The sequence below is a fragment of the Polyodon spathula genome, chromosome 6, assembly GCF_017654505.1.
Source record: "Polyodon spathula isolate WHYD16114869_AA chromosome 6, ASM1765450v1, whole genome shotgun sequence".
Taxonomy (NCBI): domain Eukaryota; kingdom Metazoa; phylum Chordata; class Actinopteri; order Acipenseriformes; family Polyodontidae; genus Polyodon; species Polyodon spathula.
The window spans coordinates 67,394,450-67,466,538 of record NC_054539.1 but is presented as its reverse complement, the minus strand read 5'-3'; the positions used below and the strand labels follow the sequence as shown (position 1 = coordinate 67,466,538).

The following is a 72,089-nucleotide window of genomic DNA, read 5'->3' as shown; positions in this document are numbered from 1 at the left end:
GTTATATTGTTGTTTTAATAACACGGCTACCCAGCCTCAGCTAAGAGAACACACAAAATTATATTTTTATTTGTATTTATTCTGCCCCAAGGTATCTACTGGAATAAAGATAACTTAAAACCTAAGTTTATGGCATCACCATAGCTATACTTTGTAATAGCTAGGGAGCCACCATCATTGTGATATATTCCTGGACCTTGTAAACAAAGGTTTTAGAAAAATGTTGATTTCACTGACCCAAAATGTCCACTGGTCACCATGGAAGTTCACGTTTGAGCAGTTTTTAATTAGCTTATTTAAAAACAACCTCATGTTTTCCTCAGAAGTACACTGCCCTTCTGGATGTAGTCAGAGCAGGTATGATATAAAATTATAAGCAAAACTAGAGACACCTACCCTGTAGCACCCACAGTAAATGTGCTGCCTCACTCACACGAGATTCACTTGTGTTACAGATGGCATCCTTGACATTTACTCTTGTAAAATCCTAAAGGTGCAATATCCCTGTTGCTTTCTGGGAAATTATATCTCAAAATCAGAGGTGTGGAATGTGTTAGAGCAAAACAGAATAACTAACTCAATACTCTTTCCTCTCATCTGTTTAATTATTATAATTAAAAAATAAAAATAAAAAAATCAAAGCTTCTAGTACTGAGAACATAACACTCAATCAGTGATATTACATTGTTAGTATATTATAAATTAAATTTGAATTAATCACATGTATATATAGTATTGGTTTAAGAAATGTTATAAAGCACAACTCAGAAAGAAAATAATTCATGTTGATTTATCACTGTGATACATCAGCTGATTAGTATGAAATCTCCGTTCTTGTTGATTTACAAGTTTGGTAATTATGTACAACAGGAATTCCGGACTGGCAGAATTTTCTTGTCGTGCTGGTGGAGGGATGTAAGATTTTTTGGAAGCAGCCAAGGTTCCACCAGGGATCCCATTACTCATGAGCAGCATGTCTTTCATGATAAGGCTTTTTGATAAACTACAGAATACAGTTTTTTTTTTTTTTTTCAGTTTTAGTATTAGATATTTTTTGCAGTATTGTAGTGCTTTAAATTATATATATATATATATATATATATATATATTGACCTTCAGGGTTCCCATATTTGCAAGATAAGTATAAATGATTAAGTGTTACCCTACTTTATTTTTATTTATTTTTTTTGCTTTTATGAGGTCTGCAGCTTTTCAGGTGTTCCCCGAGAGTCCTTACCAGTTTCGATTGCCATGAGGTCAAGGTGTTAACGCTTCTGAGAAAATGTTGTCATAGTAAAGTTAAATAAATATATAATTATAATTGTTTTGGAATACCAATAAATACACATTTGTGAGTTTCCATAGTGTTTTATTTTAAAATGCTCTGATTGACCAAGTAAGCCTACAATTACATCTTTTGAGCAGAACTCATTTGTCGTTTCCAAAAAAACCTGTAGTATTATTGTTATTCCACTGCAGTGTACTGCAGCTGTCACGGTGAATCAAGCTCAATGACAGCTAAATGAATTTGACAATAGAATATTTAATGGGAGTGAAAAAAAAACATTGATGGGATTTTTATCAAAGGGCTGCTAACCAATGACATGGTGGGCCAATCTACAATACCGCTTGTTCAAGGTATGACATCTGAAAGACAGATTACAGAGCTAAAATATGGTTTTGCAGCAGGACATTTTCCTCAGATAACAGTGTATTCAAATCTACATAGCAAATAACCCTTTTTTTTTTTTTCACAAATGTGGTGACTGAATTTTTTCAACGTAGCACCTCCCAAGGTGGAGTTGATATGGGGCTTTCAACCATCTCACCAACAGGGTTCAAAATTTGTAATGGCAGTGCCTCACACAAAACTTCGCAATACACTCCTCCCGTTAATCTCAGCAATCAACTGAAGTCTATGTTGCTGGTTCTTGCACAGAGGTGTGGAGCTGGGACACGTAACAGGAGACGCTTTGCTAGGCAATCAATTGAGCAGTTAGGCTTGCCCAAAACTGAGCTGATCGGGAGGTCTGGATTAGCAAGGGGGCGTGCCCACTGAGGCTGTATGTCCTGTCGGGCACTTTGCTGACATCAAGGAGAGCATCCTCAGCCAGGACCATCGCAACGACCCAGAGTCGCTCGGAGGCCAGGGCTTCGGGAGCAACAGCAGTTTAGGGGATGTTGATCCCAACCAGTATAGAGGGTTTCATAGTGTGATACTGGCATTGATTGAATATCTATCATTTATTTTTAGACACTATACAATAATTAGATATGTTTATCAATAAAAAACATGCTTAAATCTAACAAGTCAGATAAGTTGATAAACATAATTCAGCATGTCACTAACTGAATTTCTACACTATAAATCGACCAATGAAGTTGATGGGTTCAAGTGACATCAACTAGACGGTTGAAGTTGGTTATGACCAGAGTTTCTAGTTTCCCGAAATAAAAGAAAAAGACGACATACTGATTTAAAAAATAAATCAGCATTTATTCCACAATTAAACCCCCCCCCCCCCCCTCCCCCCCCCCCCCCCCCCCCCCCCCCCCCCCCCACCCCCCCCCCCCCCCCCCCCCCCCCCCCCCCCCCCCCCCACCCCCCCCCCCCCCCCCCCCCCCCCCCCCCCCCTCCCCCCCCCCCCCCCCCCCCCCCCCCCCCCCCCCCCCCACACAGTACTTTGTAAAGTTTTAAAAAATAATTTTAAAAATCATATTCAGCTGCATTACATATAATTTGAGGATTATCTTTTATTAAATGGGAAAACTGCAATTTTTAAAGTTCCATCTCTTAATACCTAACAATCCATATAGTAATTGTGGGTATGTCTATGTCAAAAATGTACCAATATTATTTATATGTATAATGTTTTAAACTGCACCACACACTTACCCCCTTTTCTGGTATAGCAGCTGAATAATGTTGATGGAAGAGGCTTTAGGCCTAATCAATACACTTAGCATCACAGTTTGGGAGATGACATTACACTGGCACTGTACACATTATTGACACATCACACTGTCACTCACTAAAATGTCAATAGACTGAATGTTCCTAATACTTGAAGATAATATCCTTAAGGAATAGAAAGAAGAAAAGTTTTGAATTGACAACAGAACTGGCAGGTCACAGGTGTCGTTGTTCATCAAATCAACAGTACAAAGGTCACTCTTGAAATCAGGACTTAAAGGATGTGTTGCAGTAAGAATACCTGTTAAGAAAGGGGAATAAGACTAAAAGGCTAAAATATGCAAAAGAGCACAGAAATTGGACTATGGAACAATGGTCAAAGGTTTTGTTAATTAAACGCTTGTCTTCTTTCTATTCCTTAAGGATATTATCTTCAAGTATTGCTCATTCTTGTTAGACAGCTTTTTAGGTCTTCCAGTCCTGGGTTTGTCAATTACAGATTATGTTTCTCTGTAACTGCTGATTATGCTTCGGATACCACACCTTGAAAATCGAGTGATGCTAGCCATTTCACTCAATGTTTTTCCTTCTTTATGCAAGTCAAGGTTGTTATATTTGTAGAAAACACTAGTGGAGGCTTTGAGTAAATTGTTGATGCTCATAATGCATCAGAGTAGAAAAATGCTAAATTTCTAAGACTTTTATACAGCGCCGCATATATATATATATATATATATATATATATATATATATATATATATATATATATATATATATGTGTGTGTGTGTGTGTGTGTGTGTGTGTGTGTGTGTGTGTGTGTCATTAATTAAATATAACATAAAAGTATAAACAGGAGAAAAAGGTCAAAGTGTGCACATGCACGGTATGCTACTTCAATAAGTTTTCCGAAAAGTGTGTTTACATGTGTCACAAAGACGACTGCAGTGGGTGACGTCGGACCAGAAACAGGAACCAGCACAGAAGAGACACAGAGAGGTGGAGTTTTGGTGAAGCTGAGCGCTTGCTGGCACTCAGTATTTAATGAATGAACAACCAGAGAATAAAGATGCTGAACAAAACAGAACATGGCACTTGAAACAAAATAGACAAACAAAACGAACAGACACTAATAAACAGGGCACTAACACTGAACAAACAAGTACTGTGCTGGTCCTCCAGCACGACGTATTGCTTATTTTTTCTCTCAGTCTTTCTCCCGTTCTTTCGCCCTGAACACACAACCCTGAGTAAGTGAAAACATGCTGTTTTTATGCAGCTGTACCGAGACTCGATTGCTAATCAATCACTCAATTGGAGTCTCGGTACAACTGCACGGGAATTAATAAAAGGTGCAATTCCCAGTGCTCACATATTACTACATTTTACCTGCACGTGAAGTGCTGTGCAGGTAAAACGTAGTAATACAAATATACATTTTAAACACTTGTGCACATACCCTATATTACATCCCGTGTACCAATGACTATACACCAACATTAACATACTACACGCAACATACAACACAGAAATACACAGAGGGCGGGGCAACATTGCCACAACACGATATACATTTTGTTAAGTTTTCTGAATTTATTCGGAAATTTCTAGGTGCTGTTTTCCGAAAACTGACTTTCAGAATATTCCGATACATTTTTTTTTTACATTTTCCGAAAACTATTTACTTGACTTTTGATATTGGAATTAGTTTTGCGAAAAATATCGGAATTCTTATGCTCATGTAAACACATTGATTGACATCCTCATTGCATTTAAATGCCAATGATCTTTGTGACAATCTGAAAAATATATAGCATTCTCATGCTGATTGTTGACAGTACTGTTAATATGCATAACATCTTGGGAGGCCGGCTCAATTTCTTTTTCATTTCCATGTCTGTTCTAAATCAAGCAATGCCTTAACATGGAACAAGATTGATCACTCCCTCAAGAGGTTTTCGGTATTTAATTTCACATCAGGTTTGTCTGATTGAATTTGCTTTTTCCTTAATATGTAACATTGGCTCTGCATTGAAATTCAAATCTGCATTCCATTTATTTACAGAATCATCAGACAGGTGCACCTCAGCATCATTTTTAGAAATTCTGGTTATGTTCTGGTAGGACTATTTTTTTTTATCAATAAACAAAAAAGGTTGCCCTTCAGTTGTATTGGAAGTGTAACTTAACATTCTTCTGAACTACCACAAAGTAGAACCCCACTTTCTTCCCTTTCTTTTTTTCTTGGTTTTAGATGATGCCGATGCTTATTCCACTAGATTAGCATTCAAATATAGTTCTTCTTTCCAGTTTGTGCTTGGGGATTGATTATGCATATCATCCATCTTTGTAACAGCCATTTTTTTTTCAGTTTGAATCTGAGATAATGCTGCATTTATAAACTGCTCCCCATTGTGAACTTCCTTCTTTTCTTTTTCACTCCTACAAACAAGAACTTGTTCACTTAATTCACTCAAATCACCCAAACTGATAATTCCAAGTTTGTTTTCATGGATAACACAATCTTATCTGCTGTCATATACAATTTTACTACTTAAACCTACACTATGGTTTTCAAAATGTATTTTTCCACGATGCGGGTGCCATTGTTTACAGCACTGGAGACATTTTTTTTCAATTTCAAGTTTGCAGAGTAATTATGGCCTTCACTGCTTTTGTTGCTGCTGTCACTACCACTGTAGTATTGCTTCCGATTTGTTCATCCTTGTATGTTTCAATGTGGTTTTCCTTATCTTCAACATATTCCAGTGCAATAACTCCTAGTACATCACTTCTACTGTTTTTAAAGCACTCCTCCAGAGATTCGCCAACAGCTCCATGTATTTCACACTCTTCCTTGTATATACCAAGAATACCATGTTGTGTTTTTGTTTCCTCATATGTTTCATTAACACATATATTCTGGATTCATACAATATCAAAAGGCACATTCAGCTATCTCCGTTCCAATATTATCACTGCTAAAGCTGTAACAAGCTTTATATATGGGGATCAACAGAATAAATCAGGAGAATACTTTTACTAATTATTTTTCATGTCAAGTTTTATTTTTCTCCTGACAGGGTATTATGGTATTTGTTATAAAATACTCTGTAACAGACTCCAATGTCTTAGTACTACCATCCACAGAATCATTTTTCCATTCCATCTTTACTTTTTTCTTCCGATTCCAGTGAACTCTTGGGTACATTATGTGTAAAATCAGATTGTGTCACATTCTTTTATCAAGATATTCCCTGTGTGTAAATCATCCATTATACTATTTAACCCATTAGTAATATTGTTCTCATTGCAGGATTGATATAGTATGTACACTTTATTACTAGCACACTGCTTATTAATTTCAGGTTCCTCTTTTATATTGTCTTCCTTGGGTTTATTATTGTCTGTTATGAAGTGTAATCCTTCCCATGCCTCAACTGCACCGTGAACATCACTAGTTAAAAACTGGTTTGATAAATGGTCTCTTTAGTAAAAGAAGGGTTAGTTTAATTGTTTTCTTCTTTAGTACATTCTTCTTTGTCTTTGACATGATATATGACCATGTTGATGTGATAATTTCATGGCTACTGTATTAGCAAAATCTCTATCTTTTCTTTTTCCTTTTTCCATTGTGTAGTTCACCATTACCCTCAAAACATTGTTGAATTTCACGTTTATTTATTGTTTATTTGCCACAGCTATCAATCCTTGCTTGCTTAGGAGATGGGCACTTAATATCTGCCCCACAAAAAATGCTATTTATTTTATTACTGCTGACATTTTCACTCTTTTTTTGATTTGGAATTCAGTTGAAGTGAAATCTTCCTGTTTACCTAAAGTATAAAAAATAGATGATTTTTCTTATTGTATTACACTGGTTTAACTTTTTTTTTTTTTTTTTTTTTAACCTCAGGTTGCACTGCATTCAGCACAAAAGCTTTTTAATTAGTTACGCTTAGGGTATAGGGACTGCCGGTATAGTATATGAACAAATGTGGATGTGCTCCTGTATGGAACATTTAGAAAGAAAAAAAAAAAAAAAAAAAAAAAAAAAAAAAAAACCTTAATGAATTCAATGGCAACTGTTTCGACTAGAAGTCTTTTTCAATCTCTTGTATGGAACAGCAATCTAAGTGGAACCTCTGCCTTAAATGGAAAATAACCGGGGTGCAACTAATGTCATTTTCCTTTTTTTGTTTTTTTTAACCTGTTTAGAAGTAGTTAATACTTTTATTTCTGTACAATATGAATGTTTTTTCTTTAATTAAGACTTATGTACCATTACATAGGAGTCAGCCATTGTTCCTTTGTTTTAATTGAGTACATTAAAATATTATTATTATTATTATTATTATTATTATTATTATTATTATTATTATTATTATTATTATTTTACATTTAAATCACTGTTAATATGCACAAAACTTACTTTAAGAGAAATGTACACATTTTTCTTACCAAAATATATGTTGTTCAAATGACTTTCAAGTAAACACGTTCCCTCAACCTGTTATACTTTCCGTGGGTCTGCCCAAGTTTTTCCCCGCTGCTAAAAAAAAAAAAAAAATATTTCTTTATTTTGTTTTGTTCTCGTTCCTCTCCGACTGTGCTTGGTCTGGCCGCAGTGCTTCCGTTGGCTCGTTTTTCGTCTTCCAAAAAAAAACTTCCAAATAACTTAATCCAAAGCCGCTAACTGTTTTGTTTACTGACAAAGATGTTTTAATCTATCAGTGCATCTGTACTGGCTTTTCTGTGACCTGTACTGTACAATAGGAGGTGGGACAAAGTCAGTGTTGCATTGTTATTTTGATTTAGGTTGCTAAAATCTAGTTTTTGGCATTGGAGGTAAAATACCAAAAATGGACAACAAAGCAAAAAAAGTAAAGTATATTTCGATTGAGGCTTGTGTCAAGACATTTCCCACAGAAACTTTACATTCATTAGGTAAATTGTTTTGTACATCTTGTAATGTGACTGAAGAAAATATGATCGATCGCTATTTAGCTTCAGAATCACACATTAAACAAAAGGCTATTACGGAGCCTTCTAAACAAAATGTAAAACAAATAACAGCTTTCAGAAAACAAACTTGAAAGTCAGCGCAGACAAAAACTTTTCCTGTCTGTTGTGGTCAAGTTAAATCAGTACTGCAGGTATGATCTAGCACAGCCCTCTGGCTTCAAACAGCCTGCTGCTTACTTTTTAAACGTAGTTAGAATTTTTGACCCAAAAAGGCATGTTTTCTTTGACTCGGTACAATGTATGGGCAAGTCTTCACACCACAGAGACAGAATGTCAGCATTCTGGTGGTGCTGCATGCTTCCTTTAACAAATGAAAGCGCTCTGTTTTAGTAAGGAAGCAAGTACCACTATTTTAGGCTTTCATAGTGCACTGAAATATTATCTACTAAGGCTAATTAAATGTTTAAAACAGGTCCACAAAATCATAATTGTATTCCATAACCTACCCAGGAAAAATAAGTAAATTCTCAGTGATTTAAGTAGACCCCCTAGTCATAATATACCTATGAAAACAGGAAAAAATAATGATCTTTTCTAATTACTAGATTAAGTACTGAAAATGGGAAACTGTAAAAACTAACAACATTACGTTAAATTAGTTAGCAACGGTGCAAATGCATCAACTAAAAATGTAACATTATTCCAGTCTGCAACAAGTATGCCGAAACAAGTCAATATTAAGAGTCCAAAAACAGGATATGCTTGAGAAAAAAAAAAAAAATTAAATTCAAAACAAAATCAAAAAGCAATTGTCAACAAAAGTCATGCATTTCTTCCAACAAATGCAGACGTGTAGAAAGAAAACAGATTTATTTATTTTTTTAATTGAACTTGAATTTTGTCGTTGAACACTTGAGTAGGAACAATGTAAAATGCTATGTTTGTCTTGTGCGGTATCGAATCTAGCCAGAATAAGCACACTGTTTTGAAGTGAATATTTCCAAAAGCTAATTTGTTGAAAGTAGAAAGGGGGCATTTATATCAGGCAGTCAAAAATGACTTTTAGCAAAATGCTTAGGTGCTAAAGTGTTTAGTGCAGTAGTATGTTCGTGGTAATCAGCTGTAAGACCATTAAAGCTTGTTGATGGGCATTCACTGTATGATATGAACATACTCAATGGGTCTGGAGTAGGGAATCCAGTTCCAGACATGTTTCCCAATCCCAGGATTTTGGGATTGATTTGTTTTTTAATTTTTGTAATAACAATAACATTGTGTTTTTGCTATTATCAATAATTACTGGTTTGGATGCGTAGGATAATGCACTCACATGACAAAGGAGTTCTTCAACGAATTAATTAATAATGAAAAAAAACATAAAAGCATTGCAAGTAAAGATAACAGTCGTGTCGCTCCAGCACAGAACAAGTGATTTCATTGACGAAGGCTGTCCAGCTGCCCGTTTAACTCAATAACATATATTTAAAAATGTAAAGGTAGATAAAACACTGAACTGATTAAACTACTAACACTAAACATTTATACTCCAGAAAGTAAACATACCTAGTAAATACTACAAATGTTTAAAAGAAGCAACATCATACAATTACAAACTTTGAGTTGCTTTTTTAGCCCACAGGCTGCTATTTAAATATGTAAATTAGCAATGTGTGTGCTCAACCACTCACTGTCAGCAGCCAGCTGTATTCATAGAGTTAACCTTGCCCAACAGAAAAAAAATGTTTCACCAGTACGGCTGTGGTTTTATATTAAAGGAGATTCAACATTGTTGGTTCGATTTCTAGGTCACAAGGTTACAGGAAGTATCAGAGTTAGGTGCAAGTCGTATATCACGAGGTGCAGACTGAGGTTGTGCATGGACAAATAAACGATGTTCTTAACAACTGTAAATGAAGTAAAGTGAATGATGGAGTAATATGACGTTTCGTTTAATTAGTTCTGCTGAAGAGGAAAAAATAAGCTTTTAAAAATATGATTTGCCACATTTGCCAAAGAAATCCAGTTTAAGGATATTTTTGGGGGGTTTTGCTTTTTCTACAGTTGTTTTTTGTTTGGGTGCTTAAAAAAACGAGCTGAACAAGCGTAACGAGAGCATTCGTTTTATGTATAGTGGTACAGCTGTATTTTCTGTATTACCTACATTTTTGTAACTAAATTTAGAATTACTTTTATTTTCTATTTTTTTTTTCTTAATATTAATATAATAAAGGTAAAGGATGAGAAAATGTGTAGAATGTTGTGTTTTTGAGTGTGTGAGTTAAGTGTACCGTACCCCCATCACAATTGCTTACATAGCATTTAGATACAGTGGAACGTTGCATATCAGACCGTCACATAACTGCACCGATCAATTAACCACCTCGTTAAATAAATAAATAAATAAATAAATAAATAAATATTAAAAGCATGCTAAGAGAGTAATGGCATTTGCAGCAAATGCAGCTTCCATGATGGAAACAGAAAGAAAGCGTTACAGCAATCAGCCTTTTTGTGAGTTCCCCCTTAAGAGAGGCGGGCTGTGTGAGAAGTATTATTTCTGATTAACCTGATTGTTGGAGTAACCAACAATATTTAGAATATAAAGAGAAATACGAATGGCTGACTTTTTCAAAAGGTTGTTTAAGCTGCAAAAACTGTTGTGATGCAAAGAAATTAAATATACTGTCTAGTCAAGATGTTATACTGGCCCCTCAGTGGGTAGCATGCAGTATAATCCCATTTGGAAGCACCCCAAAACTTCAAAAGCAGGCACTAAAAAAAAAAAAAAAAAAAAGATTTTTTTACCATAATTCAAGTCTAGCCCACCAGAATGCTCAGAAAATTTTCAGACAGAGAATCTAAAATGTTCGAGACTCTTGCTGATCAAAGTGCTAATAATCCTGAAATAACTTTGAGAATCATTTGAACTGCGTATTACATGCCAAAAATGACCAACCGTTTTTAGATCATATCGATTTAGTTGATTTGCAGACTACAAATGGACTGAAAATGGGTCCCATTCTGCACAGTAATGCGACATGTGCTAACATTTTTAACATCTAAAATCGGTTCAAATTGGATTTGGCTGATGGAGCTAGTGTGATGTGGGGCAGGCATTCTGGCATTGCGGTTCTTTTGCAAAAGGAATTTACAAAACATTATAATTTGGCACTGTCTGAATCACAGGCTTGAGCTAGCTATCAGTGATGCACTTTCCACTGTTGGTGGGAGAGTGAATCATTTTGAGTGCTTGATGGCCACACTGTATGCTTTGTGAAAATGTGAATCATTCGGAGCAACGTGCAAACTTATTATCGACTGAGATAAAGAAGATAGGCAGGATATTTGGGGTTCGTTGGGTTGCCACCTCTTACAGTTTCTGCAGTTTGGACAACATATACTACTCTCAATCACCATTTCACTTCAGAAGCGCAAAACCCAGCAAGAAAGTCTGTTGAGCAAAATAAATTCAAGGGACTTGCTGCCAAGTTAACAACCAAGATCTTTGTTCTTATGTTGGCCTCAATGTGCAACCTTTTGCTTGAACCGAAGAACCTTTCAGAAGCTTTACACGTACAAAAATGTCACTTGGCAAGGGGCCAAGAAAACATGTCCTGGGAACATGAAGAGGAGGCCAAGACTAGACTCGACAAAAGCTTATTTAAGCAGATGGAACTAAAGGAAGATGGAAAATTTCCATCTGTGAACCGGGATCAGCTGATCCAGTCAGTTGTGGACAACATGAACCGCCGACTAATGCCCGAGGAGGACAGAAACAAATTACTGCTTCAGGACACTGACTGTCAATGAAGCCACAGGCAGGGAGCATGTGCACCATGGTGAGAAATGTCTGGGAATACATTTCAGTTTGGATATGAATGAAACACACCAAGCTTTTGTCGAATACAAATTGATTGGAAAAAGGAACGTCCATCCAAAACTGAAACAACTTTTCAGTGCTATGTACACACTATTTGTTTTTTTGTACTGTTTGGTAGTTTGTGTGGGAACCACATTTTTTTTAGCCTTCACGAACGAAAGCCCCATCTGTTTTTGGTAGATACGAGTACGTTGTAAGCAAGGTACTTTTTACTTTTATTATATTATTCATCTAATGTAGAATTTGTATTTTCTTTGCAGTTTCAACATGCTATGTTTTATGGGTCAAAAGTCAAGACCCCAAAATACGCAATCCCAATAAATGATGACCGCGAGTGTGACAATCTCTGTAGCGATGAGAACGATTGTATTGCAGACCCTACCTATCAAGTGCAGGTAGATGACAATGAGAGTGAGGATGAGATGCAGCCACCCAGTGAAGTGCAGAGGTAGTGATCTGTAGAGCAGTCCCAATAAATTATAGCAGTGTGTGTGTGTGTGTGTGTGTATTATATATATATATATATATAATAATATACTGTTACATCTATATATATATATATAGTCTCCCTACTAGAGAAATAATATCTATATTATTTTTATTTAGAGTTATACTGCAATAATAAATATTACAAATGACAGAATAATAATCTTTATACAGCAGCTTTCATAGTGGATCACCATCACAAAGCACTATACAAGATATGAGACTAGGGTGTGTGAACTGTACATCAGTTGCAGAGTCACTTACAACAATGCCTCACCTGAAAGACAGAGCACAAGGTGTGTAAGTGGCTTGCTTGGGGTCAAACAATGAGTCAGTGGCTGTGCTGGGATTTGAACAAGGTACCTCCTGGTTAGAAGGCTGTTTCTTTAACCACTGGACCACACAGCCTCCTATAATGACACTACATTTTAAATCACATGTACATAAGAAAAAATAATGAGACCACAATGAGAAAAACCATTTACTGCATAGAGCACTAAAAAAAAAAAAAGGATGCTTCATTCTACACTTAATACAGTGTTGTGTTTCTGCTTTAATAATGGTATACCAACACCCCTCCAAAAATATTCCAGCCTGTTTCCAGGGCAACTCCCTCCACTTATTTTGCAAATACATTATGTTCATAAAAATAATAACAGTGATTTGATTGCAGAAATTCTACATTACTGAATCAATAGGCTAGTTCAGTTAGGGAAAAGAGGGCAGCTACCATAGGACATACTGTTTATGTTTTTGATGAAAATGTGGAGCAGTGGAAGACTTATAACTAGCGACTTGGGCGTTTTGTTACTGCAGATACATCACAGAACATAACCCTAACCTTAGAAAGTCACTCAGGATTCGGCCAAAACAAACCTTGGCGAAAGTGCGAACGACGAATCACCAGACTGCATGTAGAACAACAAGCATGGGAAACTGATTTCCATAGCACCTTTCTCAAAACACTTTAACGCTGGGTTTACTATAGTAGGGCACACAGAAGTCTCTTTTGTGACTAATAGACCCCCCCCCCTAAAAAAAAAAAAAAAAAAAAAAAAACCAAAGAAACGACGCTATAAACTGGTGATAACCCTTTAGGATTGTTTCATATTATAACATGCCGTATGGGTCTCCTCCACTGTACTAATGACATAATTGTTCGAGAAGACATACGTTTTAAAATACCGACCTACAGTTCAGCTGTCTGAAAACTTCTTCTTTCTCCCGCCGATGCCTGGTGACGTTTTTGTAACAAAGGACTAATTCGTGACCGGACTAGTAGCAATTGATGTGAATTTAGTGAAATGAAGGCGGTAAAACCTGAACCTTGAAACTAGTGGAAAGCTAAATTGTTTTGTTTTAATTGGATTACATTCAAAATAAAAAAAATAAAAAAATCCACCTTTAACCAGCCAAGAGGGTGTTAATGCGGCCTGGAGCTGCTGTCTCATAGTGGAAGTTGAAGTTGTCACATGGTATATAGTGGCATTAATAACCAACAGAAATGCATTCATCGTCACGCTAATTCGAAAACATTATGTGTAATGTTAAACTTCTATTGCACAGTAGCGTCCATCTGAATGGGGTATTAAACTGGGTAATGACATGTGCTACCTCATGTTTCAAACGCCTATGCTGGTATTTCATGTAATTGCTTTTAATGTTGTTTTTATCGAAATACTTTTTGTACCCTGTTGTGTGTTTTTGTTTACTTTGTCTGGCGGATATTTGCTCCCTACCAAAAAGTACTATAGTTATTTATGACAGATGCCAAACCTTTAAGGGAAATAGATTCAAGCTACCTTGCTGTTATTATTGTTAACGATGATATGGTATAAATTGCAGAATTTAAACAGTGAAACACTTATTTACTGTAATGTATGTAGATCAGAATACGCACATAGCAACGGGATTAACAAAGATTAACAAACCGAAAAGTCGGTTGATGTAATAAAAATGTCCGGAATTAAATTTTGTTAGCTACCGATACACATATAAATTACTTGTCTTTAAGGCTGGTATTAAAGCAACCTCTGCTAACCCATGCGTTAACCGAGGTTCGCTACAATTGTGTTAGAAGTGGACGGAGGTACCCCGGCATGCACTCTTCGGATTGTAACCTGGTGAGCAAGACCGGGGCAGAGGCTGGCAGAGGAGAGTGTCGTGTGCACGGGGGAAGGCAGCAGCAGTGCTGGTATGGGACATAAACCTGATATACGCTCTTTGCAAGGAAGCTTTTAGTTCGAGTGGCCCTGGGTTCGCGCAGCCCTCCGCCAAAATAAAAAATACCTAATATAAAGAAAACTGAAGAACTGAATTGCCGCCAATCTCGATCACTCTTGATCTGCCTATTTCTTCTCAGCCCATCCCTTGACAGTCGAACCAAAGATCAAACCACGCCCCCGCCTTCCGGTTGATTGATTTCACGAATAGATCAGGGATACCGGTTTCCAAAAGCAGTATTGTAACTTGGTAAAATTGTGTCAATGTACTCTCTGGTGGTAATTTAAGAATATATGGCCTGAAATAAATGTTACAAATATTCTGTAATTTCTCGTTTCAACAAAAATACAGTGAAGTAAAGTTCAATGAAGAAATGTAGTAAATGGAATGGTTATACAAATAGATCACTGCATTCAATAGAGTTTTTGTTTTATTTATTTAATTCTGCAAGAAAGTGTAATGTTGACATTTGAACATTACAGGTGCAATTACATTTTTTTTTTTTTTTTTTTTTTTTTTGAAAAGCTAGCTGTCTGAATTACTATGTAAAAAATGATGACATGGGGACATTTTACAAACTTGGATACTGATTTCCAATCCAACTTCACTGAAAGAATAAGGAGTAATAATTGGGGAATGGTCATGTAACCCTCCAAAAACACATGTCATACGCCTGTGCTTTCCCCTAATTCATATTTGCACAATTTAGGTTTTGTACAATTTAGTAAGTAGTCTCCTGGATACTTTTTTTTTTTTCTATGTAACATACAGTGAATACCAAGGCCAGCTATTTTATTCACCTATTACAGACCTGCCATTATCTGTAGAACTACTGTACAGGATGCACAGTGTGCAATGAGATTAAATTGAAATTTCTGACCAAATACAATCTGAGATGAAGTCAAAGCTTTTAATACTAGCCAGAATATTGCTATTATATAACTGTTTTATGATTTAAAAACAAACAAACCAAAAAAGATCTGTCAAAGATCCTGTGTTCATGCAAGCACTAGAATGTTGTGTTAATGCAAGTTAATGCAAGGTTTTGAAATACTGATAAAAGTTGAATGACAGAGGGATTCTTTATATCAATCTCAAATTGTATAACCCTGTACACAATTATACAATATTTTGTATGTATTTATGTAGCTTATCCTTTTTATCCAACTTGACTTCTTGTACATTTGAAATGATTTCCCTACATTTTTCTGTCACATAATATACCGGGCAAGGCTGTCATCATTGACATCCATAGAAATGTATGAATTGAGTAGATTCCAAAATTGTTTTTATTATTTACTTATTTATTTATTAACTGAATATGGTCCCATAATCTGTATTGATTTAGAATGTTTAAATATGTTTTAATATGAGCATGGATGATGTTTTGTTTAAATAGACATGTATGGTAAAATTAATTAGGCGATAGAAGCAGGTGGCTGTATGGTTCAGGTGACTGTAAATGCATGTTCTGCTGTACATTTGGGCTAGTACTTGTGTTTGTATTTTTTGTTATTGTTTCTCAAGCTTTCCCTTTGCATTATATTTGCGTTGAAAGAAAGTTAACAGTAACCATTCAGGGTCACCACTTTGCTATTGTTCCTTGTGAAGCATTCATAATTGATTCAGAAACGCACTAACCAACCTATCAGCTGCTGCAATTAGCCCTCTTTCATAGTCTGCTCTTTTACCCAATTCTGATTGAAACTGACTTCCAATAGGAAAAAGCTTTTTATACAGAATACAAATCAGGAATGCTGTTGGCATAAATACAGACCATTACATAAAACTGTGTGCTACCCCTTAAGTTTAACATGGCATATTTGCAACGTATCAGCTCCCCATGTTTTAAACATACCCATAGTATGGATTTACAATTATTTTCCGTATTAACTTTGCTTTGCCGTTGTTCTCTGTTATTTACCACTCCTTGCTATACAGCAAACTATCAGATCTGTGACAGCAACTGACTTTAGGAGATGCAGCTTTTATACATACAGTTACTCATATACACAGCAGATATATACTTTTAATGAACAGTTGTGCCGTTAATACATGGACATCTTAATGAGTAGTGTCACCCATTCGGCGTACTAACTGTATGGCCGTTTTTTTTCAGTTTATCTCAGCTTATAGACCTCATGCCATAGCATGCACTGTATAGTTTCACTGGATAGACTGGAACAAAGGTTAATTAACATTCAGCCAGGGGATTCCTCAATACCATGGTCTAACCCAGCCCCCTATACATTTCAACCCGCAATGTTCCCTCTGTATATGTGATGTAAGATGCTCTGTGGTTTAAATCTAGGTGCAGAGAAAGAGGCGTATTGCTTCTGGTTGCGCAAACTCAAACTAGACGATATCGAATAATCGCGTTTCTCTGCAAAAGAGAAGCAAGTAGATGAAATAAATACATGATGCTCGTGGTCTGACGCCGAGTTCCTACTGAACCTCGATCGTCACTCAACTCTAAGACCTGAGTAGGATCGGTCCCCGCTGCATCTCTGTTGGAACTGCATCTGCAAACCTTACCTATTTTCAGCTTGTACCTTTAGAGCGAAAGCTAGTGATCTTCAGATTTGGGTATACTTTATATTAGTTTTGTTCACATAAAAACATTTATAGATTAGACCTCCACTGACTTCGATTTTGTGCACAGAGGTAAGATTTTTTTTTTCTGTGCTGTGGTAAAATAACATAACAGGGCACCCTTTTGCACTGTGTAGCATGGGATGTTATTTTCGCCAGTTTGTGATTATTGCAGGGCTCCTATGTAAATGCAATTTTTTTTTCTCTCTCTTAATTGTTCGTATGTGTAGAAACGTGGGAGGGAGACGCTTTTTGTTGAAGGCTTTAGTTTTACTGGATTTATGCAATCAAGAGCGATTGAACAGCAGCATTAGAAAGTGCCTTACTGTAAAGATTATTTTATCAAAAAGACAGAAGGAAAAATGAGTTACGTTAAGCAATATTGGTACAGTGCATGTAAATATTTACCGCAGTACATGCCATGGGGGGGGGGCGGTCAATCAATGTGTGATGATGTGCTGTGTGTAACATTGTTGCTGTAAGCGCACGACCGCGGAATGTAAATATTTAACATGCAGTAACGAACAATTATTATTATTATTATTATTATTATTATTATTATTATTATTATTATTATTATTATTATTATTATTATTATTAATTAATGAAATGTCATGTAATACTAGACAATTAAATATTGCGAACACGGTTTGCATTATATGGATTTAACAGTGACTGATACGTTTTTTGTTTTTTTTTATCGTCTTCTTTTAAATTTCTGAACGCCTGTACATTTATTTTCAGGAGCTTTCACAGATCTCACTCATTGAATCACTGGCAACCAAAGGCTCGCGTAAAGGGCAGCGTATTCCAAAGGGGCTTGTTAAATTGCACTCATGGGTGCACATCGTTTACCCAAGAAAAGTGACTGTCAGCAGTGCTTGTTGGTGTTATTGAAACGTTATCTGTACAAAACCTATGCATCACAATGCTATATACTGTAATTACATGAAGTTGAACACCCTTTAGTAAACATGCTGTAGTATCCCTTCACTTATTATTTTATTGGAGTTTCCCTTCATACCCTGCAACGAATTAGCACAAAAAAAAAAACAACTAACACACGTACATTCAGAATGCAAACGTATTACTGTCATTTTGCTCCCTCACCCTGCCACAAAAGCACACTATTGTGCACAAAAATAAACAAGCAAGCATTGTACTCGTAAAGTGACACCTACAGCTACGACCAAAAGTTTAGCATCACCTAGAATTTTAGGATTGAGACATAACATTTTTAAAAAAAAAAAAAAAAACATGAACATAACTTTGATCTTTTATTTAACATTATGTAATAAACACACACACACACACACACACACACACACACACACACAAAAACATGATATCGCAATACAGAAGGATGTACAGGAGGATGATGACGTGGTTGCTTGAAATTCAGTTTTATCATTAATGCTTGTAAAACAGATTAATTGATCAAAACATGTGGATATAGTTATACTATAAATGATATAGATATTCAAAAAAAAAAAAAAAAAAAAAAAAATAGGTTAGTAGTTTACACAATCAAGCAGCATATCTGTCCAGACCATAACGTTTTCATAGTGCTCAAAAATGGGTTTCTTAGCAAGTTTATAATTGTCGTTTTAAATTCCCAGACGTACGATTTTAAAACAATGTTAACCCTCAAGGTCATTCCTTGCTGAAAAAAAGCGAAGACTTCTGGAAAGCAGTGTCGCTGGCCTTACATAATGAACAGACAGGCAACAGATAGTGCTTTGTAGCTACGTCATTTGTACAATGTGTCATATTAAGTAGCCTTTATGAAAATGTGCATTTTATCATGTGCAGCCTTTGTTAAATGCTCTGTTAGATTAATTTCGCATTTACATCTGCAATGGTTGAAATCTGTTAATTTCATACTTTATTTATTGATACATCAATGTGAAGAAGGCTATTGAGAGATATAATGTATTCCTTAATTCACACAATTACAACAACTATTGCAATTACTCCTATTACTATTAACCCTACTTATCAACAGTATTGGTTGTGCTCACAGAGTATGTCTTTGAGTTTTCAACTACTGACAGTAGATTTTGATCAATATTATCATGACCAATGATTACACCTTTCCGTGTTGAAAATAAGTCTGTGAAGTAAACAGAGAAAAAATAACAACAATATTCTCTTTAATCTGTGGAACATGTAAAATGACCAGGTATGCCCACTGGTGCTCTATATTAATTGTTTAATGCACATTTACACAGTGTTGTGGATATTGTTCTGTTATAATGAAACAGTCACAAAACTGTGAGCTGGAAAACAAAACCTTTGTACATTGTCTGATCAGTGGAGTAAAGATACATTTTCTGTACCTTTCAGAGAGAGCTGTGTCACTTTTTTTCTCCCTGGGCCTTAGGGAATTAGATAATAAAAGATGGAAATTCCTACAGTTCTTGGCCTGCGGGACATGTGCCAGTACCAGTTAATGTATCGGGATCAACCTTCTCTGGCACATTTAAAACACTTCATGATAAAGACACGCCAAGTAAATACAGTCTCTTTAAATTGAGCTTCTGTTTTAGCTATCACTAGAGAGTATCACTAGAGGGTAAATAAGGCTACACTGCTTTAGTAACTTACACTGTTTTAGAAAAGTTTTTATCTAATGGAATATTAAACTTTCATGTTAGAAAACTAGTGTCACTTGTAAAAACAGTTCATTTTGACAATGAACATGGGTTGTACTGTTTTGTTCTGAAAGGAACCCTTTATTAGCGTTAGCATTATTATTTTCACTGCTCCCTCATAGTTCATTGACAATGTGATATTCTATAGGCTTCAACAGCACATCATGCAGGCATTTTTTCATTACATTATTGTGTTCCCCATGGCGTGTGCATTGCCAGTACCCACATTTGTCTCTATACATAGGACATACAGCAAAGAAAAAACAATATTGACATTTATTGTATATAAAATAAATTCAACTTCTCAATCATAAAGGGAGCAGTAGTGCTGCTTTCAGACAAGCAGCAGCAAAACATTTAAGTCAATATGACACAGACAAATTTAAGAAGCTGGAAGGTGAAAATGAAAAGAACTGGATTTGAATCACAGCTGATGAGCTAATGTCATGGAGGGCTGAAAGTTGATTGCCTGACGGTACTGAATCATTTTCAAATTGGTATCCAAAAGTTCTAGGGTTCTTATGTAATATGGCATCCCTAGCATTATGTCTTTTTATTGGTATTGGATGTTTCTGTAGAACATGATTAGCTATGAATTTCCACATTGTCAGGGTACAGGTTACCCAGCCAGTGTTGTTCAGTTAAGTTGAGTGTATTGAACTTAAGTTATTGGAATAGTCTGTAGAGACTCTTTGAAAGCTGCTGTTCATTGAAGATTCAGAGAAAGAATGTAAATCAGCCTGGTACAGCAGTATCCAGGGAAGAGCGATAGGCTGCTGAAAAAGAGTGCTATACATCTAATTACTACTGTAGATTCATAAGAGGTGATTACTGTATATGCTGGGGTGGAGGTGTGTTGATGGGTATTACGTTGTGATTACAATGGGGATAACTCAAGTTTACGTAAAAATACAAACGTTTAGGGATAACCAAAGAAGAAGAATGCGAAGAATAAATTGTACAAGTGTAAAATGTTTGTAAATTAATTTTACTAATTTAGCATTTCAACATGTATGAATTTCGACAGCAGAACAGTATTTGGTTGACCTGGCAGTTGTATTATGTTTTATTTTTTTCAACTCAGTGGTTGTGTTGATTTATTTACTGTGTAGTGCCGTGCTCTGAGTAGACATGGAATACAGAATCGTATCATACACTTTACCTTTTTTCAAAGCCAGCAAATAACAATATAGCTAACACTGGAAATTAGTAGTCAGTAATCACAGAAAACAATAGACTTTTTGGCTGAGAGGAATTAACTAGGACAGTGGGATTTAAAAGCTGCTTTGCTCATTTTATTCAACCCCAATTCTGACCTTTGTATCAATATAACCAGTCAATAATGTGTTACAGATGGCTGTTGCCTGACTAATGGCAAAAGCTTTATATAATGAGTGTGTGTCTCAGGTTACAGTTTATCCTTACAGTATTTTGAAAGTACAACACAACATTGTGGTGCTTCATTGTCTGGTCAACTGGGTGTATTATTAGCCAGTGGCCTTTAAGAGTTATAGGGGCTGATGTAAGGATAGGAGCTGTGCAAACAATTGCGGCTGCAAAATCCAAATTGCCTAGCAACCAGGCAATTATTTTGCTCTGCGGCTTATGTAAGCTTAAGTACAATGCAAATTACTCAACACGTACAAATAATGAGCCACAATCATGATAATGAGGGTCACAATGAGCGCCGCCTGTGCATCGGGGTATTTTACAGCCCAGAGGTGAGGTGAGTTAGGAGTAGAGAGCAGTAGGCACTGTATGAGATTTGTGGAGCATAAAAATCAAACCAAATAAAAAAAAAAATTCAGAGGAAGGGCAGCCAAGTCCTCTTGGCGCACGGAAAAGAAAAGTTTTCTGAGGAGGAGATGAGTTCTTACGGCTGAGGTCACTCAGCATGAAATATAGTTATTTGGAAAAGCTTCAGCCAACATCAGTTATACTACCGAAGAGGCCATATGGTCCTCTATAGTGGAGAAAGTCAGTGCTGTAGGCGTTACCAGGAGGACAGTCAATGCAGCACAGGCATGCAGCACGAGCATGAGGAGTGCCAACATTCACATCACAACTGATACCACTGCAGAGGCAAGCAGAGAGGTTTACCATAGTAAAAGCATAGCAAAGCGTAATAAAGCATAGTGGAGCATAGCAAAGCATAATAAAGTATAGTGGAGCATAGCAAAGCATAATAAAGTATAGTGGAGCATAGCAAAGCATAATAAAGCATAATAAAGCATAGTGAAGCATAGGAAAGCAATGTAAAGAACAGTGAGGTATGGTAAAGCATATTAATAAATATGGTAAACCAGGGTAAATTATAGTTAATACTTGGTATTACCATGGAAATAGTATGGTAAAAGTGCAAAAATACCAAGCAAAAATACTATACGCAAAAGCTTAGGGCCCCAAGCAGTCAATGGGGCCATGACTCAGGGTGATTAGAATTTTTTTTAACCAGAACTTAGAATTTTCTGATATTGTACAAATTTATTTCTTTATTTATTTCTTTATTTTTTAATGAAAGCGACCCTGAAACACAAATTTAGTAACAGAACGAGAAGGGCGTCAAAGCTAATAGTACGCAGAAACCTATTCATGAAAAAAGGGGGTGCTTATGAGTACATACGAGGAAATAGAGAGGTACTCGAATGTAACTGCTTATTTAAGTGTTTACAATCAAATATAATGTCTTCTTATAAAGTTACTGGTGACTACATTTGAACAGCAGCGTTTTCTGTGACAGTAGAGTCTTCACAGGGCAGTACTGTACATGCAGTGTGCAGGATTTGTAGTGGAGCTGTGAAGCCAAGGCAATGGCGTCGAAAAGACCTTTACACATTGGGCAGAAAAAAGTGGGGTTGGAATCCATACAAAAAGAAAATTATTATTATTATTATTATTATTATTATTATTATTATTATTATTATTATTATTGGTTTTGAACTTTTAAATTAAAAACATGATCATGTTATTTCTATATATACATATTTTCACATCGGATGAGTAGTTATGTTACAATGTTATACCCATTTTTTGAAATGTAATTGACAAGATCAGATTATTGAGATTTAAAAAATCAGAATACAAGTTTTAGACATCAGCCTCGATTTGAATCTTACCATTGGGCTCTTTCTTGCTCTTTTTTCTGTTGAAATGGGATTGGCTGTGAGTACCAATATTACCTCCCCAGATTTTTTACTATTAATACATTAAAATCATAACAATTATGTTTCATTGCATTGCTATGGGTAAACTAAGCTGTCTGTGTTACTGGTGGGACTATGGATAATACCTGAACTCAGTGTATTCAGCCTATTTGATAGCCTATCTATTCATGTTGCAAATGTAGGCAAGCTGAATACAGAAAGTAAGTTAGACTTGTCTTTAAATAGAAATTATCTGCTGTTGAAAGCAAGTAATACATCATTTATTCAGTTTTCATAGGTCTGATTAGTAGCACAACAAATCAGTTACAAGTTTTGCTCTCTTCTGCTCTGAATGCACCCAGAAGGATGTTATGAAATAGAGAAACACATTTACAGGACAACTTTCAGAGGTTTTTTGCTCCAGTGCAAAATTTGCTCCACCTTTTCTAACTGCAAATAAACTCCAGATAATTTTCACAAACTGTTTTAAGTGGAAAAAAATAAAAATAAATAATAAATAATAATAATAATAATAATAATAATAATAATAATAATAATAATAATAATAATAATAATAATAATTGTATTTCTCTTTTATCATACCCACATTGTCTCTTGCTAGATTTGCAGCTTTAAACTTTTACAATTACTTTCAGAAAATCAGAAGCAAATGTTGCTCTAGAGCAAAAACCACTTTGAAAATCACCCTGTTACTTTATCAGCTAAATTAATTTTACAGTTAACATATTTATAAATGTTTTAATAAGAATCTAGCAATCAACTACAACATAAAGGAGAAGGTAATAAAAAATAAACAAAAATATTTCAGCTCAGGGCCCACAATCACCTAGCACTGCCACCGCAGTTACCTAATGGAGTGCTCAGAATCCTCTGATGAATCCGAACAGAAATGTAATTGCTTTTGGATATGTGAAATGAACAGACAGCCTGTTCATTCTGTTAAATACTATTGAATAGTAAATGAACACATTTTTAGAGAAAGATTTTAAATGCAATTGGACCTGAAATAATTGGTAATTAAATATTTTGGGACTTTTTAATGTGGCCCTGTCATTTTATCGAAAAAAGAAAATCTGTATTGAGGTTAACTGGCTGGTAAGAGCAGATGACTGCTTATTTAAGATGGCAAAATATAGGTGTGTATTGAATTTATTTTTTTTCTTATAGTTTTTTGTTTATAGTATGATTGTAATTACTAAGGTATTTAAAATGTATTTAATGGTTGTGTATTTGTTTTATAAAAACAAAATAGTAAGAGTTCAAAGCTGAAATCCTGATAAGTTTACTATATTATGCCAGGCTTTGTCTTGATCAACGTAATATTTGACAATAACCTTCACCTTTTTGCAATGTAATCCTTCAAAATTGGAAATTGCTCACTTAAGGCTGGTTCACACTGGGCATATGATTCAGACAGACGCTATAAACGGATGCAGGCTGTAGTTCACACTGAGCGATCTTCTTGATTTTTTATATCTTTTATATATTGCTTAAATCTTGATTTTTGCTTTTGCAACTAAATAGATAAATTAACTAGACATTGCAAAATTTGGAGAATAATTGAATAGTTTAATATCCAAGTTTAAAAATACAATTTTATTGAAGCTAAATAAATGAAACCCTGATGCGTGTATCTGCCTGGTTACAGCGCTCTCAGCGGCAGACATATAAGCATCCAAGATGGCGGATGGAAATCTTACTCAAAGTCATCCGTTGCCAGGTCTAGTTTTGTATATGTCTATGCGCGTAACACGACAGCTATAGGGAGAGGGCCAATCACAGGGGAGTCACAGAACATGCCCACATGCAGGATAGGGTCACACAGACACAGACTGAGTTAAACAAACAAGTGCCGGGAAATACCGAGCAGGAATTACAGACAGTACAAAACAAAGTCACCGATCATTACAATATTTAGTGTACATACATTTGGTTAGCCTGCCGTTTCAAGTGTTTAGCAGTTTTTCTTAACTTTCAACAGTGAAGACGCACAGTAAAGTGCCTTCCCATTTGATAGGCAAACATACATGCACAAGACTTGATTTTATAATGAATTATAAAACCTCTTTGATGCCTACTTCTGGGTTGTGATATTTATACAAATAAACATTTCTTTTCACACATTTATTTATTTATTTATTTATTAGCAGGCGTCCTTTTCCAGGGCGACTTACAACTGTTACAAAATATCACAGTACAAAGCATCACATTACAAAATACCACATTGTAAACTATCACATTTAAGAATGTCACATTACAGATAGGAGCAGTTGTAAAATACAATAAAATCAATAGCAAAAGATTAGAAAAAATTCAAATAAGAGCATAAAATAGAGGATACAGTAAACAATTACATGTAAGAGATGGGTTGACTAAGAGCAGTTAACTTATAGTAGAAATATTTGTTTATATGAGTAAAGTCCAGTATGAGCACGTAGTAAGTATGGATGAGAATCATTTCAAATAATTTATTTTTTGACAATTGAGGTGACACTTTTTTGTGGTCAGGTCGTAATGTGTCCAGTAATTAACGAGGAAGAGTTGGCTGTTATTATTTTTTTCAATTGTTGTTATTTTAAATGCCATATTCCCTAAAGAAAAAACAAAGCCACGTAAAAGCTGGATGAAACCGTGGTTGAGGCGTTGGCACAAACATGGGGCATATCATGCCTTTGTTGAGGAAATGAGGCTCGAAGACGCAGAAAAGTACCGAAACACCCAATCTATCGAAATACTACAAAACATAGTAAAACCTTTAACTGAAAAGGAAGATACCTTCTTGAGAGCGCCTATACCGGCAGAAGAGAGACTGTCGGTGAAATTGAGATATCTGGACACCAAGCTTGGGATATCTGTACAGAATTTCAAAACAAGCCCTGTCTGTGATTATCTCCGATGTCTGTGTGGCAATTTACAGCGCAGTCAGCATTATAAGAACCAATCAGAGTTTGCGAATTGCCACATGATTGCCTATGTCTACAGAAGTTGCTCATGAGGTTGCTTGGAAAGTAGAGCCCGGCTATTCACAACTGGTTCCGCAACTGCTCTCAGCTGGTTGCAGTGATGTCCACATATAAGCGACTCGGTTGCGCAGCTGATCGCTTAGGTGTAGACCCAGCTTAACAAAAATTTTTACCACTTTGCATTCAAATTCCTGCATTAAGTATTGTAAGTATTGTATCATTGCTTCCAGGCACTGTGTTGGTATGGATGTAGTACATTGTCGAGCGCTAACCATAAGTATCCTGGGCAGTGATCTTAGTACATGCTATTTTTGTAATACAGTACTTGAATAATATTTCCTAATTTTATGTTCTTTAAACAATTAATTAAAAATGGAAAAGGGGATACAATATTTATGGTCGCCAGTGCCGCAGTGTTCTCAGTCCAACACAGTTTGTGTTTATTAGAAAGATAATTTCTGCAATACTGGTTGCTGAGGAGCATTTACAGTACTGTTCAAACATGGACTGTAATTTTCACAAGCGTATGAATATATGTGAAGCCCTAAGGTTGAAGTGAGGATATGCATAGGATTTGATAGGGTGTGATATCACACAATGGTTTCACGCAGTCACTGCCACTAATGTGTCATACTGTATTGAATCCTGCAGTGCTGCATAGCAAGACTGTTAGGTAATTCAATCAATAAAATATCCCCTGTAAATATACCTAAATGTCAGTGTAGAAAAATATTGTCATGTAAAACAGGAGGTATATTTCATTTTTTAAAGCCATTGGGTTGTCCATTTGTGTCTTCTTTTTACTGTCTTTTTTATGTGTTTAAATATTTTGTCATTATTGTTAGCTGTATAATTTACTGTGCAATGATTATTTTTGCAGGGAAAGTCTTACATACCTCATGTAACATTAGTCAAAGAATATGATCGGGGTCTGTGTGTGGGTGCTGCTGTTGAAGTGAATATATACAGTGGGTAGTTCAGAAAAAGGATGATATCATTTTGCGTGCTATTTTGTTGATCAACTTGCAATGAAGTTAGTTTTTTATTGTTAAATATGGTATGCATAGTAAAATACATTTGTTTTGGCAGTTCAGTACCTCAAGGAGAATTCCTTGAACAGTCTTGCATTTGTTTGCAGCCTTTTTATCACCCAGAAGCTGATTGTGGGTATGTCTATTTATATCTTTAGGTATAATGTCATGCATGTGTCTTTTTAATTATCTAATTATAATAAAAAATAACACACATCACATAATCATTTTTTTTTAATTTAACAGCCAGTAGCCCACTATTAAATCAAAGTATTTCAATGCTTAATATCTATTGAAAGTGATACTTTGGTAGAATCTTTAAATTATGACTGTTTTGATCTTTTCTGTTTTGAATATTTTACCCTGAAATATTGCTTGTTTTATTTTAACCTTGTGTAGAATATCTGCCTCTGTAATAGAACTTTCAGAGATTCTTATCTGATGTGATGTGGCAGGTTTCAAAAGCTTCCTCAAGGTAGTATGAGTGAAAAATAAGGAAAAGTCTTATTTTTAGAATTCCTCTTCAAAACTAAAAATTTCCAAATCTTGAAAATCACCAATTATTAGTAGTCTTAAGAAATCTACCTTAGTAAATGTGATTTTCAATAATTGCTAGAAATTATGTTTTTGAAATTGTTTGACTGCATCAAATGGCCCTACTGCATAAATAACATGGACCTGGTGTGCACAAACTTAGAAATACTGAAAACAGCTAAAAAAAAAAAAAACTTTTATATTGGTTCCAGAGAATGCACAATGCAGGTCTCAGAGGAGATTGATGTACTAACTGTTTGGTCTTCTTTTCAGGAGGAATCCATTAAATGTGTTCCAATCAATGTTCTAATGTGTCAACTACAAGGTCACTCGTAGATCACTGCTGTTTACAAACATCTTTGTGCAGCAAAGAAATACAGTATGTGTTTCCCATTGTTGCAGCATAGGAGCACAATGTGTGGAGAACGCTGTCTATAACTGGTATTTAATTTAGTAGTCATATGCTTTCTTCACAGCAGTAAAATTTTTTAGTTTACCTACAGTAGTTAACAAAATAGTTCCATAAAATGTCTCCACCATGCACATCCATTCATTATGTAGGTCAAGTGGTTAAAGACACAGGCTTATAACCAGGAGGTCCCTGGTTTAAGTCCCGGCTCAGCCACGCACTCACTGTTGTGACCCTGAGCAAGTCACTTAACCTCCTTGTGCTTTGTCTTTTGGGTGATGTTGTTGTAAGTGACTCTGCAGCTGATGCATAGTTCACACACCCTAGTCTCGTATCTTGTAAAGCGCTTTGTGATGGTGGTCCACTATGAAATATATTTATAGTAGAAAATAATAACCCTGATGTTACAAAGATACCTCAATCAATTCCAACACACACACAAGATGCTTCGTCCCAGGAAAAAAACAAATGAAAGAAAAAATACTTTGTATGATGTTACCAGCACTGAAGAATGAAGACGGCAACTCTCACTTAATGAAAAACTTATATCCCAGTGTCTCAGTTATTCATATTTTATTAAGAACAAGGTACAAAATAAAAATAAAATAAAGCTTACAGTACGCGTTTCGACATATTGTCTTCATCAGAATCTTTTACTAAACAATGTTGTCGTAAACTGTTTCAAAGCCATGCTTTTTGACTGTCTCGTACTTCCTGGGTCATTTCACATGGAGAGTGAAGTTGTCCCCACCCCATCCCTAGTCCTGTCAATAACCAATCAGCTGCTTCCCCCATTTACTGACATGCTTTCCTCCAGTAATGCCTTTACCCAGAAGACACTGCTGAAATGAAATTACACAGGGAGTACAAGAAGACCAAACAGATAACCCAAGAATAAGGCATGGAAACTGAGGGTTTCCTTTAACCTACAGTACTACCAGATATCGTGTTTTAAAGTTATAATGCATGTGTTATGACATGTGTTTCTTTGGGTGTTGACACGCTGCACTGGTGAGCAGATTTAATCAACGCAAGTGCTGACACTAGGGTACCAGTAATGGTAACCCTAGTGTCACATTTAATAAAGAAAACAAAAATAACTAAGCTAAAAGTTTGCCACACAAGGCGAGCACTAGTTCCACTAAAAGGAACATCCCGCTCCAGGAACTTACTACTCTAAACTAACCTACTTCTGGCTCCTGGAATCCCGGCCTTCTTACGGCAACTCATGTCCCTTTACACAGCCTTGGCTGGACAATGCCTTCACGATCATCGTCTTGCAGTTGAAGGGTCTCGTGGTAGTTAATCCCGTGAAGCGGACACTCCTGGTTTGTGGTTGTGTGCACTGGTAGATCCTCCCGGGGTTAGTGCTGGCTCCATAGCTTCAGCTTCCGGGTTGATACAAGTCTGCAAAACAACAAGATATAAAACACAGCAATCTTTTGCTTAGCGCCTGTCTGTATGGCTATAGCCGTGCAGTAGCCTCAAACTGTAGCAACGATGCTTTTTTAGCTCCACGCAGCCTCCCCGGGCATGCCCCCGAGCCAATCCAGACCTCCTGATCAGCTAAGTGCAGGGCGAGCCTACTGGCTCAATTATTTCCCTAGCCACCTGTGTCCTGTTGCGTGTCCCAACTGCTTCATTAAAGGCACACTTGCACCCAAGAGCCAGCAACACTGTCTCTCTGTTACACACCAATACACCAGTGACTGTATAATGTTACTTTAAATGGACCACAGTATGTTTACTGTTTTTTCTTGAAGCAGTCTTACAACTCTGTCCAGCTGTAAAGCAGCATAGCTCTATCTGGTCAGCTTAAAGCATGTGGTGTCAGAAGCTGTAGTTTCAATCAAGGACAGCTAACAGCAACTCTAAATCAAGACATGTTTTGTTCAGCTTTAGTTGCAGCCACTGATTCTACCTGAAAATTAACAAAAAAAAAAAAAACACTGCCAATTTAAATCATTGTAATGTAAATAATTGCAGAATCCCAACACCTGTGAATTTACCGGTACCGGTACTGGAATCTGTAGTACTGTCATCAAATGTTCTAATGTCCTTGTAAATCTAATGAAATGTAATGTATCTATTGTTTTGATAGCAAAATTGTATTCGATAAGTATAAAAGTAAATATAGTGTAGCTTATAAAAGATGGTCAATATTAGTTGCACAGGTGAATCAGTGATTGAGAAGACTTAGCTAGCCAACTGTAAATTCAGTGTTTCAATTTCTGATGGCTTTGAAGACATAACAGTTATAGCTAGCTAGTGTTGGTCATTTATATTCCTTAAGGAAGCTCGGTGTTTAACCACAAATGACAGCAATCAGTTGTAGTTGGTTAACATTTAATTATAGTTGGTTAGGATCCTGTTCCATATTTAAATGGCTCTCTGAAGTGTTTTCTTTGTTTGAACATATGCTGTATTGTATATACTGCGCTACACGGCATCAGCATCAGATATCCCTACTTCTTTATTTATTGCATTTATATAGCGCTTTTCATACAAAAGTATCTCAAAGCACTGTACAGTACACAGCAGAAAAAAAGAACCACAATACATTTGTATAGGATGTCATACATACAACTGCCACAGTCAAACCATTTAAATAACAGTATGCACATAATACAAAAGCAGTTACAACCCACTAAGATAAGAAAGCCACAAATGAAGGCAGAGCATTCCATAATTTAGGAGCTCTACAAGAAAAAGCCCTATCTTTCGTGTTGCTTTTGTTGACCCTAGGAATAACCAGCAGCCCCATATCCTGTGATCTCAGAGTGCAGTTTGGAAGATACAGGGTCAGTAACTCCTGCAATTAACTAGGTGCTAATCCATTCAGGACCTTGTAAGTTCACAGAAAAATCTTAAAACCAATTCTACACTGCACAAGGAGCCAGTGTAAAGAGGCCAAAACAGGGGTAATATGTTCACTTTTCCTGGTTTTAGTCAGAATTCTAGCAGTGGTATTCTGAACAAGCTGCAAGCAGGATACCACACATTTTGGGACAGTAGAAGGAAAAGTGCATTACAATAATCAATTCTAGATGAAACAAAGGCATGCATTAGTCTCTCGGCATCAGATACAGAAATAATTGGTCTAAGTTTGGCTAAAACTTTTCAGAGCCACTATGTCAGGGTTCATTGGAAAATGTATCAAAACATATTTATCAATTCACCAAGGCAGTTCATGATGACATTTCTTGGGGTTTAGTCCATGTTACTGTTAATAAATAATGATGAGGTGAAGGGGAATATGACCTATTGATACATCACGAGGAACTACATATTCTTTTTGAATTTTTGTTTGTTGAGGTGACATATTGAATTGTAAAACACATGTATTAAATATTATTACCTGACACAGCAGAACATGAAGCATGGCAAAGCAATAAGTGAGCTGGTTACTGGGATAATAACTGAATATCAGATCTGAATGATTTAAGAATGCAATATTCACTCAACAGTGTTACAGAAAGTGGTGAGTGGTATGTTTGTTAAACTTAGTGCAGGCTGTCTGCATTGTACTGTCTACATCTCCGTCTATTTACCATACCTGTTTATTTCCTGTTATTTACATACTGCCTGCGTTCTATTTCTGCTGATGCCTGCCTGCCTGTTCTTAGTCATAAGCCATGCAAGGTGTCTTCTGTTAGGGTTTCACGGTTTTATATGGGAACTGTTGGGCTTCATGCCAGAGGTGTTCTTTCCTGGTGTTTTTCCACTCAAGAAATGTCCTAAACATGCACACAGGCTTTGCCTCATAGGGTGTCAGTTTCCATTATTGATGCACCTGCTAGCCTCAGGTCACCTGAACACATCCATCTGCGTGGTGCCAGCTAAAACTGTGTGGTGTCCCTAATTCAGTGCCCAGGCAGTGTATTTCTGTAATCAGGCTACAGTATTCTTTAATGTTTTACTATAAATCCACTATGTTCATTGCTACACATTATCACATACTAAATAGAAATGGGTTTTCTTCACAACAGTACAAATACCCCTCTCCGAATTAATCTTAACATGTACATGCCAGTCTGTTTTGTCATTACGATATTACATTGTCTATTTATTTTTTTCCCTCAAAAAGTATCTGCAGTGTTTTAAAAATCACAGTACTATCATTAGAGAGAATGGACAGTTTGGGTTCTTCCATTTGCAGGAGTGGTGTTCTGCATGTGCTGGAAGTAACATCAGGAAAACCTACTATTCAATTATTTTTGATAGCCTTTGTTAAAGAAAGCTTATGATGTTTTGTGACCTCTGATCTTACAAAATAACACAGCTGACAAGGTTCTTTATGTTGTTGTAAAAAATGCACTCTTGATGCACTCTTAATGGAAATGGTATATATTGTATGTAAGTTGACAAGGGAGAGATGAGAGGCCAGAGGTGAACACTTAATGATTTATTCTTGCCCTGGTTGGTGTAATTGAATGGGGTGCATGCCTAGGGTAACTAGCTAGAGATTTGCTGTTGTTGAGAGTTATACTTCATATGCTCATCATTTAAGTTGATCTAGTAGAGGCTCTAATGATCAATTTGTCTTCATCAGAAGACTTACATGCATGTCTTTTAAAATAAAATAAGACCTTGACCTTGAGGCACCTTTTGTCACATAAATCAGTGTCATTGTTGTTCATTACATTATGTTGGTTCACTAACTATAAGAATCCTTGGAATCTACTATATCAATTTGTCTTCTTCCTTTAACTAATTATACATAGAGTAGCCACTCTATTTTTCCAGAGCCAAACTATACATTAAAATAATCTTCAAATAGGAAGATGTATCTGATTTTCATGTTAAAATGTTGTATATACAGTAAGGCTTCAACTGGCAGACTCCTGAGGGCCCATGTTATTAAACATCAAATACCTTATTTCCAGACTCTTACTTGGTGCATTATCATGGCCAGTAATATTCCACTAGTATTCTCAATACTGAATAATCCAAATGTATATAGTCTGCCATGTAAACAGCATATTCAGAATATGAAGAGGAATATTCCACCTCTGCAGATTCAGAATGTTGTAAGTGGCATTTTCCACTAGTAAACGGAATACTACAGAAATATAAAGCCATGTAAACAGCATATTCCGACTATGAAGCGTAATTCACAACAGACACGCGCAATAACACGACGGCATGTGAGAGAAAACGCAGCTACTTTTATTAAAGATTTTAAAGTCATAAAACAGCTTAACGGCAAGAAACAGTTCTGCAGAAGTGTTTAATTGGATGTCAGAAAAAATCATGAAGGGGATTTTGGAGAACTGTGGATCAAGTTCATCATTGATGTAAAGTTTTTAAAGCACACAGCACTATATTATAGTCTATAAACCAAAAACCAAATAAAATAAATAAAAAAAATAACAGAATAGAAGTGGGGGAATCTGTCTTTCTTTCACCCTTTGTCTTCACTAACCCGATGAAGCATGTGAAAGTGCCTCCCGTGAGATAGTGCACCCCTTCAGTGCAGCAGTGTGCTTTAACATGTGCACGTCATGTGATGTAAAGGGGAGACGATGGAAAAAACCCTGACTTCAACATTTTAAAAATAGAAGAAGAAACAAGCACATGTTGTGCATTCTCTTCTTTGCAAGCTTTTCCCACATCGAAACTTTTGCTGTAGGTGTGTTTATTGACACAATTTTGTAATCGTATTACAAAATGGACGATAAGTGTATGAAAAACTAGATGTTGTATTCACTGTTTTATTAAGTGTTGCGCTGTATATAACTAGTAAGTAGCAAATATTACAAAACCAAAAGGAAAAAAAAAAGTGTTTATTATGTATTATTATCTCACGGGTGCACTTTCACACCGGCGTGGATATCGGGTTTAAGAATAAAGTTATCCTGACCAGCTGACTGAAGAGACTGAAGGAAAATAATTCCATCACATTGTAATATATTAGCCATCCATACATATTATCTGCCTAGTTATTTATTTATTTTATTTACTAAAGTGCCACTCACCAGTAGGTCGTTGTATAGATACAGTGTAAAATGCTCTTACAATCTGAGTACAAAAGAATATACAGAAAACAAATATCAATACATGCTAGATCTGGAAATATACAACTACATTTATATAAAACAGCATCTATTTATATATTTATTTATTTCTATACAATTACAGCTTTCAATAATTGAAATTCAATCAAATGCTCTTTGAAAAGATAACTGTATGTGATGACAATTTATATATATATATATATATATATATATATATATATATACACACACACACACACACACACACACACACACACACACACACACACACACACACACACAGTATTTGCTTTATTTATTTATTTACTATGGTTATTTTGCTGTTCACTTGTTTACTGTAGGCTCTGTTGATGATGTAATTGGCTAAACGGCAACACATCTTCAATCTGTCTCCTTGTTAAATTAATAAAGACATATGTTTGTATGTCTGCTTGAACACATTGCACTGAATTAAGACCCACAAGCATCTACACAATCTCAAAATATCAGATTGAATAAAACAAAACAAATAACCTGCTCTTTACAATAAACAACAGATTACTACAGTCAGCACTCTTTTGGTTTGCAGTGGGAAGCAAGGTGCACATGTGTTAATGGCATACAAGGAATATCCCATTTACCATGTAAACACAGAATATGAAAGGAGGAAGAGAATTCCGCCTTCATGTATACAGAGCATTCGGAATATTCTAGCGTTCCAAATACTTCATATTCTGAATACTTGTGCCATGTAAACGTACTGAATGTGAGTTGAAAGCTATTTGAAATCAGTCTTGTTTCTTTTTTATCAGTCTCTTTTTTTCTATTAAGATAGCAATTACAAAATAAAGAGTAACTATATACAAATCAGAGCTCATGTTGGGTCTTATACAATTAAAATAAATCTAAGTATGTAAATAAATAAATAAATAAAGATGTATTTCTATATGCAAGTCACAATGGACAAATCCAATTGGACTTCAAGGTCAACTAGCAAGCTCAGCCATGCCAAATTTCAAGCCTCTGTAATGGTGTGGAAACCCCCATACATTCTTGCCATGGTCTGCTCTGAAGAAAATACAGGCACCTGTTAGTATCTATAGGGAGCAAAGCAAGAACAAACCAGTTTGAGCTGGTTCTCTGTGAAGTCTGCTGGATATCTAATAAATATACTGCAACACGTGATGCAATAGCTGCATTTAGTGGCAGCTTTTAGCTCTATCATATACAAAAAAAAAGAATAATTTACATTACAGCTGTGAAAAAAATATCTTTAGGCATGCTGCATTTAAGGCCCGTAGCACTAAAAGTGTGTGGGTTGTGATAAGAGGGGATAACATAACTAAATCTGTGGCTGGAAATTGTGTTTCCTAATCTAAGGTTAAAATCAGTCATACAAACTAAATATGAGAAGCTAAAATGTGTACCCTTCAAGTAGTTTTCTCATACAATAATTCTGTACTCCAGGATTATCTGACTGCCACAATAAGTGTAGTAGAAAATAAAGGCTCAATAAATTGTGTTATGGATTTGAGCGATTGTGTTACAGAAATTTAGCACTGTGTTTTGTTTTTTATCCTTCACTATGTATGGTGCAAAATATCTCTTGGCTCTTTGATTGAGCATCTTTTTTTCTCCTGTATTGAAAAGTTTGTCGCCTTTTGAACTGCCTCCGTCGTATCACTTTTACTGCCCACTTATGTCGCACATTGATACAATGTTGACATAAAACCTTAAACAAAATTGACATAGACATAATAAACATTGTTAGTTGTCATGATCAGTTGAGCATTTGATGTCCGTGTGAATGGAGGGTAAACCACAATGCAAAAGAGCCGAGCTCCTTTACAGTCATGGTTTAAGAGCTTTTAATATCATCTCATCTCAAATCACCTCACCTCACAGGGCAGGATCTGTAACGACAGAGCGTTACACTGTAGACTCGTTACACTGTAACAAAATAAGCAGCCATGATTTAAATAACATTGATTGTTAATGAATGTCTGTACTGTATTGTCGGTGCTCACACAGCCAGCGCCCAGCCCAGTTCATGTTGAATGTCTGTAGTGTATTGTCGGTGCTCACACACTGTAAATTTACAGTATAATCATAAATCTCGAAAAACTACTCACTTCTAAATCTTTTGTAGTCATTTTTGTATTACTTTAGTATAAATACATGTTAATTTGGATTCATATGTTGTTTTTTTCTCACTTTATGTGAACGAAAAGACACACATTTGCCCGTTTTCCCTTTGGAAATAGTGATATTTTTAAATATCACTGTCCTGGTCACAGAAGCAAAGTTTGTGGGGAATAATAGCCATTTTCTATACTTTTAAGGCATAAGCAATTAGGAAATAACACTTACTACCCAGGAACAAAAATTGTGTGACATAGTGTAATTAAATACATGACATTGTGTTCTTTTCTGCAGAAACAATGGGGAAACAGAACAGCAAACTGGCCCCTGAAGTCATGGAGGATCTCGTGAAGAGCACAGAGTTTAATGAACATGAACTGAAACAGTGGTACAAGGGATTTCTAAAAGACTGTCCCAGCGGCAGGCTCAACCTGGATGAGTTTCAGCAGCTGTATGTAAAGGTATGTTTGGGGGTTAAACATCATTGTTATACCAAAGCTGTACAGTACACACAGGGGCAAGGTTGAGACCACCAGACTCATTTCACTTGTAGAGTCTGATTCAAACCCAAGATACCAGAGAATACAATATATTGAATTAGCACTCTGCCCAACCTATCCCCACGATTGTTGTTCTCTGGTGTAATTAAATTACAAGGCCTCATTTAAAGAATGAGTATTGATTTACATCTCGTTCTTTTTTTTATTTACCTGCCCACCCACTGTTCAATAAGTTTTTTTTGTTTGTATTTTTTTTAAATAATTATATTTTAAAGTGGGATGACAAACCTTTGTTTATAGGCCTAGCATTGTAAAACATGATGATTATTATTGAATGTAATATAATTATTCTAAACAGAGACCGGCTGTATATTTTATGTTATGCCGTGCGAGTCCTCCTGGATTTAATATTAAATACCTGCATTTTTGGCACTTGCGTCTAACCCTTACATTTAGATATCCCTGAAGTGCTGCTCAATGCTATTCTCAGTAGCTTATTCTTTTATACAGTATGTCGCATTAATAAAGCACCAAATCTTCTACATAAAAGCAAAATTGCATGAGTTTACATCAGCTTATTCACAAGTTAGCACAAGCCAAAGCATGAAAAGGCAATCGCTGAATGATGGTTTAGATAGCTGAATATGCCAGAATTTAGACTTAGACAGACTATAGCTGGCTATAGACAGACAGATAAATATAGTTAGATTTTAGTACTGTAGTATTGTTAGTTTTCACAATGGAAATGTGTTTACATCGTAGGCTTGTCAAAGAGCTGTGCAGTGTTGCTAGGCAACAGTTGAACATAGCTGTTTTTATGTTTATATAAAAATGATCTCTCTTAAGCAAAATGGATAGCATCTCATTAGTTGAATAGGTGGATCACAGGGCTGCTTTGATGTTGTAAATGGGTGCAGGGGTCTCCAACCCTGGTCCTGGAGAGCCCCTATCCAGCAGATTTTATGGCTAAAGATCTGGAACACCTGTTAATCTTGACTAATTAAGCCAATAATTAGTTCAATTAGGTAACAAAGATTGGTTTAAACGAAACCCAGAAGCCCCAGTAGCTCTTCGGGACCAGGGTTGGAGACCCCTGGGTTAGAGAATGAATGTGTTAATAGAATCAGTATTCATTATCAAGGTCAGGTAAATATATCTGCCTAAAACTGCAGCATTGCTGCTGCTTGAACATTTTCCACAACATTTAACTTTGCATCTTCAGCAGCTTGCTTCATATTACTTACATTGAGGCAATGCAGTTTTTTCAATTCAATGCCAGAACAACATTGTTTGAAATGATACAATATTTGAAATTATACTGATGGAGATCCCAATCTCCAACTGGGATTTCGATTTAGAGAATGGCAAACTACGCAAGGTAAAGCTTTTTGACCTGTAAACTGTGTTCAGAATAATGTGGATCACAATTCCCATATTAACTCAAGTGTTTAATTGTTAAAGGATTACATTAGCTTTGGGTAAGAGCAGTGAATGTCATACAAGGACATTCTCTTTGTATCCGATAGATAGGACTGGGAGTTAGAATTGCATGGGATGTCTCTGAACGTTTCAAAAGCTATGGCACTTAAAGGACAATATATCGAGCTGTAACAGCAGGCAAAAAGCTTGTTTTCAAAATATATTTGCATTAGTATAGACCTATATATAATTAACTAAAAACAACATCCCATTCAGTAGAAAGTTGCCGCAAATGTCAAGTTTCTGCAAAAAACTGTTTTCAGTATTGAAAGTGTGTTTGTAGTTTAGCATCATTGAATTTCCAGAGATTAGTTGTTACCCACAGCCCACAATGTTTACCTTCTGGCACACGTTTATTGTCTGAATGAAGGTGAAAATCTAGAGGGCTTTTTCCTAATGCTTAATTACTCCCTCCTGCTGTTAACATTTGAAGATATTAACACTGCAGGCTGAATAAGGTCAATACATATTCATGACCTGCAATGTAATTACCAGCATTAAAAGGACAAGACCATCGCATTTATTTTTAAAACACGAATCAGTGAATTCCAAGGAAAGCAGGGCCTTTTTACACACAGTTTACTGCCTAGTGAACCAAACTAAGAAATAGACCATTTTGTTCACATTTAAAAGATAATGCAGTAACACTTATAGTGGTCGGCTACATTATCTACTATTGTGACTGTCCTAGAACTGGGTTGTCCATCATCTCCCTCAGCCATGCTTTATTATCCCCCGTTATGAATAGTCGAGACGCACGCATGTCACACTTATTTGTACATGCAGTGGATTTACGTCATGGCGATCTATTTTTTCGTGATACCGATGGCTCTGATTGTGTAAGCTATAGAGGGGTGTGTATGTGTTACAGGGTACACCCTGCCCCTTTGTATATTTGTGTATTTTGTATTCATAATTGTTGTATTATTATTTCAAATGCACTGTTTGGTTTACAATATTTAAAAACACCCTGTTTTTATTGTTATTATTGTTTACAGCCTTGATTGGTTAAAATGCCCCATTCAGATAACATCATGAGAATGTGTGATCAACAGCGAGTGCCAAATGTGGTAGGCGATAAACTTTAGGTAACTGATATCCAGTTAATCCCTCAGCCACAATATAAAAACAAGCAGCTTTGGCTGAACAGCGAGTGTGTTCAGAGGACGAACGTTTGAACTCAATTAGAGAATATAAGCAATTACTACTTGTGCTGGATCTGGACCAGCGCGATACTTGTTTATACAGTGCTTTGTTTTGTCTGTCTATTTTGGCCAACGTGCCTTTTGTTTTATAAAGTGTTTCTGTTTTGTTTAAACTTTTCATTTAATAATAAATACCTGAGTGCAGCCAGCATTTAATTTGCCCACACGAACTGCCTCGTGTGTTCTTCCGGATCTGACATCACCACAAAGGTATCTTGTCATAGTATGTCACTAACATACTGTACATGCTAGTACATCATTATTTTAATCATTTAATTAACAGTATGGTCCCTGCATGTTTATGTTTGTAAAAAAAAACGTAAAACGCCAGGTCCTACTTTAATAATTTATATATGCAGTATATAGAGCTGTAGTCATTAATGAATATACCTAAGTTACTGCAATTCAACTATAAAATGAAATATGGCTTACAAATGCGAGATAAAACACCTTGATTAGTACATAAACATTACCCTAATCTAAGCCATTCCCCTGTGCAAGCTCCTTTGTAAGGCATTCAATATCATGTGCAGGTTCCATGCTGGTACAATACCAATGTATCCTGAGCTGTGATCATATGCTGACAAAAGGTCACCAAAGAAAAGGATTCTGAAAATGGGAACATTTGATTCTGCCAGGCAGCCAAACATAACAGACACAATAAACATGGGCGTAGTATGTTTCCAGTACATGGCATTTAGATAAATCTCTCTAAATTAAACAATTTTGAAGTTGATTTGCTATAAAAAAAAAAAAAAAGCACTCATTCCAAGCTGTCAAATGAAAAAAAAACTTAAAGAAAGATTTGTTTTGTATTTACTTACTGAGACAAAACATCTAATTTTCTAAATATGAATAAACAATTTTTTGTTTTTTTATATTGGCACAGTACATTGGCTATGTTTACAACGACTATTGGCACCCAGAGTAGAACATTTTTTTCTAGATTTTTGATGTCATCATACTGTCATCGTATTATATCTTTCTAGATTTTGGAAATGCCTGGAGGGGGTAGGCCATTGCCAGCTTGGACAGCCAGCTTGAGTGATTGATTTTTATTTTTATTTTATCTTGTCAATTCCATTTGTGCATCCCCATAAGAAAATGTGCACACTGTTGTATGCTTGGTAGTGCTCACAACGCTATAACCCAGTGCTAGTACTGCTATCCAGTAATAACTTGCTGTTCCATTCTTTTTTTTTTAACTTGCTACCTGTGGTGGTTTGTGGTTGCTGCAGCTTGTGAGATCTGGTTCATCTGTGCAGGTTGCTGTTCTTTTTCTGCTTGTTTGGAACCAGCATAGTGCATTCTCCAACTTCCTATTGTCCACCTGAAATAGTGTTGTGAAGATAGATCATATAAGAAGAAAGCATGCGGTGTCTACAATCTTCACACCTAAACCACATTCTGTACTTGCATAAATATTTGATTATACTCCAGATATGCTTATAATGTATTTAAGCCATGCAATATGCAGTGTGTATGAGCTTTATACAAAATATATTCTTTACTTATTTTCACGATACATACCAATCCTTGAATTCAGTATTTGTTATGTGCGTTTATTTTGATTTAGATATATTTATGTTATGTTAAAGATCCTGCCTAGATCAGCAAAAATGTGTAGTCCTGTGGAAATCATTCCGATCAGCCAGACACTGACATGCTGAGTCAATGAAGTGCTGCAGGAAAGCCACTGCTGCAGACAAGAATCACCCTGTGTTGATTTACAGCGCCCTCTGCTGGTAAAATATGGAAAACAGCAACCTGCAATTATTTCTTGATTTTCATGCTTACAGTATATTTAAAAAAGCAAGGAAATTTGTTGATAAAAAAAATAAATAAAGCTGGACTGTAAATAAATTACACAATAAAAATGAAATGAAAAGAGCAGCACAAGCGAACAATAATCATAGGGGGGAAAAGTCACATTTAAGACAAAATGGTATCTAGAGAAAATTAAAAGTGCTTTTTCTGTTAGAGCTAAAAAAGCATGTGTACTTAATGCTTAAAGGCAGCAGTGAAGCTGTAACCTTTTAGCTTAATTTATAACTGTAAACTAAAACAACTGCATTAGGAACAGAGTTACCACATTATATAAGGAAATACTGGCTGCTGAGAGAGCTACGTGGGTCTCAAGTGGTATGTACTAACTGTTTGTCTGTTTCAGGTTCATTTTGCTGGTGCAGTTCATTTTCAGGTGAACTGAAGCATGTTTACTTTCATGTTGCAAAAAACAACCAGGAAAACTTACTGGAACATTTAGCACCAAATTGTCAAACAAACTGTATCTAAAGAGTCCTGAGGCATCTCTATTACCCATCTCTCCATCTGAATTGATTTCTTTCCATTTGTGAGTTTGCTAGATCTATTGGCTATGAATAAATACATTGCACACCAACATAGTCCACAATATTGGGTGTAGCTACTCCATAGTTAATAACAGAATATTGAATTTGCATTAGAGCACAATTTAATCAATTTCAAAACTTCCAAAATTTCCATCACCCTTTTATACAGCATAAATAAAAAGGGGTTTTCATTGGACTTTGGTTTACGTTTTCTCTGTCACATACTTGCTGTGTAAAGCAATGTGAGTTTCTTCAGATATATCCCCCTCCAAAATGATGTAAAATGATTTGTAAAAGCACATACAATGCAAAAAGATTTTGATTATTCTAAGTGCTAGACCACTGTTATTTACTGATTTCATAAAATAAAGATGCTATGAACATGATTGCTGTTGTTCTACCTGCTTACATAATGTAGTCCTGTTTAGTGAGTACAGGGGATATTCAGTAATGTATGAACCAGGTCCTTAATGTGGCTGATTGTGTACAGATCTGTCAAGTACCTGTATGCAAATAAATATGGTTTCATGAAATGCAATAGCTGGGATAGACAGCATGATAGATGATGCAAAGTCTGTTTCAATTCTATCTTTCTGTCGAAGAAAGTTTTCAATTAACCCAACAGAATCAGGGTGGCATTCTGTCTGATTAGTTCGAGTGTGTTTAAGGAGAAATGACAATCCCAGAGCCCCGTTTCAGAAAAGCCATTTGCAATCGTAAGCAGCTCGCAAATAAAAGATGGGTTTCATTAAACTTTCACAGGGCTGCGACATCGCCGCTTTTCATCGGAAACCTGAGACAGCCAAACAGCAGCTGCAAGTAGCAATTTTCATCACAGATCTTAATAGAACATACAGTGGTGCTCATACTACTAGCTCATCATCAATATGGCAGAGAAATCCGAAGGGAAAGAGGGACCAATCAAATCATGAGACTTGATGCATATACAGACTCACAATTGGTCAAATGTATTTTTAGATTTAAACAGAAACAAATCTAAATGGATTTTATTAATCAGTTTTAACCTAACCTAAAGATACAGTATTTGAAACAAAAACTTTTTAAAACCATGAAATCTTTTAATGCACAAAATCAGGTCATTATTAACCTGGAAGTCCATTTTGGATGTACTGTGCATGCTGAACTAACATTGAATAAAAAAAACAATATGTATATCAAGAAATTTGCCATTAATGGATCCAAATCCCAATGTTGTCCTCTGCTGTGAATGAGCAGCAGCCAATAAGGACAGACAAACAACAACCAATCACAGGAGACACAAAAGGCGCCACACAGGATAGGACTACACAGACAGAGGCAAACACATCAGCGGCCGGAAATACAAAGCGGGAAGGGAATTACAGTGCACAAACCCAGTGGAAATATAGCACAATACACAAACGCATGGATCGCTACCTGTATATGCAGGAAAGGTTGTAATTCTGTTAATATTCAAGCAATCTTATATGCAAAAATATTTGTGTTAGATCCTGTCATTTGATACCCTGGTAGTACAGATGGCAGTTTCATTTGTGCAAATTGTGATATTGCCAATCACTTTGCCAGTGGAGATATTGGTGGTGAGATATTGAGAGACGGTGGGTAAGATAATAATAATAATAATAATAATAATAATAATAATAATAATAATAATAATAATAATAATACTGTAGCAATCCATGTGTTTGTGTATTGTGCTATATTTCCACTGGGTTGGTGCATTGTAATTCTCTTCCTCCTTTGTATTTCCAAATGCTGATGTGTTTGCCTCTGTCTGTGTAGTCCTATCATATGTGGTGCCTTTTGTGTCTACTCTGTGATTGGTTGTTGTTTGTCTGTCCATATTGGCAGTTGTTTGTCTGTGCCCATTGGTCCTAGTGTGCGGCTGAGGACCAATGGGATATGTATAAGCTCCGGTACTCTATTTGCATAATGGAGCGGAGCTAAGGTTATAAAAAGGCGCTGTGCCAACATTATTGTTGTTGCTGTTCTGTTGCTTCAAGGCAGTGTGTTTTGAAGCATTGTGTTCTTGAATAATCAAGTAAAACTGGTCCAAAAATAGCTGATTTGCTGTATAACATTTTAGTGGAGAATGAGTGTTGGGGCTAGTTGCTGCATTCTGTAAAAACATGTTTTAGGGCAGTTATTATTGCCAGTTTAAAGAAACAACAGCAAAGCCTCTAGAGTCTAGACCAAAAAAGAGAAAATGTATAACAGTTATTACAACTGTGACATTGTTAAATGACTTCCATTGAGGTGGAGGTTGTAGAAAATGTGTGCACAGCAGGAAAGAATGACAGCTTGACAGCTGATTATGAAGGCTGTTATGCTCCACTTAAAGAAAGGTGATTTGGATAGTGACTGGAGGGCCCTTGGCTGTGCTTTATGCATGTAGACCACTATGATTAGTTTATTGTGTCATCTGCATTACGATTGCCTGAACTGAGCTCCTGGTTTTATTGTTAATCCTCGACAGCTTTAAATAAAGTCTATGTTTTATTTTGTAGTCTCATACTGAAATCAGTTTAATAGTGACAATAGTTGCAGTTGCTGTTGGGTTGATGTAAGTGTGCTGTGTGTGATGTTAATTGTTACCCTGCATAGTTCAGGGGGTGTGCAGCAGGGGGCTTCCAATTTCCTGTTAATTAGTACCTATTTTCTATTTCAGCTCTGATCACTTGCACCTTTGCTGTCTAGTATTTGTTTTGTAGCAAACGCTCAAACACCGTCACGGCCACCTTTCTATCCTAGTTTCCACGTCTGGCTCCGCCGGTCTGCTACTAGAGTCAGGGCCTCACCCACTATCTATCCTAAGTCTGGTCCTTTCTAGCTGGCACCCTGTCCTACTAACTGCTCCTTTCTGCTTCCTCTGCCCTATCCTTACACCTCCCAGCTCATGCCCCGTGAATTAAGTAATGAAACGGTATTATTATTTTTCATTATTTTTTATTTAGGAGACAGTGTTAGTGGTTAAAGGATGTTTGTTTTATAACTTTTCTTCTGAAACTCAAGTAATCTCTCATCTGTACATAGCTGCCTCACATTGATTGTAAACTGCTTTCTCAACTCATGCAAGGTTCTAAAGACTGTAAAGCCTTTGGCTTATTCTTCTGCTGGTTGATTATTTTCTGCAGTACTGCTGCATACTATACAGTATCTTTGCATAGCTGTACAAACCTCTTAACATAATATACAGTAGCAATATAATTAAACATGTTATACACTTGGGTCCAATTCGGTCAAATCAATTTTTATAGCCGTCTCTATTTACCAGGTCAATATAATCCTTTCTACTCATGTTTATACTGTATGTAATATATTAGATCCACACACTGTCTAAATGTAATGTTGTTGGCAACAAATAATCTCAAACAATGTTGTTGGCAACAAGTTGTATTCTAAATCATACTGCTATAGTATGGGTATCTCAAGTGTGCATGGAATATATTTAATAACGGGGATCTCATGGCATGCACTTTCTAGAAGCTACACGCGGACATTTAATGAAAAGCTGTAGTCAAAGCAGTGTGTTTATTTTAACATATGAAACATAGTGCTTACCTGGAATTCAATTTCCTATTCTGCACTGCTCAGATGCTCCCCCATCTTGCCTGTGATATTTGACGCGCAAGTCTGAAAAAAAGCAGTGACACGTCAGGCATAAAAAAACAGAGAACAAATGCTATAGTGTGAATAGCCCTTAATTTGTGAATTAAAATTCATAATAAAGTATTGGTAGAAAGCTGATGCACTGTATTTACACCTGTCTATTTAAAGAAGGACATTTTGTCTGATCTCATTTAACTGTTAACTCATCAGTTTGTCATGGCAGCGTAGTTGTGATAGCAGTATACCCAATTACCAGCAAATACTCTATTGCTGTCTTGTGACACCACAAGCATTCCCATTCCTCATCCATCTGTAGTTAAGACGGTTTGAATAATTCAAATTCTTAGATTCTGATTAGGTCGAGTTCATGAAAACACTTAGCAAGGCTGAAATTAACAATGTTTCAGTACTGTAACATCTTGGATGTTTACACAGTGCTGAGCACAAAATGTTTGATTTCCCTTTTACAGCACGTAAGGCCCTTTGCCAGTTATTGTGTGCATCAATTATTTTTTATTCTTTTGATTGGGTTTCATTTACAAGTTACTGACCAAAAAAAAAAAAAAAAAAAAAGTTCAATTAATAATAATTTAGACAAAACAATGATACAGATCATATACTGTAGCTTTTTGGCAGAGTTTCTACCGTGTTATTTTTGTTTATTTAGTTGTAGAACCTTTTGTTTTGGCCCTTATGCCATTTTGTTTTGTTGAATTAGTTTTTGGCAGAGTTTCTACCGTGTTATTTTTGTTTATTTAGTTTAACAAAGAGCACATTAGCACATTTAACTGTGTAGCTTTCTGTGTCTAAGTCTCTGACCCTGCATTAACAACTGGGCTAAAGCAGGCTACCTCACCACATAGTCAATAGTGTCTAGTGATGTTACAAATGCGGAGCACAAAAGTTATTAGACTAAACACAGACAAAATGTCTGAGGTAAAATACAGCATCAGTGAGTGGAAGCCAGGGGTAACCCTCAGAATGGAAGTTAGCATCCTCCATGTTGTTACTGTCTATGCCAGCTCCCAGAGATATATACGTGTTGCATTCACACATTTTAGTGAATCCACTGCCACTGACTGATCTTGTTTAAGAATGTTGTCATTTTAATAACTTCATTCCCGTTTGTAAATTGGTTGGGTATGGTTGTGCGTTGCTGTCATTGAAATAGGAATCAAACTGCTTTGTTGACACTCACAACACCTCATATCTCATAGACGTTTAGACACATACTTCTTATTTCCAGAGCTAGGCCAAATTTAAGATTTTACTGTTTTGACCTTGACCCCCAGCCACACTGCAGCCCTGTATTTCAGAATGAGGGAGACCTGGTGCTTTTTGGTACACAGCTTTATTCTATCAGTATATATTGAGAATATCATCCAATAAACAGTACCACATTTGTTTTAACCCCAAGCACCTCACTTTTAACATTTATAATTAATGTACTGTATAATGCACAACGTACCTGCAAAGCATATGCTGCAACAACGCATATTACTGTAAAGTAAATGCATGAAAATCTATTGCATTTTTATTAGTGCAATCAAGATCCAACAATCCTTATCAGTTCAACTATTTATTTCATGGTCTGTACTGCTTGAACAGGTGTTAAATGGCCAACAGACTGGCAGAATAAGGCTCTCATCATCCACTTTGACAGAGTTCCTTCCTGTTGAGAACACCAGTATTTCCAAAGGCTTCAGCATGTTGCCCCTCAGAGATCTACAGGCTGACTGACATATTTGTAGCTGTTGCCAGTATATATCAATGTGAAAGGACCCTAATACAAAGCTACAGGGGAGACTTTTATGTAATTTATTTTAATACAAATAAAAATACTTTCCCTTTAATTAGGGTGGTTTTGATTTCAATGACATTTCAAATATATATATATATATATATATATATATATATATATATATATATATATATATATATATATATATACACACACACACTGTAAAGGTTGTGTTATTTGAAAGTATGTTTTTAAAAGGTTATTTCATGCATTACAATACTTTCTGAGTGCCTATGCTTTCCTGGAGAAGTGCAAACTTTAAAATACACTCACAAGTTTAGAAAAAATAAATTATAGAAATAATAATTAATATGCATGATTGAATACTATTCTAGTAATAACTTTGAAGTTTTAGTACTGATAATTCTCTATTTTAAATACAAATATTTTCCATTCAGCCACTCTGATCTTGACATTTGCCTTTCTGAATCAATGGTGTAGTTTCCATGTGTTTTTTGTTTTTTTTTAGCTCAAGACATTTGCTCGTGAAAAATGTCTCAGTTTCCGTTGACTGTGTTTATTTAGGGGTGTTGATAGGTAGATTAGCTAAGCGTAATGTTCTCTTGTTGTTATCACAGATGGCTCGTGAAAATGTTGTTTCCATGCGCACACGGAGAACTGGTACACGAGAGAATCTAAGCTGCGATTTCTAAATACATAGTACCTGGTTGGTTAGTAATGTGTTTTACTGCTCTTGCCCAAATTGTTTTTCAGATGTTTTTCAAACGTTCATTTACAACTTTATTTGGTCAGTTCTGAGAGGGCATCAACAACTTGTTGGAATATATATATACGGCCACGTTCTGCTGTCTTGGAACCCACAGTAACAACTGAGCTGTTCTCTTGCAAAATTTAGAGCTGTGTCACATAAGGACAAAAAAGGGGCGTGGTTTTCCTGTGTTTTTCATCATTTACACGAGTAAATGAGATTTATCCTTCTGTTTGGCCAGTTTTTTTTCGGCCACAAACCAGATTCACACGAGTAATTCTCCCAAACGTGCACGCGCATCGCCACTACACGTGTAAATAGCCCCGCAAGGAAACTGGCCCAATATTGAAACTAAATATTATTCAGCTTGAAAACGTCTCTTCAATTAATTCCCTGGAGCTCAATAGTGTAGGGCCTTGTTGAGGAAAAAAAATACTTTATTATAAAATGAATTAAAATATTAATGAAAATGTTCCGTTGTCAATTAATTTAGCATATTAATGTGTACGTTAATTAATGATAACAGTCAGTGGCAACAGATTACGAGATGTTATCTTTTGTTTCAGCTCTCTTCATCTGAAATTAAATCTTGTCCAATCGTTTGTTGGATAACTCATTCCACTCTACTTCCTAATTCAATTTAGATTTGCAGGCAAATGTTGAGGGTGAAATAATAATATAAAACATCAAAACCATGACAATATGAACCTAAACAGATACATGGTGTTTGATACAATGCTGAGAAGTACAGTAGTTCTAAAGGTCCTAAATTCTGTAGGTCCTAAACTTCAGTCGTTATATGTTCTTATATAAAGCAATCTTCTTTTGTTGTTGATGTTTAATTATATAGTGTTGTATTACACTGCAGCCATAGATTATTTTAAGGCTCTGACGCAAGCTGTGTGATTAAAATAGAGATAACAAAATAGACTGTTAAGGATACTAAAGGAATAGGATATGAAAAATTAAAATCATACACATTTCAATAGTGGTTTTCTGTTGTAAACAATTGTGTTTCAGCTACTATGTGATTCTTCATAAGAAACCCATCTGAAAGTTTTTTTTTTTTTTTTTTTTTTTATGTTTACAAATTTGTATGTTTTAATAATTAAGTAACCATCTAAGATTTATATATGATGCTGAAGCTGATGAATGTGCATTTTATTCATAGCATTCATATATTTTGCTCTTAACACTGGGGCCCCTTGTGTAAATGACATGGATATTATAGCTGTTTTTATCTGCTGTACTGGGCAGCATAGTAAATCACACACATAGAAGTGTGGTAAAGCCTGAACCGTTGTAGTGCACTGAAAATGTATAGAACATTATAAGGTGCTATTTTTTTATATTTAACATTGTTAGACAAACTTGTTCTCTGTCCACATAAAGATATGTCTTCTACTCTCATCCTTTTTTTTGTTTGTTTCTTTTCTTGCAGTTTTTCCCATATGGTGACGCCTCTAAGTTTGCCCAGCATGCCTTCAGAACCTTTGATAAGAATGCAGACGGGACCATTGACTTCAGAGAGTTTATCTGTGCACTGTCTATCACATCACGGGGGAGCTTTGAGCAGAAGCTGAACTGGGCTTTTAACATGTACGATCTGGATGGAGATGGAAAAATTACAAGAGTGGAAATGCTAGAGATTATTGAGGTAATTTGAGACTCATACAAATATGGATTGGACTGATGTTACAAGCCACTGCATTGAGGAGATCAATCTTCCTGATGCCATGGAAAAAAGCCATTGGTGTTGGTTTAAAGGGTTGTGGAAGTGCTTTACTGTTGACAGGATTTCCCATTGGAAAAGCAATGAGATTAAGGGTGGCCTAATGGTGTCTAATTGTATTTCAAAGACTGAGTAAAATTGTATTGAAAAGTAGTTAAAAGCATTACAGTTACAGCCCATTCTGCAATGTAAAATAAAACAAAGGCTGTAGGAAAGTCAGACAGTATGAGAAAACATGGAAACAGAAAACTGAGAATGCCGTCAAAGCCTCTAATTATTGGGCTGCAGAATTAACCGTGTTTTTGGAGAACGCGAGGACTGAGATGCATAGTGAGAAAGCAGGCTATTGAATAAGCCAACAGTAGTTAGAATTTGAATAGCATGCTAAACGTCTATGAGAACTGTAAACCATATAGTTTAAATATAACTTGTACGTTGTGTATAACACACCCCTCATGTTGCCATGCATGACTGAGCTGTCTTGGGCTACATCCCTTGCAACAGTATAATGCACTCCTCTTGTATACTAACCTTGCGCACTACTGTATAGAATACTTTCAATCGAGTATTCTGCATACCGAATATATTAATATTTTCTGAAAATGACAGTACAATAGAAACTGTGGCGCTGAACAGCTATTGCCATGGTGACTTCCTTCGTTTCAGATTTAAGTGTGGGTTACCTAGACCTATCATTCTTAGTTCTAGGACACATATAGTACTCTTTCTGCTGTTTGAATTGTATAGGTTGGTTTTAGTAAAGGAACATTGTTATCCTGTGCTTTTATCAAATTGTGCTAATTTTATCAACACCTTATTAAAAAAAATAATAATATTCATTATAACAATGCAGAAATGTGGTTCTATTAAAGTCCATTGTTGAGCTATACTCTGTTGATATAAGCCTCATCATTTTAAAGAAACAACTAATATCCGTTATTTTGGGTTACATAAGCACTGTACCCATGTGGTACTTTTTAGATTAATTTAATTAAGCTACTTAACCGTGAGCAATTGCTTGATTACTTGTTTTTCTTCAACCCTGCAAGCCTGAGAATATTACTATTATTTGTGCTAATTTTATAATTTAGTTATATCTTTAATCACGTTGATTAATTACAAACCCATTTGTTGTTTTTTGAATTACACACAATCCTTCAGAACACAATATAAATGCTCTTTTATGGTAATCTCTATAATAGCTATAGGCATTTGATAAAAACTATTTTTTTTAATGCTTGTTTTGCTTCCTGAACTGAAACTTAGCTGTAAGTTACATTCCTTATATTCTACTACGACTGCTTCACTTCCAGAGTAAATGGTAATAATGTTTCAAAGGACAGAGGCCCAGAGAAAGTCTTAAACTTTCTATTCAAGGAGTATTATTTTCTACAGAAGGGCTGCAGTATAACCAGAGAGTTTAAGACCCTGGAACCACCTCAGTTAGGAGTGGCCTTTATTCTGAGTTTGAGTTTAAAGCCTTGAGCCTTAAGCCTATCCGAGTATAAGACTTTTGGCCATTTATGTTTTGGGGGTGGGAGATAGAATTATATTGAATTCCTTGATGGATAATATATCTCAAAAACATTCTCTTTTCTTTCAAAAGGCGATTTACAAAATGGTGGGCACTGTCATCATGATGAAAATGAATGAGGATGGCCTGACGCCTGAGCAGCGTGTAGACAGGATTTTCAGTAAGATGGATAAGAACAACGACGATCAGATCACACTGGATGAGTTCAAAGAAGCTGCAAAGAGTGATCCATCCATTGTATTACTGCTTCAGTGTGACATTCAGAAATGAGCCAACGTCAATGCATTATGGACTGCACAAAAAGTTAAATGTTCCATTCAGTTTGCAGCTATTTCCACCAAAATATTTGCTTGGACTACCTATAAATGGACTCGCTTCTTGTGTTTGAAACACTTGTGTGCATGAGAATGTCATTATAATATATATATATATATGATATATATATATATAGTATTATATCTATATATATATATATATAGATATAAATATATATAACGGTTTAACTGCCAAATGTGAAGTGTGCAAAGTTATTAACATCAAATATTTTTCCTCTGAAGCTTGTGCATCAGTAATGTGCTGCGTTGAATTATGCTATTTATTGTTCTTGTTTACTGATGCTAGTTATTTGTTTAATATACAGAGTAACGTTAATGAAACTGAATTCCCATGGTAATGTAACTGTTTCTAATAAACCATTTATCCATTCTTTTATAAATTCAAATTGGACTAAAAAAGAGATGGATTACTGATTCATCGGCCTCCTCCTCTTGATTGTGCTTGTACTGTTCGTGAATATAAAGTAGTTTCTTTGCATGCCTGTATGTTTTGCCCTAATACTTTCCTCATTTGCATCCTTTAAAGTCCAAACAAGACTAAATCCTTATCGAAGAAATTTAGTGCTGAGCCAATAGGAACTAAACTTCCATTGCAGTAGGTCCTTCAGTAAAGTACTGTATTGTTGTTTGGGGTGCATATTTGTGATTTGTTTAACAATTATTTAATACTTGTGCGAGCATGTTTCCTTATTAAAATATCGATATTGCTAAATTTATTGTTGTCTCCGTTTTAAATCTAACTACTTGCAAGCTCATGTCATCTTGTACAGAGAAAAATAACAGCATAATCCCAATAGCAGCAGTCTGTGACTAAGCATGACAACCGATTCGAAAGCAGTCACCTTTTTAATGGCCCAGCATAATGTATGGGCATCAAACTGTGATGGCAAAAAGCACATCATTACTACACAATATTAAGAACACATTGTATCAGGCACCAATATAGGACAAGATTTATTATAGAAAAAACGACACACGTTTTAATTCTTTAAATAGCACCTGCCCATTTGCCTAAAAAATGGTCCTATACAGGCTGTTTATATCAAAATGAAATTGGTATCATGCTGTATTCAATCTTAACTACCAGCATGCAGAAAAAGAGGTCAACTTGGTTGTGAAGAGTACAAATGGTTCTCTCTTTTTTTTCGTCGGTCTTGCTTCAGGTTCAAATATGTGTAAAAAGAAACAAAAACAATTCTTCATTTGTTTGTTATTCAAGTGATACTTCTTACCAAGGCGTGCCACGTTCTTATTTTATTTTTTATAATTAACTTTATGTAGGACTTTTTTACCCCCCCCCCCCCCCAAACAAGCACACACACATTGTATATAATCCCTTATCTTCAAAGATGCAGCATTTCACATGTAAAGCCCAGAGGCTGTGAATCGTAATGAAGTATTAGAGCAATTCAATCTTGGGTCCCATATTTAACTTTAAACACAATAATATGGGTCTAAAAAGATTCTATGAAGAGTAAATTATTTAGTGATTGATATTTAGCCTCCACCTGCATTAGAACATGCTGTTTATGTGATTTGTAATAGCTCAGTAAATTATATAATACTGCATCAATAAGACTGAAACTATCACCTTCTTAAACGAGACCCAGCCAGTTTGTACAATCAACACTTCACATAAATATATTTTCCCAGCAAATGTTTGTATTGAATATGATAATGCATTTTTATCGAATGCTAAATTCAAACAAACAGCAACTATTCAATATTGTAATGGACATTGGCTGTTCTAATCCCTGTGTTGTGTTTTCAAATAATAAAGCATCTGTGGGTTGTTTTCTGAAGGTATGTTTATTTAACTTTTTAAAGTGTGAAAATGTATCTCTGTACATTCAAATAGACACAAAAATGTAAAAACACATTCAAGTAACAGTGTGGTATTTAAAATTGTTTGTTAAAGACACAGTATTGGATTTTACAGTAGCTACCTAAACTGTTGCATGTTGTAATTTTGTAATAGGCTTTACAAATGCTCCATTGGGTCAGCATAACCTTCGTAACATCACTATTTGTCATTCATCTTTAAGTTCTTGCTACAACCTATTATTATTATTCAAAAATCTAAATACAGTCTAGCCTGTAGCCTACCCACAACAACAAAAATGCCATACACAGATGGGTACAGATGATGCAGGGTTAAGTTTTAGTGAATTTTGTTGTAACTCAAGTTTCAGAATGGATGCCAGGACCATTCATGGTCTCAATCTTCTTGGTTGTTCATGACAGTTCAGAAATAGTTTCCATTGAATTAGAGGATAGGATTAGAAGATTCAGAGGTTGGTTTCATCATGAGATTTAGCTTCAAAACATTGCTTAACACAGAATATTGACCATAGATTTTGAACCACAAAGTCGACCAATATATTTTAATCACCTCCAGGAGCTGCCTCTGCCTCCACCACCTCTACCTCCACAATCACCACCAGAGGGAGAGGAGCAAGAGCTGTCTCTGCCTCCATCACGAGGAGAGGAGCAGGAGCTGTCTCTGCCTCCATCACGAGGAGAGCAGCAGGAGCTGCCTCTACCTCCACAAATACCACCAGAGGGAGAGGAGCAGGAGCTGCATCTTCCTTCAGCGCTAGAAGAACCAGGACAGGATGCTGGCGGTCTTCAGCAGCCCTTGCATACGCTGCTGAGAGGAGCACAGCAGAAACCAACCTGTCCACAGCCAAAGTGACCACCTCCAACTCCAGTACCATGCCTGTTCCTGATTCCTTCACCAGGGAGAGAAGTGAAGCTCCCGCTGCCGTCTTCATGGCCAGGGGCTCCCCTCCCGATGGTCCGCCTGAGGTCGTCGGCTCTGCTTCACCTGGGGTCACTGGAACTGCTTCATCTGGGATCGCTGGAACTGCTTCGCCTGGGGTCACTGGAACTGCTTCGTCTGGGGTCGCCATGTCTGCTTCGCTGTCGCCTGAAGTTGGTTTGTTGCTGACCTCCAGGGATGTGCTGGGGCTGGAGGAGCCACCCCGGAAGCCATTAATGGCTCTGCTGCCAGTCAGTAAGTTGACAGCCTTTCCGTTGTCAGCTAGGGAGCCACTGTTTGTGAGAGGGGGAGGTCAGGAGACCACCTTCGCTAGCAGCACTTTCACTGCTGGAGGCCATGTGTTCTGCGCATAAGGGGGAGCGTATGTGACAAAGTGCCCACCCCTTGCGTGTACCTATTTATGTTTAATTATTGTTTTCATTTGCATTATTATTATTGGATTTGTATGCGGGCGGATTATGCCGTCTGTCCTAATCATTATTATTGTTTTTATGTGTGGGCAGTCGAGCATCGTCCGTCTTTTATTATTTACTGTTTGAGACTGGCGAAAAAGCCGGTCTTATAATGTGTAGTTGGTGGGGATGGGGTTAAAACCCCATTCCTAGAACCCTTGTGGGAATGTGGCTGGAGCCTTAATAAGGTAATTTATTAATAGGTAATTAAGGCTCCAGCCACAAATATAAAACACCCACTCTCGGCTCATAAGGCGGAGAGTGTCAGTGGAGAGACGTGAGTTTGTGAAGAGAACTAAACAATTGCTACATGTGCTGGTTTCGCAACCAGCCTACTACTTGTTACTGTTTGTTTGTTTGGCCCTTGTGGCCTTTTTGTTTGGTGTTTTTGTTTTGTATAAATCTTTATTTTGTTTATTATTTAGTGAGTGCTGTTGCCCCACCATTCCTTGTTTTGACACTGCTTCCTGAACCTGACGTCACCCCTACACGCCACACATAGCCTTCTGTGACAAGGTGTTTTACCTTCTTGTAGAGAACTTCACAAAGTCTCTTACTTTAATTGTGTTTTAGCAGAGTAGTTTTTATTCAAGCAGAAATCTTCATAGCATTACAATACTCTTACATTCAGCGGATTGGGTAGCCCTCCATGGTACAGAAAACTACAAAAGAGCCACATTTGATATTTATAGCCACCAGCACACAGCCTCCTCCAGACTCCTCTAATGGTTACCATGCTTATTATCTGATAACATGGGATGTACCCAATAGACTGTTCAAGGACACTCTGCTATGCAAGTCGAAAACACAACCCAAGCATCTCCTGGCCTCGAGCAAACAAAACCAATTTCAACTGGAATTTTACCCAATATATCAATACATTTACATACATGTTCCGTTTTGCTGTTACTTATATAGAACTTATAAGCAAAAGCAGTTACTACACACCCCACATTTCCTGCAACAGGACTATACAACTCGTTCATTCATCTCTATTAGCACGCTGTGCCTGCATATCCGGATCAGGGTCAACGTCAACAACATTTAAATACACCAGCTAACCAAAATTTGGTCAGCATTTTTCCACTTGTATATGCAGAATTAACACAGTAAGTATTATTTCCAATAATACATACCATTATAGCTGTGTTTTACTGGCTCAATTGAATAAGGCACTCAAAATTTGTTTGGTTAGTAGTATTCTTCCAGCCACATCCCAGATATGGTTTTAATCTATCTTCCGGGCACATTATTAGTTAAGTCTCCTGACAACAGAATCTCTTCATGGTAATTATATATATATATATATATATATATATATATATATATATATATATATATTCGACATATATATATATATGTTTGTATATATATAAAGATATATATTATATAAGATATATATATATATATATATATATAAATAATAGAATACGCAAGTATTGAATAAGGTGATATAATCATACATAATATTATATATATATCATATATAAATATATATAGATATATACTATACATATATATATATATATATTATATATATATATATATATATATATATATATATATATATATATATATATCAATCACTATTGCCTACATATAGTATGGAATGTTTCAGAACCATGAAGTAACCCCTTGCGGCTCGCCATGAAGCCTGTCTGCAAACTGACACGTAGACACTTAAACTTTATTGGTGAGTGAAAAAGCTACCAGACCACTTTTGACCTACATTCCCCCAAGACCAAACTTGACGTTTTGGTGTACATATAGGAGAGATTTTCCATTAGTGTCTACCATCAGTTTGCTATAGAAGTCCCTGATCCAATTGCCACCTCATTAAATGAGCGAGCTGTTTCCTGAAACATTAACTATGTTACAAATATTACAATGGACAATTCAATTACAATCATGATTTTACAATATACTTCCAATTTTGTCCCTGTAACCTTCATGCACGTAGACTAATCTCTTATCATTCCTCCCCTTGTACTGAATATTTAGTAACCATGCATGCATGATGAATCTAAATTTACTGCCCTGTTTACTTATAGAGCACACATTAATTTACATGCACAGTATTTGGCTAATTTACATACCATATTGTGCATGCTACATGTATTGTGAGCGTTAGTTTAATGTGCATGATAATGTCAGAGACTTACCCATGACCACTGTGATATCAAAATCCCCAGCAGTCCAGGTGTATCTTTTGGTCAGTACCTTATTGTGAAGGTGGCTTACATTGACCAAAAAATGAGTGATTAACAGACACAGCACTTAGCAGCAGGACAGGTAGAGACAACTTGAAGTGAAACCACACTCCTTACCTTTTCATTTTAAAATGTATTCCTTATCTGATGTAAAAAAAAAAAAAAAAAAAAAAAGAAAAAAAAACTTTTCCTTTTCCTTTCTACTTTAATGCATATACAATAAAAAGCAGGGTGTGTGTGTGTGTGGGTCCCTCTATACTGTGAAAAACTGACAAAAATTTTAAAATGTCATTTCGAAAACTAACATGAAATACGGTACTAGTACTATGGCTTCCAGTAGAGTTCTACAGTATCATTTTGTAGTTTATTTGATTACATGATGTTAAATAAAAGATTTAAATGATATTCACATCATTTTTTTTTTTTTGTAAATTATGTCTCAATCTTAAAATTCTAGGTGATGCAAAACTTTTGGCCAATGCTGTAGATACTAGGTTGGGATTTGCTTGGGGAATTAGACAATATTCATGAGAATTTCATAACTGCTGTAACAGACATTGATAATCTCCGGCACTATTCCCCCAGGTGGGAGGGTCAGGGATTTATTTCCTTTAACTAGTAAAATAGCCGAAAATTTCATTTAAATTGATTGCCTAAATGACTTTATCGAAAGGTATATGCAATAACTGACCGGTTCTAGATGGTGTTGCTCCAATAATGCCTGGCTTACTGTGAACTTGGGTATTTCGTACTGCTTGGCATTGAACAGACTTACTCAGTCCATTTGAGTCATGTGACAATGGGGCATTTAAACTCTGCTCATCCCACCTGCTCTCAATATACGGTAATAACCCAGTAAAGGCACTGCTTGACAGCAGCGAATGTGGTATGATTCTGCATATCTTATAACCCCTTTTTGATACTTTATAACGATTATTTAAGAATTCATTTTGCAGGTATTTTGTGTTGACTGTCAAGTTGCAAGAGGCTAGTGGTGGGATTTGCTTAATAGAATATTTAAATTATGTTCATATCTGCTTTTTTTTTTATTATGTCTCAATCCTATAATTCTAGGTGACAGCTGTAAGCCTGCATGTACTGAGTGGGAGTTATTTTTCCTGTAATTCTTGACAGATCTGCAGTGTTGAAAGAGTTATATGTGTGTGTGTGTGTGTTAAAGTCAATTTTAAAAAAATATGATAAATCCCTAAATAATCCTAAACGTTGCTCTAGAATATTGGCCAGGTTTAATTTAGAATAATAAAATGGCTTAACTGGGGTCGAACCTGGAAGTAACAAGAAACAAACTAAAAAGTATTGTAATAACAGTAGATGATCCTGTGTTAAGTACAGAGAAAAGTATATGACAGCCTGTATATCAATTGCAAATAACTAAACTATTCTATATAGTTCAAGTAGGTAGGATTTAATCAAGGATTTTTTCTCAATTTTCATTTGAAAGATGTATATTGAATCGTTAATTTTTCATGTAATCAACTGGTGTTTTACCATTTAAATAACACGTGCAGAGAGTTGTAAAATTAGCTACATAACCAGAGTATTAACTGAGGCTACTATCCCCTTGAAAAAAAAACATCAAAACAGCAGTATGCTGCTCTTTCTTTCGCAGCCTCTCATCCACTCGATACCATTTGTTGTTTTTGTTTGTTTGTTTTTTTTCTCAATGCTATGATACTGTACCAAGCAGAGTTTGCAGCTAACAAAAGAGGATCGTCAGATAGTACAGTACTAGCTACTGGTACTCAACTGTGGTCAAGCGTCTCTTGCAATTGACCTATTTGGCTTACAGCAAGCATTGGATAGATGGGACGGTCATATTGCAAAAAGGACCAATCACATATCAAGTGTTGGAGAGAAAAGTGTGTTTTATTTATTCATTTTTTATTATTTATGATTTTTGGTGATCTTGTTATCAAAACACTATTAAAACAGCCATGTTATAACTATTTTGATTTATCAGGGTCTATCCATATTATGCAACAGATCTGTAGTATTGATTTTTTTGTAACTAAAAAATATTACTCTGACTGTCAAAGAAAAACTGTTGTATTGAAAGAAAGCAACACTGTAAATATAAGCGATGCACCCTGTTTAACAAGTGTATTCCAAATGCATCACTGCAAGCGTTCCTAACTAGGAACAAAAGTCAATGTATTATAAAAAAAGAAAAAAAAATTATTTTGGTGGATCTGTGTTGATTCCGTATTTTTCTTTGAGAAGCTTCAGTTGCTCCTCCTTCTTCTTGGTATCCATTTTCTGGAATGCCTGAAAAAAGAAAGTAGTTGGTGATCCGAAAACGTACTGGGAATACAGCAATTATAAATGACCGCCACAAAAGTTTAGTTAAGAGCATAGTTGGACTACCAAGAGTGGCTAGCTCAAGTGCAGAGTATGTAACTCTTTTCACAGTGAACACAGAAACTTAAAAGATAAACTGAAAGGTTTACATCACATCAGAAGCTGAATTTAGTACAATAATTAAATTTAGTCAGGACTTGTGAGATTAATTCAAATGTTTTGCTTTTGGTCATAAAATGTTAACAGTAATGAACAACCATAGTTCAGATAGAAATTACTTGTGTTAAAACATAGTATTTTTTATTATTATTCCAATGTTAAAGGGGCATCTGATGCGGATGCAGGCATATTCTTTTCAGTTGTTAAACTCAAGTCTTTTTGTATTTCTTTTTATAAAATCAGAAGTGTTCTAATTTTAATATATTGTGTCTCTGTTTATTATGCATAACAGTATTTTTAGTTGTTGGATCTTTTGTTAAAGAAGAAAAGACTAATGTATTCTTTATTTTGAAAAAATGAAACAATGCATTGATCGTTGATAAACGCCTACACAATAACACCGTGTAACAATTTTTTTTTTTTTTTTTTTTTTTTTTTTTTTGTTCCTGGGTAGTAAGTGTTATTTCCTAATTGCTTATGCCTCAAAAGTATAGAAAATGGCTATTATTCCCCACAAACTTTGCTTTAGTGACCAGGACAGTGATATTTCAAAATATCACTATGTCCAATGGGAAAAAGGGCAAATGTGTCTTTTCGTTCACATAAAGTCAGAAAAAAAAACAACATATGAATCCAAATTAGCATGTATTTATACTAAATCAATACAAAAATGACTACAAAAGATTTAGAAGTGAGTAGTTTTGAGATTTACGATTATGTTAATTTGGATTCACATGTTTTTTACTGACTTTATGTGAACGAAAAGACACACATTTGCCCGTTTTCCCATTGGAAATAGTGATATTTTGAAATATCACTCTCCTGGTCACAAAAGCAAAGTTTGTGGGGAATAGCCATTTTCTATACTTTTGAGGCATAAGCAATTAGGAAATAACACTTACTACCCAGGAACAAAAATTGTGTTACATACATAGTGTAATCATATACAAAGAGGGTGCCGATTGCACCACTAATTGTCAACCCTATTGAAAGAAAGCTACAGTATGTTTGTCAACTCACACAACCAACATGAGTTAATGAAGATGAATACTGGGTATTTTGAGATTCCCTAGTATCTTCCGTACCTATAAAGCCCTTGAATTAGGAATCACTTATGAAAACTACTGCAGCTTTATATTTTATAAAATCTAACCCAATCATACATACCCGGTTTGCATTGTAGTACAATACTACAAGGTATCTGTTGCAGACATTAAATCCTGACAAATGATCACAGGCGTTCTTGGCATCAAAGATGTCCTCATAGACCACATATGCTGTTCCTCTTGATTCTGCCGTGTTCCCACTATGGATAAAGTTATTACAAATTGAAAAAAAAGAAAAAAAAAAGAAAACCACTTCATTTGCAAAATCGTGCTGCCAAAAGCACAAGATAAAATGTTATTCTTGACTGAAATTGCAACACACTAATGAGAAACTTTTACATCATGACATCAATACAAAAGTATACTATTCTGTGAACACAAAAGTGTGTATTTTGTTTTATACCCAGTTTCAAAAAGCACATTGTATTATAAACCATAATAATAATAATAATAATAATAATAATAATAATAATAAATCAAAATACAATTGCAAAGCATGCATTACAAAAAGCATCCCCCACCGTCCCTGTAAATTCTGAAAAAGTACCCGTCAGGAAGAAATCCACTAAAAAGTGTACGTTTGGCATAACGACAGAATATGGCTAATAGTAACAGTTTAACACTTACACTCTGATTTGCCTGATTGGACCATATTTTCCAAATATATCATACATTTCTTCGGCTGTGATTTTGTATGGCAGGTTGCGAATATACAGGATCCGATTTACTTCTGGTGGTAACCGGATCTGGAAAATCAGAAACAAAATACGTTTATAAAACCAGTACCCTAAAATTTCAAACTCGTGTATAATCACAATTTGTACCTTAAAATCATGTTTGAAGTACAAATTAAGCATGTGAATTAAGACCAAGGTCCTGTCGACACTACACCTTTAAACCGGCTTAAAAAGTGAATTGCTGTTACCGCGTCTGCACTACGCAGCGTTTAATACCTCCGGGGGTAGTCTCTCGAGTCCGGTTCTAATCTATCAGATCGCACCAGGTAGTGTGGAGGAGGCTGTGTGTTCCAGAGGTTAAAGAAAATGGCTTGTTACCAGGTTCTGAATAATTATGAAACAGAATCAGCGAAATGTGTTTAAAGGGCCGTCATCTGACTAAAAATAAAATCCCAAAACGTAAATCCCTACGTGTGTCGCATTTACTTTTTCCCCAAATACTATTTTTATTTATTTTAGCAATATGGCCCTCTATTAACATGGGGCATAACACATTACTATAAAATAAAACAGTGTATGGTGGGATACTATCGTATTAATTTACTGTTCTGCTAGTAACTGTAACCGAACACTCACTCACTCACTCTCACTCGTTCTCATATATATATATATATATATATACGCATTAAGCCCGACTAAACATTAAACTGTACTTCAGTTTGGACGCTTTGCGCTGTATTAATTATAACGGCTTCGAGCACGGTTCTCCAGATCGGTTGTGTAGTGGACAGGGTCTTTCAATTTACCTCTTAACTGCTCTGCATTTTACGATTTGATTCATACTCCTACACAACAACTTGCATAACGATGCTGACTCACCAAACAAATAAATGGTTTATAAAAAATAAAAAGTAATACGAAAAAAAAAAAAAAAACAGAATCGTTTTATTCTGCTATCGTGTCGCTTTGCTAGACCGCTTTCACTTACACTGCGTCACATATCGTAATTCCTAATTAATTATACACTCGGTTATTTGTAATCGCAAAAAAATACACTTGTCAACCGTTTGGGATTCAAATATATTTCATTCCAATTTTTCACCACTATTGTTTTCGTTCTTACAAACACGAAAGCACACACGGACTCCTGGTTTAATGAGAGGCCTACGTACACAAACTCACATCACTGATGCACACATACCCAAATACAATACATCCAACTTACATTAGCTCTTTTGGCCGCTTGCATAGCCATCTTTGCAAAGGTTTGGTTTCACGAGCTCTGCTTTATTTTAAAATAAACGAATATCCACAAACGAGGTCTGGATAAACAATCTAAGTAAGGAAGCAAGGTACTCTAGGATCAAGGAAGAATTACAGGAAGTGCGACAAAGTTTGCTGGGCCCTCAGATATGACGTTCACAACTTCAGCGTTCGGGTTGCTGCAGATGGAGGCTGCGTTCACGACGCGCAGACTTTCCTCATTCTGTGCAGATTCTGCTCAAAACATCTGCAAGTTCACCGTCTGCGTGACCTCATCCGAAAAAGACGTCACCGAGTCACACATGCACGGGCTTCGGCGGCTGCACAAACGTGCAGCTTCTCAAGAGGTGTTGCGCTGGAGCAGAGCGTTAGCTGACAAAGAGGTGATTAGGCAACCAGATACGATGCTCACTCCAAGTGCTGCTGCCACATAGTCAGGAGGTGTGAATCGCCTTCGAGTCATGCCATTTTTTTTTGCTATGAATTGCATAGATACGGCAATTGAAACACTTCAACAATAAAATTATATGCGTTTACTGATGTACTCATACATTATAACTGCACTATATATACTTTGTATATGCATTTACTGGTTCTACTGTATATAGTCTTACAATGTAACCTAACTTAGTGTATAGTTATGCTTTGTAACTTTTTTGACTTTCCTGTATTATGCACTCATTATTTGTCTTGTATACCATTGTAAGTTGCCCTTTGTAAGGGTGTCTGTCAAGCAAATAAATAATAATATAAAAATGTTTCACATATGTGTATTTTTGTCAAAGCAGACATTTTAATATCAGTTGGAAACGTAGGAAACATATATGTAAAATCAATTGTAAATATGAAAATGTACACATGAAAACATTTTATATTAATTTCACCAATCAGCGTGTGTTCAAGTGTCCCAATACACAATGAGCAGAAAAACACTTCTAGTAATAAAAGAGAACAGTTAAGTGGTTGTGAAGGTACCTGATATAGCTGATTGAATTAATACAGCTGTGTGTCATTTTGAAATGGTCTATATAGGCAATTGTGGTCTGCACTACTAGAAACTCAGCTATGGAGAAGTGTGGAATTCAGCTGTGTGATAACAACACCACAGCCATACATCTCATCACATCATCTGCAATATGCTTACCATTCCTGCAGTGGTCTGTGCATAGTTGGAAATGTAGTATAAATTATTTTAAATGGAAATAAGGGTAGTCATCTCAGCTACATTTAATTAGTGCTGTATAATTTCTTAGCAAGTGTAATGTATCATTTGAATATCCGGACAGGGTTTGCCAATACTTATTTTATGTTGTTGTCCATCACTCATTACCATAACTGTCCTAGACCCTGGCTATGGCAGCTGCTGATTTGTTGAGGCACTGAAGGCCACAACTGTTCAAATAAAAAGCTTGTTTATTATTACTTTCTTTTGTTAAGGCAGCACTTTATATCAATGCTTTTGAGATGGTTAATTCTTTCATATTATAACATTATTTTACATCCTGAGTCTCAGAAAATGTACAGAATGAGGGATTGTCCAAACAGTGCACAGTACTTCTCAACTGACATCATTGCATTTTCATGTTTTACTTTCCCATCAGACACCAGATGTTACATTAACTTTGAATAGTTTATTGTGGGAAATCTGGAGCTGAAACTTTGAGGAGAATGCAATGGGATATTCACCATCATGAAGATGGCCAAGTCTTCTAAAAGAAAAACTGCTAAATAGTCCCATAGACATCCAAAATCCATATTTAATATTTTCCTTTCTTGTTTGATGTGGTAGAAATGAGCTTCAATGATTACTTTATGACTCACATTTTATATTAGAATCCCAGAAGTTACCACTCATTACTTCACAGCACATCACATATGTTTGTATTATTTGTTTTTTTTTCTATGTTTTACTGTTTATCTAATGTTGTTCAGGTTGCCACAGGTGTTCAATGCAATGTATCAGTTTTTGGTTGTAGTTATAAACAAATAATGTTCAAAGGATTGCCAGCATGTGTATGTTCAAATACATTTTATACACAGTGCCTTGCAAATGTATTCAGACCCTTCCTATGGCGAAAAATATTGATGTTTGTGAAATTACAAAATGATGCATACACATTTTTTTAAACTTAATATTTTATTCAAAACTTCAATGCTCAAATGGAAGATTAAGGGTAAGATAAGATGCAGTAATTGTCAATAAAAACTAAAGAGAAAAAACTGAAATATGTTGATTGCATAAGCATTCAGACCAGTCAACTCATAAGAACATAAGAACATAAGAAAGTTTACAAACGAGAGGAGGCCATTCGGCCCATCTTGCTCGTTTGGTTGTTAGTAGCTTATTGATCCCAAAATCTCATCAAGCAGCTTCTTGAAGGATCCCAGGGTGTCAGCTTCAACAACATTACTGGGGAGTTGATTCCAGACCCTCACAATTCTCTGTGTAAAAAAGTGTCTCCTATTTTCTGTTCTGAATGCCCCTTTTTCTAAACTCCATTTGTGACCCCTGGTCCTTGTTTCTTTTTTCAGGCTGAAAAAGTCCCTTGGGTCGACACTGTCAATACCTTTTAGAATTTTGAATGCTTGAATTAGGTCGCCACGTAGTCTTCTTTGTTCAAGACTGAACAGATTCAATTCTTTTAGCCTGTCTGCATATGACATGCCTTTTAAGCCCGGAATAATTCTGGTCGCTCTTCTTTGCACTCTTTCTAGAGCAGCAATATCTTTTTTATAGCGAGGTGACCAGAACTGCACACAATATTCAAGATGAGGTCTACTAGTGCATTGTACAGTTTTAACATTACTTCCCTTGATTTAAATTCAACACTTTTCACAATGTATCCGAGCATCTTGTTAGCCTTTTTTATAGCTTCCCCACATTGTCTAGATGAAGACATTTCTGAGTCAACAAAAACTCCTAGGTCTTTTTCATAGATTCCTTCTCCAATTTCAATATCTCCCATATGATATTTATAATGTACATTTTTATTTCCTGCGTGCAGTACCTTACACTTTTCTCTATTAAATGTCATTTGCCATGTGTCTGCCCAGTTCTGAATCTTGTCTAGATCATTTTGAATGACCTTTGCTGCTGCAACAGTGTTTGCCACTCCTCCTACTTTTGTGTCGTCTGCAAATTTAACAAGTTTGCTTACTATACCAGAATCTAAATCATTAATGTAGATTAGGAATAGCAGAGGACCTAATACTGATCCCTGTGGTACACCGCTGGTTACCACACTCCATTCTGAGGTTTTTCCTCTAATCAGTACTTTCTGTTTTCTACATGTTAACCACTCCCTAATCCATGTACATGTGTTTCCTTGAATCCCAACTGCGTTCAGTTTGAGAATTAATCTTTTGTGCGGGACTTTGTCAAAAGCTTTCTGGAAATCTAAATAAACCATGTCATATGCTTTGCAATTATCCATTATTGATGTTGCATCCTCAAAAAAATCAAGCAAGTTAGTTAGGCACGATCTCCCTTTCCTAAAACCATGTTGACTGTCTCCCAGTACCCTGTTACCATATAGGTAATTTTCCATTTTGGATCTTATTATAGTTTCCATAAGTTTGCATATAATAGAAGTCAGGCTTACTGGTCTGTAGTTACCTGGTTCAGTTTTGTTTCCCTTTTTGTGGATCGGTATTACGTTTGCAATTTTCCAGTCTGTCGGTACCACCCCTGTGTCAAGAGACTGCTGCATGATCTTGGTTAGCGGTTTGTAAATTACTTCTTTCATTTCTTTGAGTACTACTGGGAGGATCTCATCCGGCCCAGGGGATTTGTTTATTTTAAGAGCTCCTAGTCCCTTTAACACTTCTGCCTCAGTTATGCTAAAGTTATTTAAAACTGGATAGGAACTGGATGACATGTGGGGCATGTTGTCAGTATCTTCCTTTGTAAAAACTTGTGAAAAGTAATCATTTAACATATTTGCTATTTTTTTTTCTTCCTCTACGATTTTGCCATTTGTATCTCTTAAACATTTAATCTCCTCTTTGAATGTTCTCTTGCTGTTGTAATATTGGAAAAACATTTTGGAATTGGTTTTAGCTCCCTTAGCAATGTTCATTTCTATTTCTCTCTTGGCCTTTCTAACTTCCTTTTTGACTTGCATTTGCAGTTCCGTGTACTCTTTCTGCGTACTTTCTTTTTGGTCCTTTTTTAATGCTCTGTAAAGTGCCTTTTTTCGCTGAATATTTTTTTTAATTGATCTATTAAACCATTTTGGCAATTTAGTTTTACATTTAGATTTGTCTACTTTAGGGATGTAATTGTTTTGCGCCTCTAGTACTACATTTTTGAAGAACAACCATCCTTCTTCTGTGGGTGTTTTCTCTATTTTACTCCAATCTACTTCTGTTAGTCTCTGTTTCATACCTTCATAGTTTGCTTTTCTAAAATTGTAAACCTTAGCTTTAGTCTTTACTTTTGGGGATTTAAAAAACACTTCAAATGAGACCATGTTGTGGTCTGAGTTTGCCAGTGGTTCTCTGACCTCTGTTTTAGTTATTCTATCTTCGTTATTTGAAAAGACTAAATCAAGGCATGCCTCCCCTCTAGTGGGTGCCTTCACAAATTGTGTTAGGAAGCAGTCATTTGTCATTTCCACCATTTCTATTTCATCCTTCGCGCTACCCACCGGGTTTTCCCATTTTATTTGGGGGAAGTTGAAATCCCCCATTAGTATGGCTTCTCCTTTGCTACACACATTTCTAATGTCATTGTATAACAGATTATTGTGCTCACCGTCTGAATCTGGCGGTCTATAGCATGCTCCTATTATTATGCCTTTTGAATTTTTGTCTGTTATTCTGACCCATATTGATTCGGTTTTATTTTCTTTGTCCAGGTTTAACACCTGGGCTTCAAGACTGTTTCTTATGTATAGCGCTACCCCTCCACCTCTTCTGTCCTGCCTGTCTTTCCTATACAGTGTATACCCACAAATATTATATTCGTCCCCATCACTCTCAGACAACCACGTTTCTGTAACACCTATCACATCATAGTTACCTGTTAGTGCAGTAGCTTCAAGTTCTAGAATTTTGTTTCTGATACTTCTAGCATTTAGATAAATACATTTAATGGTTGTCTTACCTGAGTTGTTGTTCTTGTTTTGATGCGGTCTCCCTTCTGTTTTTTTGTTGATTTCTCCCCCCTTCCTTTCTAGTTTAAATGCTTCCGAACCTGCTCGAGGATCTTTTCTCCAAGTAGACTAGTTCCCTTGTTATTTAAATGCAGTCCATCCCGTCTATACAGATAGTCCTCGTTGTAGAATGTGGTCCAATGATCAAGATAGGTGAAGCCTTCCCGTGTGCACCACGTCTTCAGCCATTCGTTTTGATTAATTATTTCCAGCTGTCCATATGGTCCTTTGCAAGGTGCGGGTAGTATACCAGAAAATACCACAGTTTTGGTTTTCTCTTTTAATTTCCTTCCTAGCTCTCTGAATTTGTTTTGCAGGGATTTTGGTCTGTCTCTTCCAATGTTGTTTGTACCGATGTGGACGACTACTACCGGGTCGTCTCCTGTTCGTTCTAGGAGCCTGTCCACGTTCTCAGTGATGTGCTTGACCGAGGCTCCCGGAAGGCAGCACACTGTTGTAGTAAGGGGGTCCAAACTGCGAATTGAACTTGCTGTGTTTCTCAATATGGAGTCCCCAACAATCATGACCTCCCTTCTTTTTGCTGTCTGGTCACCACTGTCAATAGGGTCCTGGATGTTGTTCCTTTCATTCTCTTGTTGTTGGTTCTGCTCATCACAATTCTGAAGTGACTCAAATCTGTTGGTTGTTTTGATTTCTGGTGGTTGTGTTTGACGAAGTTTCTTTTTTTCCCTGCTTCTGCCTACCTGAACCCAGCTGTTCTGACCTTCTATCTCCCTGGTGGCTTTCAGTCTGTTAGGGGTGGTGCAGACTTCCATGAATTGTGGGTGTGCCAGTTCCTCAAGATCCTGTTGCTGTCTCATTTCTTCCAGCTCCATTTCTAGCATACTTACTAGTTTATGCAAATCCTGGATCGCGCGGCACTTTACGCACACTTGGTTTAGCTCCGCTGGGTTTTCTCGGATTTCCCACATCAAGCAGGTGTCACAGATTACAGGCTTGAAGACCATGTTGATTTTTTTTTTTTTTTTGAAGTTTAGTTTCTTCTGCAGCTGTCAACCTGCTTTCAAACTGCTTCTAAAACTGCTCTGCACTTTTCCACGCCTGTACTTCTCCCACTCGCTGTCGCTGGGAAGACTGCCTCGTTTAACTGCTTTGTTCTGCTGTGCTGTTGGCTCCTCCCCTCGCCCGTGTCTCAAAACGGCGCTGAATTTGAATCAGCTGCTCCGAGTTTCAGCTTGTTTGTTATCAGAAAAAACACACACGCGGCTGTTTGACTTTGAGCTGCTGCTGTGTTTCCCCAATGTCCTCTGTTTTCTGATTAAAGCAATTCAAGATGCAATTTCTCCTTTCTGCTTCGAAACTGCTCTGTACTTTTCCACGCCTGTACTTCTCCCACTCGCTGTCGCTTCCACTCGCTGTCGCTGGGAAGACTGCCTTGTTTAACTGCGTTGTTCTGCTGTGCTGTCGGCTCCTCCCCTCGCCCGTGTCTCAAAACGGCGCTGAATTTGAATCAGTTGCTCCGAGTTTCAGCTTGTTTGTTATCAGAAAAACACATGCGGCTGTTTGACTTTGAGCTGCTGCTGTGTTTCCCCAATGTCCTCTTTTTTCTGATTAAAGCAATTCAAGATGCAATTTCTCCTTTCTGCTTCGAAACTGCTCTGTACTTTTCCACGCCTGTACTTCTCCCACTCGCTGTCGCTGGGAAGACTCAATACACAACACGCAACACCATACACCTTTGGCAGCGATTACAGCCGCAAGTCTTTTTAGTCTCTACCAACTTTGCACACCAGCTTGGTGCAATTTGTGCCCATTCTTCTTGGCAGATTTGTTCAAGCACTTTCAAGTTGCTTGGGGATCACTTATGGACAGCAGTTTTCAAGTCTTTCCACAGATTTTCAATACAATTCAAGTCAAGACATTGACTGTGCCACTCAAGAACATTCACTTTATTATTCTTAAGCCACTCCAGCGTAGCTTTGGCCTTGTGCTTTGGATCATTGTCCTGCTGAATGGTGAATTATGCCCCAGTTTTAAGTCTTTAGCAGAAACAAGTTTTTCTCTAGTATTTGCCTGTACTTTGCTCCATCCATTTTCCCTTCAATCCTAACAAGCTTTCCAGTCCCTGCTGAGGAGAAGCATCCCCATAGCATGATGCTGCCACCACCATGCTTAGGGATACTGTAGGGATTGTGTTGACTGGGAGATGTGCTGTGCTGGATCTGCGCTAATAGCAACGCTTGGCATTTAGACCAAATTGGAACATCATCTGACCACAACACCTTTTGCCACATTTTTGCAGGATCACTCAGGTGCTTTGTTGCAAACTCCATGCTGTCTTTGAGATGGCTTATTTTTAGCAATGGCTACCTTCTTGCCACCCTGCCATACAGGCTACTATTTGTGAAGTGTTCTGGATATTATTGACTGATGCACATTTTCTCCCTTCTCAGCTATTGAACTCTGTAGCTCTTTCAAAGTTGTTGTTGGCTTCACAGTGACATCCTTCACCAGTTTCCTCCTTGCCCGGCTGCTCAGTTTGGAGGGACAGCCTGATCTAGGCAGTGTCTGGGTGGTACAAAACACCTTCCATTTCTTGATGATTGAGTAGACTGTGCTCACAGGGATAGTCAGAGACTTCAATATTTTTTTGTACTCTTCTCCTGGTCTGTGCTTTTCAATGACTTTATCCCTGACTTGCTTTGAAAGCTCCTTGGTCTTCAAGGCTGAATCTTTGCTTGAATTGGTTTGAATACTTATGCAATCATAACTTTTCCATTTTAGTTCATATTAATTATGTATTTATTATATCTTTTTGTTTTTGCTTTGAATGTGTGGAGTAGGTTGTGTGTATATATATAACATTATTTCCTACTTCAAAGTATCATGACTGCAAGCTTTAAAGCAACAAAATGTGAAATTAGAGATTGTAATAATCTTTTGAGTCTGAATATTTTTTGCAATGCTACGGTTCTGTATATATTATATATATATATATATATATATATATATATATATATATATATATATATATATATATATATATATATATATACGATCACATCACAACATCTCTTTTTTTAACAATTACTTTTTTCATGAATTCCCAATTTTCTCCCAATATTGAAATGTACAATTATTATTCAGCTTGGCTCATTGCTGCAACCCCTGAACTCGGGAGAGATGAGGATGAGCACACACGCTCTCTGAAACGAGTGCCATCAGTCATCTGCTTTTTTTCGCTCTGCAAGCCATCTCTTACAGTGTCAGAGTTGCATACAGTTAGGCCTGCAAGTGCCTGGCCAGCCACAGGGGTCGCTGGTGTGCGTTGAGCCAAGGACTCCCCACCTGACCTAATACCCCCACCTGGGCAGCGCTTGGCCAATTGTGCGCTGCCCCCTGGACACTCCTGTCCAAAGTCGGCAGTGGCATAGCTTGGATTCAAACATGTGATCTCCAAGCTATAGGGCGCATCCTGCACTCCCGGACGAGTGTCTTTACCAGTTCCAAGAGTCCTGATTTCTGATTGAAAGCTAAAGTTAAAATCTCACAAAAGAAAAAAATAATGTTTTGCATCAGTATAGAAAAAAACTCCTAAAGGCTAAATACGTAATGAAATACCACAGTTTTCTTCACACCAAAAGCATTGCAATGGTATTAAAATCAAAGAACCTTGAGTGCGATTTCAAAGTTAAATGCAAATCTAGGAAAAAGAATGGGCAAATTCACAAGTATTTGGATAAAATAGTTGTGGCAGGACTTCTGAGTTTACATGTTTTTGTAATTATTTTTATGGTTCACATTACTCAGACAGAGCCCACCAGCTGCCTTTATATGTTTGACAAGGATTGAGATGTGAGCTATTTAAGCCTTCATACAAAGCATCACTAACCAGTGTATTGCCAAAAAAGTGCATGCAACCACAAGGTAAACTGGTTCAAATAATAACAATTATGGCAGGCCTTATTAGGTCAATTTAGTGCAGTGTCCCATTATAATAACATGTTTAAATGCATATTCTGTTGATTACATTAAAGTAGAATGTTTGAGATGTAAACTGAGGTTCTGTCCACATTCTGGACATTAAAAGATCCCAACGCACTTTTTGCAAGAGCAGGGATGTTAATTCCGATGTCATGGGCAACTATATAAAGCAGGTCCAACAACCTGGGCAATAGTACCTAAGAGTCCCCCTACCTTAATTAGGGTTAAACTTCGTTCCTGCCCCCACCCTCTTTCTCAGGATCCCCTTGTAATGAAACCTCAGACTCAATGGGTAAATCTCCTGGTTAAATAAATAAATAAATAAACAAACAAACAGTCTATGTAAAGTCGCTTTGAATAAAAGTGTCAGCTAAGTGACTACATAACCTTATTTGTATAAATTGCATTAAAAGTGTAATACCCTGATTGGTTATGTAACCTTTAGTTGGACTATTTGTTTTAAGAAAGCTTAAGTACCAATGTATTTAAGATTTTAAACTTAACTATGCTATTTGATATACAATGATCTGATTCTTCTTCATTCTATGTAATAAAATGTATGTTTGACTGACAGCACTTCTACTTCATTTGTAATGCAAATTAGTAACTTACAGAAATAATGTATATGCAATATTTTAAAGTAAAAAGTATTACACCATATTTCTGTTGAACAAACATACAGGGCAGTGGTAGCACAGTAACTGCCATGAACATAGAAAATTGACAAGTTTAAAACCATTTCTAAGCACCCGTCTAATTAAATTTAAAGCATTTAGGGATTCAGGGCGATCATACCCGATACTAACTTTGTAAT

The 72,089-nt window shown here is 36.2% G+C and overlaps 2 protein-coding genes across 2 annotated transcripts; one reads left to right on the top strand and one right to left on the bottom strand.

Annotated features, from left to right (window-relative positions):
- The first annotated feature begins 16,819 nt into the window (after window positions 1–16,819).
- Window positions 16,820–51,283, top strand: LOC121317510 (visinin-like protein 1). The gene is made up of 4 exons (XM_041253517.1): window positions 16,820–17,130; window positions 36,246–36,412; window positions 49,047–49,262; window positions 50,944–51,283. The coding sequence occupies exons 2-4, from the start codon at window positions 36,251–36,253 to the stop codon at window positions 51,139–51,141; spliced, it is 576 nt and encodes a 191-aa protein (XP_041109451.1). The 5' UTR covers window positions 16,820–17,130; window positions 36,246–36,250; the 3' UTR covers window positions 51,142–51,283.
- A 7,248-nt stretch (window positions 51,284–58,531) lies between these two features.
- Window positions 58,532–62,439, bottom strand: LOC121317509 (splicing factor 3B subunit 6-like). Its single transcript, XM_041253516.1, has 4 exons — window positions 62,137–62,439; window positions 60,862–60,980; window positions 60,296–60,434; window positions 58,532–58,936 (listed from the first exon to the last, which is right to left on the bottom strand). The coding sequence occupies exons 1-4, from the start codon at window positions 62,164–62,166 to the stop codon at window positions 58,847–58,849; spliced, it is 378 nt and encodes a 125-aa protein (XP_041109450.1). The 5' UTR covers window positions 62,167–62,439; the 3' UTR covers window positions 58,532–58,846.
- Window positions 62,440–72,089: the final 9,650 nt, after the last annotated feature.

What these genes read in the sequence shown, in the direction of transcription:
- LOC121317509 (XM_041253516.1), bottom strand. Translation starts at nt 62,166, where the DNA reads ATGGCTATGCAAGCGGCCAAAAGAGCTAAT. An exon ending in CCAATCAGGCAAATCAGAGT is followed by an intron (nt 60,435 to 60,861) that starts GTAAGTGTTAAA and finishes CTTTATCCATAG; the next exon opens with TGGGAACACGGCAGAATCAA. An exon ending in TGTACTACAATGCAAACCGG is followed by an intron (nt 58,937 to 60,295) that starts GTATGTATGATT and finishes TTCTTTTTTCAG; the next exon opens with GCATTCCAGAAAATGGATAC.
- LOC121317510 (XM_041253517.1), top strand. Translation starts at nt 36,251, where the DNA reads ATGGGGAAACAGAACAGCAAACTGGCCCCTGAAGTCATGGAGGATCTC. An exon ending in TTCAGCAGCTGTATGTAAAG is followed by an intron (nt 36,413 to 49,046) that starts GTATGTTTGGGG and finishes CTTTTCTTGCAG; the next exon opens with TTTTTCCCATATGGTGACGC. An exon ending in AAATGCTAGAGATTATTGAG is followed by an intron (nt 49,263 to 50,943) that starts GTAATTTGAGAC and finishes TTCTTTCAAAAG; the next exon opens with GCGATTTACAAAATGGTGGG.